Source organism: Staurois parvus, unplaced genomic scaffold (assembly GCF_062004578.1).
Source record: "Staurois parvus isolate SC_StPar_1 unplaced genomic scaffold, SC_StPar_1.0 ptg000389l, whole genome shotgun sequence".
Taxonomy (NCBI): Eukaryota; Metazoa; Chordata; class Amphibia; order Anura; family Ranidae; genus Staurois; species Staurois parvus.
In genome coordinates, this window is record NW_028318185.1 from 6051131 (window position 1) to 6123219 (window position 72089).

At 46.2% G+C, this 72089-nt stretch overlaps 1 protein-coding gene across 1 annotated transcript; it reads left to right on the forward strand.

Moving 5' to 3' along the window:
• Window positions 1–31755: 31755 nt before the first annotated feature.
• LOC149455738 (RAC family serine/threonine-protein kinase homolog) lies at window positions 31756–36316 on the forward strand. The gene is made up of 5 exons (XM_089685922.1): window positions 31756–31769; window positions 32507–32645; window positions 33811–34005; window positions 34922–35050; window positions 36032–36316. Exons 1-5 carry the CDS (start codon window positions 31756–31758, stop codon window positions 36314–36316), a joined length of 762 nt encoding a protein of 253 aa, XP_089542048.1.
• Window positions 36317–72089: the final 35773 nt, after the last annotated feature.

A 72089-nucleotide genomic window follows, 5' to 3' on the forward strand; every position in this document is an offset into this window, starting at 1 on the left:
TCTTTTTATTCATCCATCTATCTATAGCAGTCCATCCCAACATTTTTAACATGGAAGAACTCTTGAAATAACTTTCAGGTCATAGGGAACCCCTGCTAATACTTATGTCTACAGCAATTTGACATATTAAAGTGGTTGTAAAGGCCTTTTTATTAAAATAACAAAGTTATACTTACTTGCTCTGCTCAATGGATTAGCACAGAGAGACCCTGAACTGCCTTTTCTGGGGTCCCCTGTCAGTGCTCTTGGCTTCTCCATTTCTTTGTGTGCCCCCATAGCGAGCCAATTGCTATGGAGGTACACCTGCGGTCCTGATCTCGAGCCAGGCTGTGTGTGTCTATTGACACACACAGTACGGCTCAGCCCCGCCCCCTGCTCTCTGCTCACAGGATTTGACTGACAGCAGCAGGAGCCAATGACTCCTGCTGCTGCCACTGGGAGCAGAGAGAGAGAGACACTGAAGACAGGCACAGAGCTGGATCGAGATCAGGCTCAAGTACGTATACGGGGGATGGGGGGCAGTACAAATACAAGGACATTTTTTTCCTTAACCTCCCTGGCAGTATTCCCCAGTGTAGCTCGGGGTAAAGTTCCAGCACCACAAGCGGTAACCCCGAGCTACACTCGGGAATACCTTGCAGCGTTGTTCCGGGATCCCTTCTTTTTTACCTTGTCCTGCGCTCCCACGATGTCCCTCCTGCAGTGTCCCCGGTAATTTCCTCCGGCCGATGCCGGCATCTGTCTTCTGGGTTCTGTCCCCTGCGACGTCAGGACATACGAGGACAGAACTGGCGGGAAATTTAAAAATGTCAAAAAGTGACATTCACTTAATACACTAAAATCACATAATATAACATTGCTGTATCAAACCATTTCACATACATTTTGTCCCGAGTGCTTTGTCCTGCGCCCTGCCTGCATTTTTACTGTTCTTTCTGCCTGGAAACTGAGAAACGTCCATGGCGTCCAAAAAGCGTCCCTTTAGGTCAAAAGCGGTTTTAGACTGGCTAGAGAACAGCGATAGTAAATCAGAACCACTTGCAGAATTGAGTGATAATGATTCGTGGGGGAAATTCATCATCAGACACTGAAAACGATTTTGCGACTGAGCTCAGCGATGTGTGAACTTGGCGCTCTATTTCAAATTTCAGTGTTTTTGGTTTGATTATATTATGGAATTCAATTTAATATTATATTATTTTTTATGATTATTAAATTATAATTTATGATTTCGTGTTTCAAATTTTATCATACCCGGGATGTTTACTAGACTCTTGTTCGGACAGATTTCAGTGAGTTATTCCTAAATATTACAGACCTACAATAAAAAAACTACATATTTCCATGCAAAATAATGTACCGCTTTGAGCACAGAAATATGGACATAATCAGACCACCAGGGAGGTTAATGCAGCGAACCTTTTAGAACCACTTTAAGGTGAATAGTAAGTTGTACAGTTAGCAATAAATAAAAGAATAAGGTGTGTGGTGTACTTGGCGTATTTGACACCCAGGGCTGCTCTACACGACAAAATTATTTTCAATAATAATTATTATTATACAGTATTTATATAGCGCCAACAGTTTGCTGAGCGCTGTACATTACAATGGGAGACAATACATGAGACAGTACAATGCGATACACGAGGGGCTCGGGGCCCTGCTCCTTGGAGCTTACAATCTAGGAGGGAGGGGATAGTGGTACGGGAGGAATAGCTGTGAAAATAATATAAATAATGAAATTAAAGAAATACAGACAGTGAAATTTTAGTATATTCTCCCATTGATGGTCAGTAGAGAAGGACCACCTTATATTGGTAATCATTGAAGGACCCTAGTACACTGGTGATCAGTGGGAAGAATACTCCTTCATTGATGGTCAACAGGAAGAATGCTCTTCATTGATAGTCAATGGAAAGAAATGTTCCTTCACTCCTAGTCAATGGAAATAATACTTCTTCATTGGTGGTAAGTGGAAAGAATGCGCCTTCATTGGTGGTCAATGGAAATAATGCTCCTTCATTGGTGGTAAGTGGAAAGAATGCGCCTTCATTGGTGGTCAATGGAAATAATGCTCCTTTATTGGTGGTAAGTGGAAAGAATGCACCTTCATTGGTGGTCAATGGTAAGTTTGCTCCTTCATTGGTGGTAAGTGGAAAGCATGCACCTTAATTGGTGGTCAATGGAAAGAATTCCTCTTCATTGATGGTCAATGGGAAGAATGCTCCTTCATTGGTGGTCAATGGGAGAAATGCTTCTTCATTGGTGGCCAATGGGAAGAATGCTTCTTCGCTAGCAGTCAAAGGAACGAATGTGCCTTTATTGGTGGTCAATGGGAAGAATGTTTATTCATTGGTGGTGAATGGAAAGAATTCCTCTTCATTGGGGGGGTCAATAAAAAATATGCTTCTTAATGCAGACCTCTAAATTCTGTATTATTGACTGCTGCATTTTGCAATACCTACTACAAACCTCTGAATTTTGCATTACTTACTCCTGACCCCTGTGCTGTGTATTACCTACTCCAGACTGCTGCACTGTGTTTTACATACTACTGATATTTGAACTCTGTAATACACAGTGCAGAAGTCAGTAGTAAGTAATGCATATTATTGACCTCTGCATTGTGCACCACAAACTACTGAACTCTGGACCCTGCATTACTCTGCATTATTCTTGACCTCTTCACTCTGCACTAAAAATGACTGACTTCTGAACTCTGTATTACTTACTCCTGATACCTGCATTCTGATTTACAAACTTCTGAGTTCTGAATTTTACATCATGTACTACTGATCTCTGAGTTACTTACTACTGTCCTCTGAACTATGTATTTTTTACTCTTGACCCCTGCACTGTACATTACATACCACTGATTTCTGAAAAGTGCACTACTACTAACTTCTGCTCTCTACAATACATACTACTGACCTCTGCATTCTGCATTGCAACTGCTAACCTCTGAACTCTGCATTTTCTGCTCCTGACACCTTCATTCTGCATTACAAACTAGTGATCACTGAACTCTGTGTTACTTACGTCTGCTACCTACAGTCTATGTTACTTACAGTCAATGTTATCCTTGCATTCTGTATTACATGCTACAGGCCTCTGCACTTTGTGTTACTTGCTCCTGACCCCTGAAGTCTGTGTTACTTAGCCTTGCCCCTTGCACTCTCCGTTATATACTACAGAACTCTGCACTCTGCCTTACTTACTCCTGACCCCTGCACTTTGTGTTCCTTAGTCCTTCCCCTTGTACTCTGCATTACATACTATGGAACCCTGCACTCTATGTTACATACACCTGCCCCCCCCCCCCCCACTGTGCGATTCACACTACAAACCTCTGCATTTTGGGTTAATTACTCCTAACCCCTGCACTGGACATTACTTATTCCTGACCCTTTCACTGGTCATTACTTACTCCTGCCCCTTGCACTTCCTTATGGTGACATTTACTAAATCTGGAGCACACAGACTCTGATGAAGCGGTTCATGGTAGCCAATCAGCTTCTACCTTCAGCTTGTTCAATTAACCACATCAATACTGGGCACATTTACCCCCTTCCTGCTCAGGCCAGTTTTCAGCTTTCCGCGCTGTCACGCCACTGGGGGTTTTAAAAAAGACCAAAACGTTTGAAAAAAAAATATTTTTTTTCTTTCTGTTATAAAATTTTGCAAATAAATAATCTTTCTTCATAAATTTAGGCCAAAATGTATTCTGCTACATTTCTTTGGTGAAAATAACCCAAATCAGTGTATATTGTTTAGTCTGTAGAAAAGTTACTATGGTATATATCTGAAAATTGATCAATCCTGATGTACTGACGGCCTACATCATGTCTTGAAGTCCAAAAATGTCAGGACAGCACAGATATTCCCCAAATGACCCCTTTTTGAAAAGTAGACAGTCCAAGGTATTTAGTAAGAGGCATGGAGAGTTTTTTGAAGTTGTAATTTTTTGTCATAATTCTTTGGAAAACGAAGAAATGAACAAAAAAGAAATTCACGATATTTAATTTTTTTTTTTTTTTACATGCTGTCACCAGTGCAGTACAGTGTCATCATACAATTGGTGTAGCGGTGATCAGGGGCACTGTCTGGTGACAGTACGAAAAAAATATATATATTTTTTTCTTTATTACATATTTTTTTTTTTTTTTTTTACACACTGTGACTACAGCAATATAATTTTACCATAGTAACATTGTACTACTCTGGGTCAGTGGTCAGTATTTTTTTTTTTTTACACATTGTAATTGCTTATAGCAATTCATTTTATTGCTATAAGCAAGCAATTTACTGAGTGGAATCATTCAGTTTTTTTTGTTGTGATTATCTGTGATTGGCCACAGCTAATCACATGGCACAGATGGGCTGTGATTGGCCCAGTCTGTACCATGAGATTGCTGTGAGCAATCACAGCTAGCAACACAATTGTACACAATGGATGGCATGAAAGGAAGCCATCCATTGTTTATAATTAACATGTGACCTGCTGTGATTAATCACAGCATTCACATGGTAGCAGCAGCGGGCTGGTACACTGATAAGTCATCGGCTGTGTCACACAGACGGTGATAGACCTCACCACAGCATGGCACGATCCGGTATGACGTCATATAGGGGTTTATTTACTGAAGCTGGAGAGTCCAAAATCAGACTCCCTTCTGCATAGAAACCAATCAGCTTCCAGATTTCATTGCCAAAGCTTCATTGAACAAGCTGAGGTTAGAAGCTGATTGGTTTCTATGCAGAAGGGAGTCTGATTTTGGACTCTCCAGCTTTAGTAAATAAACCCCATAATGTCTACCTGGATCAACAAAAGTCCTGCCCAGCCGTCACTGTGCTATAGGCCGTATGGGAACTGGTTAAGCTATGACAATAAAACTTGGAAGTTGACTGGTTTCTATGGAGAGCTGCACCAGATTTTGTAAGCTTCAGTAAATTTCCACCTTGTGCACCCTTATGATCTTTGCTGTTTATTTATTACAGATACTTGTATAGCACCATCCGTTTACATGCATTTTGTACATTCACATCAGTCCCCAACCCTCAAGGAGTGTACTATCTGAAGTCCCTAACTCATATTCATACATATCCATACTAGGGCCAATTTAGACAGGATCCAATCAACCTACCAGCATGTCTTGGAGTGTGGGAGGAAACTGGATTACCCAAAGGAAACCCATGCAGGCACAGGGAGAACATGCAAGCTTCAGGCAGGGGGTGCCGTGGTCAGGAATTGAACCAACGACCCTTGTACTGCTAGGCCAAAGTGCTAACCATTTAGCCACTGTGCTGTTCAAGTAGGTCTCCACTTCTCCAGGGTTACTAACCCTGGTCTAACTCTTCTGCAGGAAGAGGCGCAGCCTGGAAACGCGTCAGCCATTTGGAGGTCTATAATCCCCTGCAAGACACCTCTCAGGGAGATTGGAACATGCTGTAATTCATATTATGTGCCTTTGATTTTTATCCTTTTGTGAGTATATTACTTTTTTCATCTCCAAACACGGAAATGTTTCTTCACAGTGAGAACCGTGAAAATGTGGAGTTGGTTCTGGCCAACTCACTGGATTGCTTTAAAACAGGACTGGATTGTTTCTGTTACGGATCCTCCAGGTGGTACCTCTGGCAGCCCACTAGGCGGAATCACCCGGAGCGTGGAGTCTAAGTCCCAGTCTGCGTTTTCACCAGGGCCCCTGATGGTGGGGATGGACTTGGAGCAGAACCAGGACCAGGTCACGACCTCCGAGCAATACCACCAGTGGCAGAGGGAGCCTCTGGGGATGAGAGTAAGACAGAATAGAGCCAGATGTGAGGAGGCCGGCAGGACCAGGCAGGATAAACCGGCGGTTGTCACCGTGGGGAATGGCGAGGTACAGAGACGGCAGGCAGAAAGTGGTCAGGTCACACACAGGGTCAGTACCGGAGTCAGTCCGCAGAATGGTCAAACAAAGGGGGGTCGGGATAGGAGAAGGCAGCGTAGTCAGGGGCAATCCGGGTCAAACACAGGAGAAGGCAGCGTAGTCAGATAATCCGGGTCAGGGCTGGAGCAGGTAGAAGGTCAAACAATCCGGGTCTTTAATCACAGGGCACAGGTAACTTCAGGTAACAGGTCAGACCTTGCGGCGATTTGTGACAGTGCAGGGCATCTTTAAATATCGCGCCCTGCACTGTCATTGGCCGCCCAGGACGCGCCCCCGAGCTGTCATTGGCCGCCCGAGGCGCGCCTGCGGCTCCTACTGCGCATGCGCGGCCTCCTGTCAGCCGCGGCCCGCCGGGACCTGGTACTTGTGTCCCGGCGTGAGCCGCCACTAGTGCGCATGCGCCGGGGACGGAGCCGCGGCGGTCCCTGACAGTTTCTTAGATACACAGAATATAACTGGATACTAACATTTATAGGTAAAGTTGATCCAGGGAATATCTGATTGCCTCTCAGGGGATCAGGAAGGATTTTTTTTCCTTGCAGGAGCAAATTGGATAATGCTTTGCTGGGTTTTTTGCCTTGCTCTGGGTCAACTGTTGGTGTAGGATTATAACTTTTTTTTTTTTTTAATGGTTGAACTGGATGGACTTTTGTCTTTTTTCTGCCAGACTAACTATGTAACTATACAATAAATCCATTTTTTTAAAGGTAATGCATTGCGCCATCTGTTTGTTTCTTTGCCTGCATCTAACTCTTCTGCACTCTGTCTAAAACTAAAAAATTCTGCCTTTAAATACGCTTTAATGGTTGATAATCACAATCAAATCGCCCCTTTAGATGCACCCTATTCGGCAGTAAAGTCACAACGGCTGCTGAAAATTCCCTCTCTGTTTTGTGTTTATTATTTAAACAGGTGCCGCTCCTCCGCCAAGTCATTAGTGATAGATATTATCCTGCGTACAATGTATAACAGTCTGTGTACACTGATAAAATTCATGGGAGTCAACTTTATATGCTTTAAATATATATTAATATTTGATCTGCCAGATCAGTTATTTGAGGAATTCATGCGTTTGACGTGTCGGTGATTTACTAGGGAACGGGAAGATAAAAGAGTGACTGCAAGGTCAGGTTTATTGTGTTGTACCTGTGCCAGGTGAACGGGTACAGTGTGTTCTGCGTAAACCAAATGCACTTTCTTCCAATAGAGGCACACAGTCAGTGCCGGACAAAGAATCGTCCTGCAGCAGCTAGAACAAATAATGTTATTTCAATTTAAAAAAAAGAAAAGAAAAGTCAAACAAGTGCAACATTTTGTGCAGCTAGCCAAGAAATGATCAATTCTAAAGCAGAACTCCATTTTTTTTTTCTTCTAAGACAGGTTGCCCAGGTTAGAAGTAAAAAATGCAGCTTCACTTTGCCCCTGGCGCTGTCTCCCACCGCCCCAACGCTGCCCAACACATTTCTGTGAGCCGGGTTGTCATGAACATACCCCCTGGGGGTGCATAGCCACATCGAACTGGACTCAGAGTACAATACTGTACAGAGTTGCACTGATCCCTGTTCTCCTACTGACCTCTGAACTCTGCAGTGCTATGTGAAGGAGTCAGGAGTAAGTAACACAGAGTTCAGAGATCAGTAGTTTGTTACTTACTCCTGACCCCCACACATGGCATTACAGAGTTCAGACATCTGTAGTTTGCTTTACTTACTCCTGACTCCTTCACATAGCACTGCAAACTACAGATGTCTGAACTCTGTTACTTACTCCTGACCCCCACACATGGCATTACAAACTACTGATCTCTGAACTCTGTGTTACTTACTCCTGACTACTGCAGTCTGCATTACTTTCTACTGATCTCTGCTTTATTTACTACTGCAGTCTGCATTACTATTTACTGATCTCTGAACTCTATTACTTAATCCTGACCCCTGTATTCTCTGTAAGAAAATACCGACCTCCAAATTCTGCTTCGCTTACTCCTGACCCTTGCACTCTGCACTACAAACTACTGACCTCTGAACTCTGTAACTCAAAGTGCAGGGATCAGGAGTAAGAAACACAGAGTTCAGAGGTCAGTAGTTTGCAGTGCAGTGTGCAAGGGTCAGGAGTAAACAAAGCAGAATTCAGAGGTCAGTAGTTTGTAACTCAAAGTGCAGGGATCAGGAGTAAGAAACACAAACTACTGACCTCTGAATTCTGCTTTGTTTACTCCTGACCCTTGCACACTGCACTGCAAACTACTGAACTTTGACCTTTGTTACTTACTCCTGATCCCTGCACTCTGTGTTACAAACAAATAACCTCTGAACTGTGTGTTACCTTCTCCTGACCACCGCACGCAGGGTTACAAACTACTGATCCCTGAACTCTGTTACTTACTCCTGACCCCCACACACTGGGTTACAAACTGCTAATCTCTGAACTCTGTTATTTACGCCTGATCCATGCCCTCTGTGTTACAAGCACCTGAACTCTGTTGTTTACTCCTGACTCCTGCACTCTGTGTTAAAAACTACTGAACTCTGTGTTACTTACTCTTGACCCTTGCACTCTACATTACTTTCTACTACACTCTGACCTCTGCTTTATTTACAGCTGATCTCTGAAATCTGCATTCAGAGGTCAGCAGTAATGCACACAGTAACTGGGTGTGAACTGGGCCCATTGGAAACAATAAGTTTCAGTTTATCATCCTCTTTGGCCTGCATTGAGCAACACACCCCAACACATGTGGTGTGAATGAGGGGCTTTTCCCCTTTTTTTTTGCCCCCAAGAAGCACTTCTACTTTGACTTTATGATCCTCCGTACCCTCTGGCATCTGGGGCTCTCCTGCTCTCTCCTATGGTACAACAGTGTACTGACCTTCTGTGTCCTCTGCTTCAGGGACTCATCTTAAGGTGTTACTAAACCCCGGACCCTGCATTCACTATATCTGGTCTCCCCGGACCCTGCATTCACTATATCCGGTCTCCCCGGACCCTGCATTCACTATATCTGGTCTCCCCGGACCCTCCATTCACTATATCTTGTCTCCCCGGACCCTGCATTCACTATATCTGGTCTCCCCGGACCCTGCATTCACTATATCTGGTCTCCCCGGACCCTGCATTCACTATATCCGGTCTCCCACAGTACACACAATATGGAAATGCAACTATTTTAGTAAATATAAACTGCTAAATACCTTTGCTCATCAGCAGTTAGAGCAGTCTTGTGTCTTCTATCAGTGTCTAGCAGACCACTGGTTAAAGCTTGTAGGAGGAGTTTTCATTCTCCTCTAGGGGGATGCAGAACCTCTGACCTCTGTCTGGACAGTGCTGATTGGCCCTGTGCTGATCACATGCACCCTCCCTAGAAAAAAAATACCAAACTCTCTAGCAATGTAGATCTAGATGATCCACACTGGCTCACAACTGATATGATCCAGAAATATTTAGAGAGAATAAAGGTGAATAAAGCTCCTGGACTGGATGGCTTACACCCACGGGGCCTTAAAGAATTGAGCTCTGCCATTTCAAAGCCATTGTTTCTGATTTTTATGGAGGAGCTCAGCTATGAGGAGATTAAAGGTGGATATGATCTCCATGTATAATACATAAGGGGGATATGATCTCCATGTATAATACATAAGGGGGGATATGATCTCCATGTATAATACATAAGGGGGGATATGATCTCCATGTATAATACATAAGGGGGATATGATCTCCATGTATAATACATAAGGGGGGATATGATCTCCATGTATAATACATAAGGGGGGATATGATCTCCATGTATAATACATAAGGGGGGATATGATCTCCATGTATAATACATAAGGGGGATATGATCTCCATGTATAATACATAAGGGGGGATATGATCACCATGTATAATAAATAAGGGGGGATATGATCTCCATGTATAATACATAAGGGGGATATGATCTCCATGTATAATACATAAGAGGGGATATGATCTCCATGTATAATACATAAGGGGGGATATGATCTCCATGTATAATACATAAGGGGGGATATGATCTCCATGTATAATACATAAGGGGGGATATGATCTCCATGTATAATACATAAGGGGGGATATGATCTCCATGTATAAATACATCAGTGGTTCATATAGTGAACTCGGTGTAGAGTTATTCACCCTGAGGTCATCACAGAGGACAAGGGGGCGCTCCTTACATCTGGAGGAAAAGAAATTTAATCTCCAAACACAGAAAGGTTTCTTCACAGTGAGAGCCATGCAAATGTGGAATAGACTCCCTCAAGAGTTGGTTCTGGCCAGCTCAGTGGATTGCTTTAAAAAAGTCCTGGATTCTTTCCTAGATACACAGAATATAACTGGATATAACATTTATAGGTAAAGGGGGATCAGGAAGGAATTTTTTTCCCAGCAGGAGCAAATTGGATCATGCTTTTCTGGGTTTTTTTGCCTTCCTCTGGATCAACTGTGGGTATAGGATTATAACTCTTTTTTTAATGGTTGAACTGGATGGACTTTTGTCTTTTTTCAGCCAGACTATGTAACAATTCACACCAAACTGAGCATGTGCAGAGTGACTCCAAACCTCGGTTTTAGCAGGAGATATTTAGGGGACAATGGAAGAAGGGGAGGATCAAACAGTGTTTTTACACAATGCAGAGGATTAACCCCTTAGGTTCCACAGTGAGTATAACAAGCATGCTTTACTGCATATACAGACTGATTTTACTGTTGTGGGTTTAGTAACACTTTAACTTTAATAAGAAAAGTGGAGATCGGAGATCTACATTAACCTCAGTTGCCAGTTGTGGGTTTTTTACACACTGTCGAATGTCGGGCGGCTTCGGCCGGTTCAATAAAATCTGGCCAACATTCGCCCCACGTGTACAGAAGACGGTTGGACAGAAGCCGACCGTTTCAGCAGGCTTCTGTCGAAGGGGCATTATCAGAAAAGGTTTGCCATTCAGCTCCCGATCAGCGCTCTCAGCCGATGGCTGAAAGCGCTGACTGGCGTGTTCTAGCAGGGGGGCCATCGCCCCTGTCAGAACACAATAAAGTCGCAGGGGAGATTGCTGTTCTAACATCAGATAGTTAGTACAGAGGCTCCTCATGAGCTGTCAGTTTTTTTTTCATTCAGACTGCTGGGTTGAAAGAAGAAAAAAAAAACTAGTGATGTGTACCAGGCTTAAGCCCGGGTTCACACTGATGCGGTGCGGAATTCCCAGCATTTTCTGTGCGAATTCCGCACTGCATCAGAATCACACCCCATTCATGCGAACCAATGCGGGTGTGTATGTTAACCATTTGCCGCCCGCCCTATGGCCGAATGGCGGGTGGCAAATGTCATCAGCGTTCCGGGTGGACGCCATATGGCGTCCTCCCACACATGCGCAGATTGTGCTCCTGCAGTGCAACAAAGCGGCGCGATCTGTCACCGGCCGTGTACCTCGGACACGGCCGATGACAGATCTGAGTATCGGCCCCCGTTGCCAGTACCATGTGACCTGCTGTGACCAATCACAGCAGGTCACATGACAGTTGTATACAATGGATAGCTTCATTCATGCCATCCATTGTATACTAGTGTCTAGCTGTGAATGGTCACAGATAATCACATGCACATGTCATGTGATTAGCTGTGGCCAAACCACAGCTAAGCACAAAAAAAAAAACCCTGAATGAACCGATGTCATTCAGGTAAATGCTTGCTTATAGCAAAGTAATTCTTTGTTATAAGCAAAATTGTGTAAAAAAAAAAAATACTGATCACTTCCCCAAAGTAGTACAATGTTACTATGGTAACATTGTACTACTTTGGTCATAGTAAAATATGAAAAAAAAATCTTAAAAAAAAGAAAACAAATTTAATAAAAAATAATAAAAAAAAATAAAAAAAAAAAATATTTTTTTTTTTCATACTGTCACTAGTCAGTGTCCCTGATCACAGCCATGCCAGTTATATGATGACGCTGTACTGCACTGGTGACAGTATGTAAAGAAAAAAATAGTGAAACTAATTTTTTAAATTTTTTTCATTTTCAGAAAAATTATGACAAAAAAATACAACTTCAAAAAACTCGCCATGCCTCTTATGAAGTACGTCGGACTGTCTACTCTGCAAAAAGGGGTCATTTGGGGATATCTGTACTATTCTGACATTCTGGGACCTCAAGAAATTAGATTGGCTGTCAGTACTTCAGGATTGATCAATATTCAGATCTATACCATAGTTTGTGAACTCTATAACTTTCCTACAAACTAAATAATACATCCTAATTTGGGTTATTTTCACCAAAGACATGTAGCAGAATACATCTCGGCCTAAATTTATGAAGAACAATTATTTATTTGCAAACTTTTATAACAGAAACAAATAAACTTTTTTTTTTCAAACTTTTTGGTCTTTTTTTGTTAATTTAGCAAAAAATAAAAACCCCAGTGGTGATTAAATACCACCAAAAGAAAGCTCTAGTTGTGTGAAGAAAATGATAAAATTTTAGTTTGGGTACAATGTTGTATGACCGCGCAATTGTCATTCAAAGTGTGAGAGCGCTGAAACCTGAAAACTGGCCTGGGCAGGAAGGTGTAAAATTGCCCGATATTGAATTGGTTAAGTTAAGAACACCCCAAAATCGGTCCGCAAAATGCGGTGCGATGTGCAGAATCAGATCACAGATCACATAGGTGTGAATATCCATGTGATCCGATTCTAGTGTGGACCCAAAAAAGGGTCCTGCACCTTTTTGGTGCGGGTTCAGTGCGATTTGATCCATACATAATGTATAGCTCCAATCGCACCGCAAACAAATGGTATGTGATTCGCACAGAAATGCGGTGTGATTCCTGTGCGAATCACATGCGATGTACCGCCACCACATTAGTGTGAACCCAAGCTTACAGCCTGGAGGGAGCCTGCAGGAGTAGGTCAGTAAAAGTGCTCTTTGCACACAGGCATTTAACCCTTGCAGTGCGTGGGCAGCCCCATTGCAAGAGAGCATATTTGTTTCCCCTGTTCGGCTTTAAGCCTTTTTTAAATATATTCAACAAACTTTTCTTTTAACGGCAAAATATCCTTTGTATCCAAAAAGGCAACTAAGAGTTACAAAGTCCCCAGGCACTGATTCCACGTCCTGTGTGTTTTTTTCCCTCATTTTTGTACATGAAGTTCCCTGAGGGATAAGGAAGGAAATAATTATTTTTCTGCTCCAGTGATGTGTGCCTAAAATTGGACAGTACAGTCAGCTGACTTCTATAGTGTTTTGTTTTTTTTTCCTGTAGGCGTATCCCATCCCCTTGCAAAGTCTATGTATAGCCAAAAGTTTTTTTTTTCTCTTTTGGATAAAATAGAGAAAAAGATGAAAAAATGTATCAAGTAATTTTTAACAGTCTATTTGGGTGACATATATCCAATTTAGCATCAACCGCCTCAAAAGGAACTATTTATGAGGAATTACAATCATGGTCAAAAATCTTGTCCCCCCCCTGCATTTCTGTCAGATAATGCACCGCTTCGCTCAGAAAATTGTTGCAATTACAAATGTTTCGGCATTCTCATGTTTATTTCTTTAGTTTGTATTGGTATGAGACAAAAAAGTGGAAAAACAAAAAACCAAATCTGACACATTCCACTCAAAACTCCAAAAACGGATTGGACAAAATTATTGGCACCCCCAATTTAATATTTTGTAGCACACCCCTTGGAAAAAATAACTGAAATCAATGGCTTCTTGTAACCATCAATGAGTTTCTTACACCTCTCTGCTGGAATTTTGGACCACTTTTCTTTTGCCAACTGCTCCAGGTCTCTCAGATTGGAAAGGTGCCTTTAGCCTCCACAAAGAGGTGCCGTCATGAAGTGAAGGTGTTGGTTGAGAGGATAGAAAGCACAGAGGTTCCCATAGGCAGGACCGTGTCCTTTTGTGAGGCTCTATTGGTGCTGTCAAAGGGTTATTCTAGCTGCAAAGGTACAGTCCAGCACTTTATAGTGCCTACTGGCCAAGACTTGGCTTAAAGTGGAACTCCAGTCAAATCAGGTAGGAAGGGAAGGTTAGGGACTCCATCAGGGTTTTATTGCCATCTGGGTCCCTATAGATGTCCTTTGGAAGACAGACGAGGGAAGACCTAGTAGCTCAATAAGTACAAATGTTAGAAATTTCCATGCTATGGTATTTCCCATCACTATCTATAGATGTGAAAGCTGGACAAGGAACAAGCACAATAGGAAAAGTGTTGATGTCTTTGCACTTTGTTGTCAGTGTTTGATGTTGGCAAAGAATGTTAAGAACACTGTGGACAGCAAGGAAAACAAACAAGCATTCTTCAACAAATCAAGCCCAACCTTTCACTAGAAGCACTGATCACTAGGCTGAGGCCGCCTTATTTTGGACATATGAGAAGCACCAGCTTACTGGAAAAGAAAATTATGCTTGGAAAAGTTGAAGGGAAAAGACAAAGAGGAAGGTCAACAACAAGGTGGATGGAAACCGTCACAGAAATGATGAACATGCCTTGGCAAAGCCTTAAGACCGAAACTGAAGCATCATTCTGGGGAAACACTCTCCATGTGGTCACCAAGAGTGGACATGAGCTTGACGATACCTAATAGAAGATACAATAGGTAGTCAAATCTCACTACTCTGAGTGAAAATCTCATCTTTGAAGGTTTTCACCCTAACTGGTGTCACGTTTGGAAGTTTTTTTCTAACATTTTAGATCCCCCTTCACTTTTTATGGCAGTGACAACAGTTACCAAGACAAAAATTGATTGCTCTAAATGGGTACATAGAAAACAATATAAACCTAACATGGGTTCTGACTCTTCTCCATTCTCTCCAAAACAAGGAACAGTTTGGCTTTAGCCCCCTTTTAATACCCCTGCTCCAGGACAGGTTTAGCCAACAATGGTCTTATCCTTTTTGTTCCTTGTGGTTTGTGAAGTATACCATTAAACAGGTTCTGTCACAGCATTTCTGTTTGTTACCTGTTGATCCTGCCAGAAATGTAGTGAGCTGATAATTTCCTATGCTTTCTGCTCATGCTGCACTTTTCCCAGTCCCAAGTTCTTTCTATGGACTACAGATCACCTCTCTCCTATGTTATTGAATAAAGAAAAAGGAGGTGTTCTGTAGTCTTGTTCTATAGTGACAAAACTGATACATAGAAATAGTACAGTGATGTCAAGAGCATGAGTTAAGCTCATGCTTCTACTGTGTTACCTACTGCCCAGGCAATGAAGACAACCCTTGTCTCTTCCTATTGGCTGGAGGTGGCCTCTGGCTTCTCTATGGCTGCAGTAGGCCCCGTCGGGCCCCGTTCTGTGGATGCCACCTCTTTATTGGCTAGTGGTGCTCCCCGGGCTCTGGGCTTGTGATAACATTTTGCTTTCTGGTTGTACCTATGACTATCCATGTGGTCACCAGGAGTGGACATGAACTTGATGGCACATAATAGAAGGTATAGACAGCACCATTCATGGACTTCTAATCTTAGATTGCCAGCCTCTATCTTACACTTGGATTACTTTTTCAGATTGCTAACAGCTTTGATCTTTAGTGAATTATGCTTGCCCACCACATGCTTTGATCCTGGAACCAATCTCTGGATTATGCAAACAGCTTCAGCCTTTCCAGACCTCAACTAACCTCTGGACTGTGGCAAAGATGCTCTTCTATGACCCATGCCTGACTAGCCTAGAATAAGTACGCTTTCCTATTTTCTTCTCTCAGTCCTGGTGCCCTCTGTTCAGGAACTGTGACAATGTGTACTAAGACTTGGGGGCAACCAAGTACCAATAGTCCTGCTTGCCTCAAGTCAATAGGGGGCTAAAGGTAGAAGAAACACTTACCAGCTACAGTTCCTGGCCTAGGTGTTGGGTTGAACTTCACAAGTGGGTAAGCGCTGTCACCCTAGGTAAGTTAGGGTGTTTATCAGTAGAAACAAAAAGAGATAAAAGCCTAAAAAAGAAAACAAATGAAACCACCACACCTAAGGACCGGAATGCTGAATTATATTATATTTTTGTTTATGGCTTTAAATACATTTTAAGAACACTTGGACATCTTTGGAAAAGTGATCTTCATCCCCGGCAATAAATTATATCCTTACAAGATAATTGTTATTTTTTGGAAATACATTGCCCTCTCCAAATTTATGGACATTCATTCAGCTAAGACCATAAATCTCCTTACTGTGACCTTGCTGCTGGGAGGAAATTAACCTGGGTTATTCTGTACTGAATGAGAAAGACAGGAAAACAACCTCCCCACTTGACAATCTCCCAGCCTGTGACGGAGCAAAGCCTACTGTAACTAATAAATGCAAAAAGAAATTTTATATTTGAAGCTGACTCTCTGTTCAAAGAGCAGGAAGTATCCCAACACAATGGGAATCATTGAGCCAGAAAGCTGCCTTGCTTCTCTCCGAGTCTTGCATTGGTTTCAATTAAGTAAAAATAGCTTTATAGTATGTTGTAGTTATGTGTACACACTTACAATACAAAAAATGCATTCTATTCCAGACTAACCTAAATTGTTAATTCCTTAATAAAAACAACAAAACCAAGCTGACTCTGTGTGTGAACATGTGGAAAATGCATGGTGCCTGGCTGTGCTGGGCTTAGGGGGACCCATCAAATTCAGCAACCCTTAAGAGGGTGAGCACTACAAATGTGCAAACCTAACATTTCATATTCCTGATATGTGCCTACTGTACCATGAAAAAAGTATCCTTTTCTCTTAGTATTACTTCCTTTATGTGAAATCCCTGGTGTTCCTGCCAGTCCCTCTGCTTTCCAATTTAAAAGTGACCACACTAGGCATGAGAGCACAGTGTGGTCAGTTCTCTAGCTGTGCTGGGAACTCAGCCTACTCTCCTCCAATGATCAGACTTGTCCTGACACGCCCCCCCCTCCTGCACAGCCATTCACTGGGAGGCTCAGTGTGCTGTTGGTTCTCCACCTCCAGCTCTCTGTGCAACAGAGTTAATATGAGCACTTATAAAAATAAAAGGTATTTATAATTTTTTTTTATATCTATAGACAAATGTTTCACCTTTCATTTCTATTTTAAACTGAATGGGTTGTTTTGTAAGGTGAGGGTTTACATATACAGTACTTTAACCTAAGATGTCTCATTTACTACAGGGGTCCAGATGCAATTAACCTCCCTGGCGGTATTCCCGAGTGTAGCTCGGGGTTAATTATCAGTGTTAATTATCAAAAGTGGTAACCCCGAGCTACACTCGGGAATACACTGCAGCGTTGCTCTGGGATTCCCTGTTTCACTTACCTTGTCCTGAGCTCCCGCGAAGTCCCCCCTGCGGCATCCCCGGCCATCTCCTCCGGCCGATGCCAGCATCCGTCTTCCGTTCCCTGCAAGCGTTGGGACGTACGGGGGACAGAAACGGCGAGAAATTTAAAGATTTTAAAAAGTGACATTCACTCAATACACTAAAATCACATAGTAAAACAGGTGTCCAAAATGCGTCATTTTAGGTCAAAATTAGTTTTAGACCGGCTAGAGAACAGCGATAGTAAATCAGAACCACTTGCAGAATTGAGTGATAATGATTCGTGGGGGAAATTCCTCATCAGACACTGAAAACAATTTTGCAACTTTGCTCAGTGATGTGCGAACTTGGCGCTATATTTCACATTTCAGTGTTTTTGGTTTGATTACATTATTGAATTAAATTTATTATTATTATTTTTTTTAATTTATTAAATTATAATTTATGATTTCGTGTTTCAAATTTTATCATACCCGGGATGTTTACTAGACTCTTGTTCGGACAGATTTCAGTGAATTATGAGCACAGAAATATTGACAAAATCATACCGCTAGGGAGGTTAACATACGGTCAGAGCTACAGCCAGGACCAGTGAGACACAGGTGCCCACACCAAGACTGGTCACAAATTTCAACTGACCCATGTACTTGATCACCGCCATGCCTATCCTCCATTTGCTGCTTGCAAAATTCCCCAGGTATAGGTCAAGCCTGAGTGTCAGTAAGTTGTCATAGAGCTTTACTGTTACCTTCGAAACGCGTCAGCTGTACTGAATGTCTACCCCCATGATGGGATTCGCGCTGGCCTCTTGTTTCTGAAGTCCCTTGGAGGACTGACATGCCTGTTTTTATTCGCTGTTTGTGAGTACTATTCTTTTACTAATAAATTTTGGTTACTGAGGTAATGCGCAAGGTGGGTGCGCTTCTTGTTTTTTTCACTTTGCAGTATTGTTCGGGCTTCCCCAGCCTTGTTTTGGAGCTGCACGACCTTCTATGCTCTGGTGGTCATTTCGTTTGGGTGTGATTTCACCTACTCACCACCGGCCTGGGTCCTGGAGCGCAGGAGGAATCGTATTTTGCTTTACTGCTGTGCCTGAATTCCTGCAGCCTTTAGGCAATTGTGCCCACACTGTATGCAGGTTGTGGGGTTAGCTCAGGTGGGGGATCACCTTCCCTGGGAAAAAGGGTAGACCGCACAGCAGGCTTTCTTAAAATCTGACTGGTTGTCATCTTTATTTACAGGTTTGCAAAAATGTCAAACAAACAAAACAGCAAAATAAACCCTTGCCATCCAGGAACTAACTAAGCATGAAACTTTTCCTCTCTCCGAGGTGAAGGGCTTCTCCCTGACACCCAAAAACAAACCAAATGCAAACCTTTTCCTGTGGGTATAGAGTCTCTCTCTCTCTCTCCCCCCCTCTCTCTCTCTCTCTCTCCCCTCTCCCCCCCCCTCTCTCTCTCCCTCTCTCTCTCTCCCCCTCCCTCTCTCTCTCTCCCCCTCTCTCTCTCCCCCTCCCCCCCTTCCCCTCTCTCTCTCCCCCTCCCTCTCTCCCCCTCCCTCCCTCTCTCTCTCCCTCTCCCCCTCTCCCTCTCTCTCTCCCCCTTGCTCCAGCCCTGTCTTATTTATACCACCTGTGGTGGTTATCAGTGGAGCACAAAATCTGGACCGGAAACACCTCTGCTATTGTGGCCCCGAAAACCCGGAGTGGACTCCACCTTAAACCTCAAAGTATGACCGCATGCGAGGTGACACATAGGGGTTTATTTACTAAAGTTGGAGAGTCCAAAATCAGACTCACTTCTGCATAGAAACCAATCAGCTTCCAGGTTTCATTGCCAAAGCTTCATTGAACAAGCTGATGTTAGAAGCTGATTGGTTTGTATGCAGAAGGGAGTCTGATTTTGGACTCTCCAGCTTTAGTAAATAAACCCCATAGCGTCCATCTATCACCTCGCCGTTCATACTGTCACAAGGTATATACACTCAGTATTACATATAGGTTGGTAGTGTCCAAATTTATGGAAAAAAAATTGTAGGACTTATTCACGCTGTTGGCCTTGGTGAAGCGTAAAAACAGCTGGCTGTGCTTTTACCATCTCCCTGCCATTCACCAGAATGCTCACATTACACTCTAATAGGGCTGTGCATATGCCACGACTGCGATGCTTTGCTTCTTGGCTGTGGTGATTTTAACTCGTGCTGCAGTGCCGCCTAGTCAGGCTCACCCATCAAGATCAATGGGGCCGCAGCACAACTGCAAACCAAATGCTTGGCTTGCAGTTGCGGCACAGTCAAACAATGAAAAATTGCTGTTTTTAATTGTTGCAATTAAAAGTAGTAAAAAAAAAAGCCAGGCATCAAGAGGTGACAGTAGCGTCTCCTGAACCACTGCTATGCTGACTTTGGAACAACGATCCACTGAGGATTGCTTTTCAGAGGGTGGTAAGCATTACCACCCTTGTGAAAGAGCCCTTACAATTCATAACTGGTCCCATCAAAGGGTAATGCCAGAAAGGGGGGTTTGCTGTGTAGCATAATGTTCCAGACCTATGGTCTTGGTTATTGGAGGGTATTGCTGGGCCTGGGGTGCACATTAAGAAGTTGGGGGACGCTATTGGAGGTTGGGGGCACTATGGAGGGCTGGAGGCTCTGCAGCAAGCAAGGGAACACTGAAGGGGGCTGGAGGGTACTATGGGGGTTGGGGTTTCGAAGGTGGCTTGGGGGCCTCTCCAAGAATCTTGTGGTTTTGCAGGGGCACTGAGGGAGACTGAATGCCACTGCAGTGCCGATGTACACTGTAGGAGTTTAGAGGGCACTGTGGAACACTGCTTGAGGTTGGGGGCACTATGGAAGGCTGGAGGCTCAGCAGCAAGCAAGGGAACATTGCCAAGGGCTGGCAGACACTGTAGGGGTTGGGGTCTCCGGAGGGGGTCTCTCCAAGAAAAAAAGCTGTTTTTTTAGGGAAACTTAGGGGAACTGGAGGTCATTGCAGGGCTGGGGTGAACTACAGAAGTTTGGGGAGTACTGTGGGACACTGTTGGAGGCTGGGGCACTATGGAGGGTTGGTATGCTCTGCAGAAAGCTAGGGAACACTGCAGGAGGCTGGACGGCACTGTGGAGGCTGATGTCACTGAAGGGGGTTGGGGGTCTGTCCAATACGCTGAGGATTTTGCAAGGGCACTGAGGGAGACTGGAGGGCCCTGCGGGACCAGAGGTGCACTGTAGGAGGTTATGGAGCACTGCTGGAAATTGAGGGCACTATAGAGAGCTGAAGGCTCTGCAGCAAGTAAAGGAACACTGCAGAGGACTGGGGGGCACAGTGGTGGCTGAGGTTGCTGGAGGTTTTGCAGGGGCACTGAGGGACACTGGAGGGCACTGCAAGGCTGGGATGCATTGTAAGAGGTTGGGGAACACTGTGGGCCACTATTGGAGGTTGGGACACTATGGAGGGTTGAATGCTCTGCAGCAAGCCAGGGAACACTGGGAGGGGCTGGGGGGCACTCTGGGGGCCCAGGGTCACTGTGGAAGGTTGGATGGCACTGTGGGAAGTTAAGGGATCTGCAACTGGCTGGAAGAGTGAGGCCGGCATGGTTGCGGTAATGTTATTACATAGACTTGTGTCTGATACACTTACTCTCTTCACTAACTAGGTCGGAATCATGATCCCTGAGCAGTCTCAAGTCATGTAGTCAGGTTTCTTCACAGTAAGAGCTGTGAAAATGTGGAATAGACTTCAAGAGTTGGTTTTGGCCAGCTCAGTGGATTGCTTTAAAAAGTCCTGGATTATTTCTTGGATACACAGAATATAACTGGAAACTAACAGGTAAAGTTGATCAGGAAAGGGGATCAGGAAGGAATTTTTTCCCCTGCAGGAGCACATTGGATCATGCTTTGCTGGGTTTTTTGCCTTCCTCTGGATCAACTGTGGGTATAGGATTATAACTTTTTTTTCTTTCTTTTTTTTATGGTTGAACTGGATGGACTTTTGTCTTTTTTCAGCCAGACTAACTATGTAACTATGTGAAGATTGAGGTCTGGTGTGAGCCAATTTCGCATCTTCTCTTGCTTACTACATAAGGTAAGGTGATCAAATTTTCAAACTGAAACCCAGGGATACTTTACTGACCACGGCCACTTTTATTGGAGTTGGGGCAGGGGCGAAGCAGGGGGTGGGGATAATAGTGGCCTGCAAAGTGCACCACACCAAATGATGGGTGTGGTCAAATCGTGCTAACAGTGGGAGGGACGTAAGGGGGCGTGGTTTAATAACACCTGAGCCTACTTTGCTGTGGGTCAACAGTGCAGGTGTTACGGATCCACCAGGTGGTACCTCTGGCAGCCCACTAGGCGGAATCACCCGGAGCGTGGAGTCTAAGTCCTGGTCTGCGTTTTCACCAGGGCCCCTGATGGTGGGGATGGACTTGGAGCAGAACCAGGACCAGGTCACAACCTCCGAGCAATACCACCAGTGGCAGAGGGAGCCTCCGGGGATGAGAGTAAGCCAGAATAGAGCCAGATGTGAGGAGGCCGGCAGGACCAGGCAGGATAAACCGGTGGTTGTCACCGTGGGGAATGGCGAGGTACAGAGACGGCAGGCAGAGAGTGGTCAGGTCACACGCAGGGTCAGTATCGAAGTCAGTCCGCAGAATGGTCAAACAAGCCGGGGGTCGGGATAGGAGAAGGTAGCGTAGTCAGGGGCAATCTGGGTCAAACACAGGAGAAGGCAGCGTAGTCAGATAATCCGGGTCAGAGCTGGAGCACACAGAGAGGTCAAACAATCCGGGTCTAATATCACAGGGCACAGGAAAACTTCAGATAACTGGTCAGACCTTGCAGCGATTTGTGACAGTGCAGGGCATCTTTAAATATCGCGTCCTGCACTGTCATTGGCCGCCCAGGATGCGCCCCCGGGCTGTCATTGGCCGCCCGAGGCGCGCCCGCAACTCCTACTGCGCATGCACGGCCTCCTGTCAGCCGCGGCCCGCCGGGACCTGGTGCTTGTGTCCCGGGGTGAGCCGCCGCTAGTGCGCGTGCGCCGGGGACGGAGCCGCGGCGGTCCCTGACAGCAGGCTCAGATGTGCACCGTAGGTCACAAGCAAGGGCAAGGCAGAAAATAATCCACATCCTTACCTCCTGCAACAAAATCAAGAAGGGAGGAACTGAGAAGACTGTGTAATATTGGCGTGTGAGATCATTAGCAACCCTGGAGTAGACACACCATTCCCGCTTCATACTCAGGCCAATCACAGAAATGTTGCTAATATGGATTGCACTGCAGCCACCCGGGCCAGGGATACCATTATTAAAGCTAGAAAGAATGAAGGGACAAATTCAGGGGACACATTTTTTTTTTTTCGAGGACAGCTTCTTAAAATTAGGGACTGGCCCCAGAAACTGGGGATGTCTGGTCACCTTAACATATGATGACAGGGAATCTATGGAAGTGTATTAAATGGAGCAGAATGCTGTATATTTCCGGTGATGTTCAAGAGATTTATGAAGAACAGCTTGTAAATTAAATCACCATCAGAAACTAAGTCCTTCTGAGTTTTATAGAAAATCAATCTAGCAGTGTTGCAGGCCTGGAACGTCTCCAGCATGATGGGGAATTGGCTTTACGTTCTGTCTGCTTCCTTGGTGGGTAATCATATGGCAATCAGCTTTAAAGAGACAGTCAAGGCTACAGCAGGCCATAAACTAGAGGATTTTTGAAGAAACATTCCTATAAATATTCGTACTAAAATCCTTATCAGAACATATGATGACTTGAAGAACGTCCTTTGGATATACTTAAAAATGCTGTTTGCTTTTAACATTCAATTTTGGAATGAATGCCGTTTCCCCAGTGAAAACCACACTCACTGCTAGAAATTAATTTGCTACATTTATTTTTATCCTACTTCTTTGCATTTTCTCATCACGGCAGTCAAAAATGAATTTAACTCCACTAACAATTAACAAATCAACAGATTGTTTGTAAAACAAATTTTTTAAAAATGAAAGTTTTCTAATGTCTCAAGGTTTTTTGGCCTTCTTGCATTCTAAAAAAAGCTTCTGTGTGTAGCAGCCCCTCCAGCCAGGGCTGGATCTAGCCTGTCCAATGTGGGGGTACAGTAAAAAATGTCAGGGGGGCAAAGAACGGGAGGTCAGCAGGGCAGCGTACAGGGGGTCACCAGGACAGAGGATAGGGACATCACTTTGTAGGGCAGGGAACAGAGGCCATTAACTTGTAGAGCAGTGTACAGGATTCCATTGGGCAAAGAACAGGGGTCAGCAGGAAGGAAGACAGAGGTCACTGCTGGTAGGGCAGAAGATAGGAGTCACTTCTGGCAAGGCAAAGGTAGGAGTCACTGCTCACAAGGGAAAAGCTAGAGGTCAGGGGTCACTGATGGTGGGGCAGAGGATAGGAGTCACTGTAGAAAGAACTCCGCAGAGGTCAGGGGTCACTGATGGTGGGGCAGAGGATAGGAGTCACTGTAGAAAGAACTCCGCAGAGGTTAGGGGTCACTGCTGGCAGGGCAGAGGACAGGAGTCACTGTAGGAAGAACTCCGCAGAGGTTAGGGGTCACTGCTGGCGGGGCAGAGGACAAAGGTCACTGTAGGGAGAACTCAGAAGAGGTTAGGGGTCACTGCTGGCGGGGCAGAGGACAGGAGTCACTGTAGGGAGAACGCTGCAGAGGTTAGGGGTCACTGCTGGCGGGGCTGAGGACAGGGGTCACTGTAGGGAGAACTCAGCAGAGGTTAGGGGTCACTGCTGGCGGGGCAGAGGACAGGGGTCACTGTAGGGAGAACTCAGAAGAGGTTAGGGGTCACTGCTGGCGGGGCAGAGGACAGGGGTCACTGTAGGGAGAACTCAGCAGAGGTTAGGGGTCACTGCTGGCGGGGCAGAGGTCAGAGGTCACTGTAGGGAGAACGCTGCAAAGGTTAGGGGTCACTGCTGGCAGGGCACTCAGAAGAACTCTTTTTCCCATCCCTGCACTGCACACAGGCAGCAAATCTTCTCCTCGCCACACATCACACATAGCTGAGATTGGATTCCCTTACACACAACCTTGACCTGCACACTGTGTAGCTGGCTTCTGCAGTTGCGCTACCATTCTGACGATGGAATTTCACAGGTCAGAACTGCAACATAGCAGCCAGCTACACATTGTACAGATTGTGGTTGTATGTAAGGGAATCTAATCTCAGCTATGTGCTGGGTGGGGAGCAGGAGCTCTGCTGCCTTTGCCCAGGCTGTGTGCAGTGCAGAGATAGGAGAAGTAGTTCAGCATAGTTGCCAACATTTTAAAAACTCTTCCATGGTCATCTTTTTTCGCTATACGCCCAGAAAGTCACTGTAGATGAAGAACGTACTTAAATTAGGGATGAGGCATTCATTTAAAACAGGTGGTTTTGAAAGCAGCATATCACTAACCTAATGCTATACAATAATCACACATATATAACAGAGATGTGGTTATGCTAGTTCAGCATAGTGGCAGGCTAGAGCAGTATAGTGGCAAATAGGGGCAGTATAGTGGCGGTAAAGTGGCAGGTTAGAGCAGTATAGTGGCAAATAGGGGCAGTATAGTGGCGGTAAAGTGGAAGGTTAGGGCAGTATAGTGGAAGGTTAGGGCAGTATAGTGGCAGGCTGGGGAAGTATTGTGGCAGATTAGAGAAGTATAGTGGTAAGCTAGGGCAATATTGTGGCAGGTTAGGACAGTATGGTGGCAGGTTAAGGCAGTATAGTAGAAGGTTAGGGCAGTATGGTGGCAGTTTAGAGCAGTACAATGGCAGGTTAGGGCAGTATAGTGGCAGGCTAATGCAGTATAGTGGCAGATTGGGGCAGTATAGTGGCAGGTTAGGGCAGTATAGTGGCAGGCTGGGGCGGTGGAAGGCTGGGGCAGTATGGTTACAGGCTGGGGAAGTATAGTGGCAGGTTGAGGTGGTATAGTGGCAAGTTAGGGCGGTATGGTGGCAGGTTAGGGTGGTATGGTGGCAGGCTGGGATAGAGAGGTGGAAGGCTGGGGCAGTATAGTGGAAGGCTGAGGCAGTGTGGTGGCAGGCTGGGGCAGTGTGGTGGCCGGCTGGGGCAGTGCAGTGCAAGGCTGGGGCAGTGCAAGGCTGGAGCAGTGCAGTGGAAAGCTGGGGCAGTGTAGTGGCAGGCTGGGGCAGTGCAATTGCAGGCCAGGACAGGTTGGGGCAGTATAGTGGCAGGTTTGGGCAACTATAGAGGCAGGTTAGGGCAGTGTAGTGGAAGGTTGTAGCAGTGTAGTGGCAGGTAGGGGAAGTGTACTGGCAGTTTGGGGCAGCATGGTGGAAGGTCGGGGCAGTGTGGTGGCAGGTTGGGGTAGTATGGTGGAAGGTTGGGGCAGTATGCGGCAGGTTGGGGCAGTGTGGTGGCAGGTTGGGGCAGTATGGTGGAAAGCTGGGGCAGTATGGTGGCAGGTTGGGGCAGTATGGTGGCAGGATGGGGCAGTATGGTGGCAGGATGGGGCAGTATGGCGGCAGGTCGGGGCAGTATGGCGGCAGGTCGGGGCAGTATGGCGGCAGGTCGGGGCAGTATTGTGGCAGGTCGGGGCAGTATGGCAGCAGGTCGGGGCAGTATGGCGGCAGGTCGGGGCAGTATGGCGGAAGGTCGGGGCAATATTGTGGCAGGCCGGGGCAGTATGGTGGAAGGCCGGGGGAGTATGGTGGCAGGTTGGGGCAGTATGGTGGCAGGTTGGGGCAGTATGGTGGAAGGTCGGGGCAGTATGGTGGCAGGTTGGGGCAGTATGGTGACAGGTTGGGGCAGTATGGTGACAGGTTGGGGCAGTATGGGGGAAGGTTGGGGCTATATGTAGTGAAAGTGTGCTCAGTCACTTATACAGGCCATAGATGGGTCGTTTATCTGCCGAATTGTTGGCCGAAAAGCGAAAAATCGGTTGTTCTGTTGCCACCAATTTTTCGTAGATTTTCCAGCATGACCGATAAGAGAAACGAGAAGGAACCACAAAAATCGGCCGACGACATTGCCCCACTAACGGTGCGAATATCGGCCGATTATTTTACGGACGAAAATTGTGCCGATAAACGACCCGTCTATGGCCTGCATTACAGTACAGGTTTTGGTTGAAGACCTCCTGGGGTTTGGCAGCTGTATCCACTTCTCTTCATGCATGCAGGTGTCTGTGGGAGGAGTGGAGGAGGCAGCCACACCCCCAGCCCCGCCCACCAACTCCAGCTGCCTGGGAAGACAGTGAAGGTAACCGAGGGACAGTGGCCTGTATTAGATGACAGGCAGCCTCCCCCACCCCGCTGGTCCCCCCCTCCCTCCCTGACCTGATGAGAAGCTGGGCAGTACATCTACTATGTATACAAAGCTGCAGGGGAGAAAGTGCAGCTGTCTGAACTCTGAAGTATGGTTCATCATTCAGTACAGTGTCCAGGGAGGAGGAGGGCGGCAGTTAGCTTTGGGGGGGCACAACTGAAATTTGGGTGGGCTTTTCCCACCCCAGGACCCCCCTAGATTCGCCCTGCTAGGTCAGCTCCAGGGTTAGTGTTAGGGTCGGGGTCACGGGTCACAGTCGGTATATTTTGGGTAGAATTTTTTTTAAAAACATATGTTAGATTATTATCAGTGTCAGCTGTGTATGTTTTAGGCAGGATAATAAAAAACAAAAAGCGCACCATTGTTTCTGGGCCGCACTCCGGGTACAAACAACTAATATACACATCTGTGTTATCGCTGAGATTGTCAGGAGCAGAATTTATTTTGGGTTGTTCTTTGGGGGTAAATTATTGTAATAGGAAGAAATATACAGCTAAATAAAAAAATACAATTTTTGAAATAATTTTGGGCCAGTTTTCCTTTGATAATAATAAAAAAAAAAAATCAGGAGACATCTATTACCATTTACCAGCAAAAGAAAATCCAATATGTCCTAAGAAAGACGCAGTATAATCCGCCCGGATACACAAAGTAGCTGCGATGATATATACACATTTACTAACACAGGTAAAATTGTGCTTACCAATTAACCTTTGTTTTGCCCTCAGTCATTAAGGGGTTAAAAACTGGCAGTTGTGTAGCTTCCCATATGGAAGGAAAATATATTTGAAATATTTTTTAAAAATATATATTTTTTTAAATATATTTATCAGGTTTTTTTTTACATATAAAAAAGTCATTTTAACATATATTTTTACATATATTTGTAAATGCATTTGAAAAAGGTAGATTTGTATTTTTAAAGACATACAGTATATTAGAAATGTATTTTTTAAAATATTTTTCATATATTTTCATGCAGTATATATATGTTTATTAAAATATATTTTGAAATATGTTGAATATGGCCAAAATTGTAGCATTTCAAATATATGGCAATGAATTTGGGAAGAATATTTTTTAAATATATTTAAAATATATTTTTCTTCCATGTGAGTTGTGCTGCAGATTTGAATGTTGCCAGCTAGAGCTAAAAATAGAACAGTGCACTATGCTGTTGTCATGGTTACCAGCCTTTTCTACATCACAGTGAGGGGGCGGGGCTTACAGAAGTGAGGGGTTTGGGCTTATGGAAGTGAGGGGGTTGGGCTTACGACAGTGAGGGGCGGGGCTTATGACAGTGAGGGGGCGGGGCTTCAGTAAGAGTGCAGCATCTGCAGCTCAGTCCGTGTTTGACTAGTGAAGGAGCAGGAAGCGATTTTTGTCTGTCTTCAGCATTATACAAGGATGCAGAGGTATCAACCTATCCGAAATCGTTCTGAAAGCACCGTTCAAAACCGAGCAACACAGGAGAGAGCGGGACTCCCAATGGAGCGCCGCCAGCCAGCCATACGGCCCCAGGTTACAGCCCCACAGAGGGCTGCTCCTGGAGCAGTTAAGCAACTTTTTAGGAAATACAAAACAGCTGAACCTCTGAACACCAACCAAGAGAGATCAACACAGGAGAGAGCGGGGCCCTCAACAGGGGGCCGCCAGCCAGCCATACGGCCCCAGGTTACTGCCACACAGAGGATCGCTCCTGGGGAATTTAGGCAGGTTTTTAGGAAATTCAAACCAGCTGAACCTCTGAACACCAACCAAGAGAGATCAACACAGGAGAGAGCAGGGCCCTCAACAGGGGGTCGACAGCCAGCCATACGGCCCCAGGTTACTGCCCCACAGAGGGCCGCTTCTGGGGCAATTGGGCACGTTTTTAGGAAATGCAAACCAGCTGAACCTCTGAACAGCAGCCGAGAGAGATTAAGACAGGAGAGAGCAGGGCCCTCAACAGGGGGTCGACAGCCAGCCATACGTCCCCAGGTTACTTCCGCACAGAGGGCCGCTTCTGGGGCAATTAGGCAGGTTTTTAGGAAATACAAAACAGCTGAACCTCTGAACACCAACCAAGAGAGATCAACACAGGAGAGAGCGAGGCCCTCAACAGGGGGCCGCCAGCCAGCCATACGGCCCCAGGTTACCTCCCCACAGAGGGTCGTGCATAGGGCAATTAGTAAGGGGATTAGGGCAGCCGAATGCAGAACTTGGCCCTTTTCTCAACCAACAACCAGGAAAGACACTAACGGTAAGAATTATAATCCAGAAATATAATACAAGCACTGCAGGGCAATATAATGTATGTCACCCACATATATACTATATACACTGGGGTCACTGCTATATATACACCTAGAGGGGTCACTGCATGGAGTAGGGAGGTGTTAGGACCCCTGTCAGCTCCCCATTGAGGAGACTCACCCTCTCCATGTGTCCTGATCACCAATGTCACCAGGATGGGAAGTGATGGGAGATCCCCCAGGACAGGAAGAGAGGGGAAATCTTCTGATGGGGACATGGCTTCCGGTGACAACGGTCTAGGAGAAGACTGGGCTCACCCTGGAGAGATTTCTTCCCAAGCCTTCCTGTGTTTACAGAACAGATGAAGGGAAATCTCTCCATTAGGACCCTCCCTGAACAAACCGCAGTACATACGGACCGGATGAATTTCGGTTCATGTGTACTAGGCTTAAATCACAAGCACTACTAAGCAGGAAGCACAACCTGTATACGTAATGTAGCAGGTCGGTGGTCTTTATCACCAAGATCTCAGCATACCATTAGGATTTCTACCTTTTGGTGGGCAGAAGGTTGAAGTCTGGGTATCAAGGGGTGAATTGTTGTTAGAGATTCCACAGGGACTTCAACTTACACTTGTTCTGGCACTGAGAATGGACTCCCAGGGCAGAGCACTCCCATATTCTCCATTTTTATATAGAATTCCCATAAAGAGAAACATGCAACACAAGATCATCTCCATAGCACAGATGACATTCACTTACATATGTAAAGGAAATGCATTTAAATGTCCACAGATTCTGTGAAACATCAGTAATTGAAGTGTAAATAGCAGGAAAAGAAATAATTGTTTTTATTTTTCTCTCCCCAGATGAATATAATGACCCAACCATCAACGAAGTGGGTCCAACTCAACTGGTTCCATCAATCTGTAGGAATGACAAAATCCGAGTGGTTCCAGTCACCACAGAGACTGGGAAAACCTCTCACGCTAAAACCACAGTGAACAAGGAAACACAAGGACAAGTAACTCCGTCCACCGCTAACAAGAAAAGACGAGTGATAGTGATTCCATCTACCAACAAGGAGGATGCACAACTGATAGTGCTTCCATCTACCAAGAGCCAGCAAGTACAAGTGATAGTGATTCCAACAACCAAAGGCCAGGAATTAGAAGTGATGGTAGTTCCCTCTATCAAGGAGCAGGAGACACATATACCAAAGTTCATCAAGGTGCAGGGGACCCCTATGCCAATATCCATCAAGGTGCAGGGGACCCCTATGCCAATATCCACCAAGGAGCAGGGGACAGATATGCCAACATTCCCCAAACAGCAGGGGACACATATGACAACATACACCAAGAATAAGAAAGTCCTGGTGAATGCGACTACATCCACTAACGTGCAGGAAAAACCGGAGATCCTGATCACCAGGAACAGGAAAACACAGGTGTATCCATGCACCAAGGATCAGTCGATCCAAGTAGGCGCCGCCTTCAAGGATCAGCATACCCAGGTCACTCCTCCATTATCTGTGGCAGGACATGTGAGGAGGAAATCTTTGGCAACTCCAGTGTCCACAAACAGAGGCCATGCGGCAGCATCTCCATTAGTCCCATTCAGACGTGCCTTGGTGGACCAGCCATGCGAACTATCATTGGAAAAATTTAATTTCCATAAAATACTTGGACGGGGGGCCTTTGGAAAAGTGATGTTGGCCTCACATCCCGCCATTCGACAGAAGCTGGCGGTGAAGATAATTAAAAAGCAAAAACTTCTTAAGGATGATCCCAGCCTTACCTCTAAAGAGCGTCACATAATGATAAACTACAAGAGCAATCCGTATATTATTCATCTATTTGGTGCATTCCAGACAAAGGTAAGTCTTTCCATTTTCCAATTTATTTATCTCTTTCATGTACTGTGCTCCACCAGACCCCCTAAAACAGTTATTCAAATTACAAGTTTTTTTGGGAGTCAAAGGGTATACAATGTTAAGAATCTCCCCTTCCCCCCAATGACGATCTTCAAATCCGTCAGTTAGTCCTTCGGCCTATGGGTGTTGAATTGGAGGAGGTAGGAGGGAGCTTCACTTGTGTCCCACACCAGGTTCTCTGAGGGCTTTGGCTGTAGTCAGAGAAGCTGTATAGGTAAGAGCAGAACTCTAGAGTGCCTCCTACAAAGCTGGAGGTTGGTTAGGTAAACTTTACAGAGTAGAGGTTTTCTTTAAAGAAGCCATTTACCGAGAGGAAGCTATTCCTGACCTACTTTTGAAGTTGCTAGTTGCCTGGCTGCCTCTGGCCTCAAAACTTGGAGTCACTGAGCCAGAATGAGCCTACAGCTAGCAATACAGGAGAAGTCAGGTCTCTGGATCTACATGGGACTTCCAGTCTGGTGACCAAAGTATTGAAGTCACTGGATCACCCTAACAGCCAGACAAAACTAGTATTGTGAAAGGAGAGTCCAGTCATGGCGCCTACATATTTTTTCTGTTTGGTTTTCCCATCCTCTTAAAGGAATATCCCACATTGCACTGTCTGCTGATGTGTGTGCCTTCATATATTCCTTCACAAAGTGAAATCTTACTTGTCTCTAATGTAACCTTTATCTTTTATTTTCACACAGGCTCATCTCTTCTTTGTCATGGAATGTCTGAGAGGCGGGGATCTTCGGAAACTGATACAGACTTCAGCTCCACTTGAGAAGAACACCATAAGATTTCTCACTGCTGAGATTCTTTGTGGCCTGCAGTACCTGCATGGTTGTCAAGTAATCCATAGGTAAGTAATGGATTAGATGATTAACAATCACTTTTTTTGGTATTTTATGATGAATCAGGAAGATTTTCCATCAGGGTTCCCAGTTGATTTGTCTCCCGTAAAGTCTCATTCCATCTGCTGCAGCAGTCTCTCTGCTCATGTCATATTCTACTTGATGTAGGATACATACAAAATCCAGCAAGAGGAGCGAGAGCTCCTAATAAAGAATATAGCAGGTGGGTGGAGCTGGGAACCCAGGAATGGAGATCTTACTGTAGGAAGACATAAAAGAAGCCGACACCCACCCTAAATGTTTATTCTTTATAGATGTAGGAGGTATGACAATTTAATGTGGTTCTAAAGGCTCTTTTTTTTCTTTAAAATAATAAATACATCATACTTACCTGCTTTGTGCAATGGTTGTGCACAGAGCAGTCCTGATCCCCCTCTGCTCAGGTCCCCCATCGGCGCTTCTAGCCTCTCCCCCTTGCCAAGTGCATCCAGAGCAAGCTGCTTGCTCTGGGGGCACTCGTGCGTGCTTGCGCCTGGGCCACCTTTGTGTAGCTATGGGACACACAGCGTGGCTCAGTCCTGGCTGTGTCTGAGCCAATGTGGAGAGAGAGATCCGGGAGAGCCACTGCTCTAGTGTACATCGCTGGATCGAGGTCAGGCTCAGGTATTGGGGGGGCTGCAGGGGGGAGCTGCACACTGAAGGTTTTTACTTTCATGTACAGAATGCATGAAGGTAAAAAACTTTCAGTCTTTAGAACCATTTTATTTCCCAGAATGGACTGTAAAAAAAAAAAGTTTGCTTACCTTTAAACTAGCAGCTGCTGTCACCTTCATAGTCCCCAAATGTAGTGACACACTTTTCTAAATGGCTGTGCCACTGTACCACCATAGTGCTACGCTGCGGCATTCCGGGAATTAAATTGCCACACCTTATATATTTTGTATCTTTTCTCTCGTTAATATAATGCAGGGCTAACTGTTCAATCCTCTTCTTTGCAGAGATCTCAAACCCGAAAACATTCTACTGGACAGCGCTGGGCATGCTAGAATTGCTGATTTTGGCTTGTCTGAGACGGGAGTCTCCAAGCTCAATAAGATCAGAGGAAAGACGGGTACACCATTATACATGGCTCCAGAGGTAAGATTTGTGATTTCCTGATATTAGACTTCATTGTAATGTTTATTATGGGATATAGAGAGGCGTTAAAGGGGGCTTTCCTTTCACTAAATGCAGAATCCCTCCACTGGTGCCCGGTTGTCTTCAGTGGGTCTCCAAGCTGGAACTATATATCCCCAACAAAAGGTGGGAAGTTGTGAGTTACAGCAGTGTTGGAGCTTCTTTGTAGAGGACATTGAGGCCGGGTGTAGATGGATGGATCTGCCCACCAGATTCCTACATACAAACGGGATAAAAGTTTCAGGAGCTGCTCACCTGTTGTACTCCCTCTTCTCTTTAACATGGTGAGCGCTTGTGAACATTGAGCTATTGGGGTCTGTACACTTTTATCTGCCTCCTTTAATAGGCATAATTGAAGTGTCCCTCTAGGCAAGGGTTAGACCCTCTCTTAGGTGTTTATTGGTGTCTGTGTCCTCATTAAGGAGAGGCACACTTTTTATTTGTACTGTTGACTATTGGTAGCAAGAAAATGAAGGGAAATGCAAAATGTTAGAGCCGTCCCCAGAACAGGAATAGAGGGAAAGTCTTCCAATGATGACACCTGTTGCGGGGATAAGACTTTAAGAGTAGAACGCCCCTCACTGTGGGAGATTTCCTTTGACTTCCTCTTCCATCTCTGGTACAGTAAGTGAAGGGAAATTTCCCCAATGGTACAGAGACAGCAAAAAAAAAACCTGGCAGGGGTATTAACTCTTCTGTACTCTATCCTGCTTGAGGCGATTGTAGCCGTATTAGTACACTTGCCACAAGAACAATTCAGTACTGTCCATGATGCTTTCGAGATGTGCCCCCTTCTTCAAGGCCCAAGCAGTACTTTATGGGCGTTGAAGAAGGGGGAAAACCCCAAAAGCTTCTCCTGAAAGTTTGGATGTTAGTGCAACTTTAAAAAAAAAAATAGTATCACAGACAGCACTGAATTGTTCTTGTACTATATCCAAAACTTAAAAAAGTTTTGACTATACATAAACTTTAAGGCCCTCCTCCAATATTCACAAGCTCCGCCTAAGTTTGATGCCAATTTTAGGACTCCTGGGAGGCTTCATATATCATAGATCAGCATGGAGTCATCTCTGTCCTCTGCCTGGTCTAAAAATGTACTCATACTTTTTATCTCTTGTTTTTCTAGGTCCATAAAGGTATGCCATACTACAACATAGCAGACTATTTCTCCCTGGGAGTCATAGTATACGAGATGGCCACCGGCACACATCCGTATAAAGAATTCCTGATGGGACTGAACAGCTTTGTGCGAGTTTTCTACAACAAGATTCCTCGTTATTTACTGCAAATAAAGAGTAACCTCCAGGACCTCATACATAGGGTAAGTATACACAGGGCTTTACCTTTCTGGGTTATATGCACCTTGTTAGAAGGAAGGAAACATGATTGCACATTCATAGGGGTCCTAGCAGTACTTTATCATGCTGACTGCTTAGTGTAGGGGTGCTCAACCCCCGGCCCGCAGAGCGCTCTGATGTGGCCCGCGACTTTAAACCACTTCCCCCCGCCCTATAGCAGAAGTACTGCTACAGAGCGACAGGGATGCGCAGGCAGGGGAGGACTGACCATTTGGAAATTCGGGCACTGCCTGAGGGCCCGGAGTCAGTAGGGGGCCGCATGAGATGCCCCTGGTACCTTTTTCATAGGCTTTTTTGAGTTTGGGCAAGGACACAGGGGCTCCATGATCCCCTATTGCCCGGGAGCCCCATGAGCTGTCAGTCCACCCCTGTGCATTTGATTGATTTGCATTTCCGGGTAGGGGGTACACATGCACGTCTAGCTGCCTCTTTGTACGAGGTACGGGCAGACAGCTATGCTGTGAGTCTGCAGGAGTCTGAGACTGCGCCTGACATCTGCTGATTATGGGTGCAATGCTCTGCAGGCTCCTTAAAAAAAAAAAAATAGATAAATGCTCATTTTATCACCTGCAAATAGATGTGCATTTATTATTTTTTTTCAAAAGGTGAACTTATCCTTTAATAGAAAGATATTATTTTATATATTCTTCATAACAATTAATTGCAGATCATTTTGTGGTTTATTTTTCCTGAGCTGATATGATGCAATAAGGTACCATGCCACGACCCGATCCAATCATGACATAGTACGGGGTTTCACAGAAAGTTGAAATATGTCACTGTCAGAATCAAATATTAAAATAAGGGGGGGTAGAGGGGTTCTATTGTTCACATATGGCTCTTTTATGGTTTCTAATCATATTTCTTTCTTCATTACAGTTCTTAAGGATAGAACCGGAAGCAAGGGCACAAATGGTACATGACATCAGACAGCACCCGTTTTTCAGGAAGATCGACTGGGACCAGGTGGAGAAAGGAAATGTTACCTCGCTGTCTGCACGAGAATCGGTACGTATATGAATAAGTTCATGCACATTGGGGGGGAGGGGGGATTTTCAGCCCCAGGGTTTTCTTTACATCAAATACATATAAGACGTATTTTATGTACAGAATTCTCACGTTTGTGATTTGGTGATCATGGTACAATCACATGGTCTGGGGACTCGTCTGAATGCATTTTGTTCGTTCTTGGTGATAGTCATGTATGTGTGAGGCCTGCTTAAATTTACATGGTGATCCTGCCAGTAACACACTTCCTGTCCTAGGGTGGCAACACGCACTCACTGTAGTTATGGAGAAGAAGTGTTGTCACCCTAGCCTGCTCTCCTGATTAGAACTACAAACACCTGCACCTCTCTTCATCTTCACTGCATAGAGGGGTGTTGTTTTGTAGTTCATAGAGAGTAGCTGAGAAAGCTAATAATGATGTTTGAGATCTCAGCTCAGTGCACAGGAACTTACAAGGACATTGGATTTCTGACAGGATCAACAGGTACTTTTCTGTATTTGGCCTTTAGGTCAGCCATTCTCAACCAGGGTTCCTCTAAAGCAGGGGTCATCAAACATTCTAAGCAAAGGGTTTACTGTCCTTCAAACTCTATGGGGGCTGGACTGGGGCCAGTGAGAGCAGAAAATGCTCTGGCATCAGTGGGAATAAACAATGCCCTATGATTTGGAGGAGAGGAAATTGTTGCATTTTTTGTTTGTGGAGAAACACCCAAAAAATTGTTTCTAGCAGGGGTTCCTTGAAACTTAAAAATTTGAAGGGTTCCTCTGGGGTAGAAAGGTTGAGAAAGGCTGCTTTAGATATACATCAAGGGTGTGTTAATGCAGTGTAAGGCTTCTTCTGCCCAGTAGGGGGAGATGTGGTTGAAGGAGCCTTCTTGGGATAATTGGCTGCACATTGGGGGTTGGGTTCACTAAGCTTTTATGTATCAGAAACATTGATGAATTATTATTAATATTATTATTGTCTTTTTCTCTTATCAGATTCCTGAGGAGCGGGCATATGGAAGAATGGAAATAAAAGAATTTTTGAGTGGCATCAATCCCATGATGCCGATAGCGGCGAGGGACCAGGAGAAATTCAAGGACTTTTACTACATCAGTGAAAGTCTGAAGCCGCAGCAGCAGCCGCAGCCGCAGCTGCAGCTGCAGCCAGAGCCAGAGAGACCTCGGTTCCGCCATCATCAGAGGGCCAGTGAAAGTCTGAAGCCGCAGCCAGAGCCAGAGAGACCTCGGTTCCGCCATCATCAGAGGGCCACTAAAAGATAAGTCCACCGTTCTACAAGAAGTAAGAAATGCACATAGCTTTTCAGGCAAAAAAATGTGCATTTATTACTTCTTACCCAGGAGCCTGCAGAGCGTTGCGGTGCAATGCCGGGCTTCTGCAGCATATCCTCCAGCTTCTTCCCCGAACCTCCGTATAGGCAAAGCTGGAGGACATGTCAGTGGACTAGGAGGCCGCTCATCATCGCCGTCCCAGTACCTTAAAAAATCCAAGCCGTCTGCTGCGGTGGAAGATTGGACTTTCTCAATCTGCGACGTGGGTGGGCTCTGCAGGCGGATCCCGTTTTTGCGCGTTCAGTTTTTCACAGCCCATTCATTTCAATGGGCTGCCAAACGCATGGTAATGCGCACGAAGTACAGTAGGTCCCCACATCTGGACAATATAGTAAAAACATCGTTTTTATCTATCATTTACAGATGAAAAGTATAAGAAGATTGTGCCCAGGGGTTTATGTACCATGAGGTAAACAAGGTATTTGCCTAGGGCGGCAATTTTTAGGGGGGGGGGGCGACACCGCGCCCCAGAAGAAGGGACCTTTTGAGCAGCAGCGGACAGCAAGAAGATCGATCTGGTGGGGCGTGGGGGGGTAGTTGCAGAGTGATGGTCGTGTATCTCTCCCTCCAGCAGCTGACGAGTCAGGAGCAGGGAGAGAAGCGGCAGAGAGGAAAGAGCCCAGGTGGAGGTGAGCTGTGTTGTGTTCTGTGGGCTCTCCCTCCTGTCATCCATCCAGCAGATTACACTGACAGATCATACGGGACTGCACACACCCCCCCCTTCCTGCTGCACTGAGATCAGCAGCCCTTGGAGGGGGGGTCCCCAATGCGATCTGAGAAAGAGAGGAAAGAGAGAGAGAGGGAAGGAAGAGAGAGGGAGAAAGAAAGAGAGAGGAAAGAGAAAGAGAAGGAGAAGGGGAAGAGAGAGAGAGAGACAGAGAGAGAGAGAATCATATATACATACACACACTTATTGAACTCTCTCGCTGTATCATTGGGGGGGGGGGGGCGCAACATTTTTATGTTGCCTAGGGCAGCACAACATCTAAATACACTACTGATTGTGCCGACACCCATTCACTTCCCTGTTGCCACGACCTCCATCCACGTCTCTCCGAGGTGAGATCGGCTTCTGCAGGAGGAGAATGGAGGTCTCTCTCTAACAGTCACACAGAAAATACAAAGACAATGACATACAAGACACAATCAATATATAGATATCACTTCAATACACGAATACCTGTAGTGATGTCACAGTTTACATCGCCCATCACGTGTGCACCGGCTGCAGAAAAATAGCAGCATGTGACATCACATGTGACATGGGTTCATGTACTTCGAGTGCATGGTCCGGCCACAACCTGGAAGGCTGTCCAGAGTGAGATATGATCTCAAGTTCCACCCCCCCCAGGGAACAACCTGCCCAGACCACTCCCAGTCACTTCCACCAGGGCTGGGACAAGGGGTGGGCTATGCTACAAGGGGTGCTTTGGAGGTGGGGGGATCTGAACTAGGAGAGTGGGTTTCTGTTGGGGGGGAGGATTTGGGTTAAGATGGGAAATTTGGGGTAGAGGATTAGTGTCAGGAGAGGGGGAGGGAGGATTGTGCTATAAGGGGGGCTTTGGAGGCAGGGAGATATTTAGACTAGGATGGGGGATTAGTGTTAGGGAGGGGGATTTGGAGGGATTAGTGTTAGGGAGGGGGATTTGGGGGGATTAGTGTTAGGGAGAGGGATTTGGGGGGATATGTGTTAGGGAGAGGGATTTGGGGGGATATGTGTTAGGGAGGGGGATGTGGGGGGATTAGTGTTAAGAAGGGGGATTTGGGGGGATTTGTGTTGGTAGGAATGATTGGGGGATTTGTGCTAAGATGGTTAATTTGGGGGAGAGGTATAGTGCTAGGAGAGGGGATTGGGGGGTGTGCTATAAGGGGTGCTTTGGAGGGGGGGAGGGGTTTGAGCTAGGAGGGTGGATTTGTGCTAGGGAGGCAATATTTGTGCTAGAAGGGATGATTGGGGGATATATGCTCAGAGAAGCACCCCTTATAGTACAACCCCCCCAAATCTCCTTTGTGCCCAGTGCAGTCCCCCCTTCTTCCCACCTCTTATCCCAGCGACTCTTTGGGAGCGATCTGGGTGGGTTGTTCCCTGGGGGGTGGAGCCTGAGATCACCCCTCCGTCTGGACAGCCTTCCAGATTGTGGCCGGTCCCACATCACACGTGACATCACACGCCGCTTTTATTCGGCAGCCGGTGCACACGTGATGGGCGGTGTGATCGGTGACATCACTACAGGTATACATGTACTGAAGTCATATCTATATACTGATTGTGTCTTGTATGTCATTGTCTTTGTATTTTCTATGTGGTTGGTATAGAGAGACCTCCATTCTCCTCCTGCAGAAGCCGATCTCACCTTGGGGAGACATGTATGGGGGGCTTGGGAGGGAAGGGAAGGGGATGGAAGGGAAGTCAATGGGAGTCAGCACAACATTCTTATTCTTTATGACTTTCCATCTGTAAATGAGGAATAAAATGTAGCGTTTCCACATCAGGACAATCCAGAAAAACATCCTTCTTCACACTTCTGGATGGGGCCTCTTTGATGTTATGGTCTCCTCTCTACATCCCACGCATTGTACAGGGAGATAAACTGGGCACCCTAGAGCAGGGGCCCCCAACCCCCACTGGTCCGTGACCTGTTGTGTGGCGGGATGGGGGGGTGGGGGGGTGTGTGGAGCGAGGCTTGATCTGTATTTGCAGCCACCTGGACTCTGGCTCTTGTTGGATTAGCGGCGGTATTGGATTCTCATGAGAGCGCAGGCCTTGCTGTGCGCTGCACGTGCAGGGGATCTGGGTTGTGCGCTCCTGATGGGGGTCTAGTGCCTGGGGGTCTGCGTTGGAGCTGGGGAGGTGGTGCTGGCACTAGGGAGCGGCAGCAAATGCAGATCATTATGTCTCGTTTACACAGGCTGCGATAAAACAAGCACCCCCCCTCCCCAGACCTCCCAGCTAAAAGATAAGACACCCCCAGAGGGGGCTGTACACATGATTTAGCTTGTCGAGTTTGGAAAACTTGCCTACAGACATCAATGAGGCGGCACCGCCACCGCCAGCCCAGTGCTCGGCTCATGCTTGCAGCAATCCCTTGCACACAGGAGGCGGGGCTTCCAGAACGCCTGAAAACCACTGCTCTGAAACATGATTCACTGCTGGCAGCCTATCAAACTCTATGAGGATCTGACAGCTGCTGCGGCTGGGCGGTGCGCTCCGCGGAACCTAGGCAAGGCGTCTGCATTCGTCTCTGAGTGCACACTGACCTGAAGGTAAGTACTGCTGAGTGCCCTGCCCTGCCCCGCCCCACCACAGCAGCTGTCATTCTCTCAGGCTGCCAGCGGGGGGGGGGGGGGGAGGGGGGCTGGGTGGTGAGATGGTGTCTCATGCATCGGGGCCACACGCTCAGTATGCACGTGGCCCTGGCCTGGTTCAAACCTACAGATGCAACCAAGCACGGGGGTGTTCCCACGTGTTGCATGTAGGCCCGCCCACCCATTTCACTGGGCTGCCCCCGCGTGCGTGAGACCCCGACTTCTTTCCAAAACCTTTAAAAAGTCTTGAACACCCGGGAAGGATCGGCGATCATGTGACCACCGTGATTGGCTGTCACAGCAGTCACATGATTGGGAGCTGGTCACACCGATTATTCCAGACCGAGAGCTGATTTTGGGGGCGTCCCGTGAGCGCCCTCTCAGCGGTGACATCCCAGCGGTACATATATGCAACAGGTTAAATAAAACAAAATCAGAAATAGTATTACTGGGGAGGGGGGATCGTACATCATTCCCGTATATGGGGGGCCATACTGCACAAGCAACATGCCACCTCCTGGGGGGTGTGAGGTAAGTACCCCAGGAGGCTGCAGGCCCGGGGGGCCAGGGACACGGTATTGTAGGCGGTGGGAGGAGGCGGGGCCAAGAAAAGAAAAAAAAAATTCTACCTGCAATGAATCTGAGCGTTGTCATGGAAACCGGCATCCCCACTGGAGGATTTTCTGTAGTTCTGGCTCTGGTGACAACGTTCAGTCCTGGCCTGTGTCAGCGGTAATGGCCGCCATGGACAAATAGAAAGGAGAATTCAGTAAAGCAATAAAAACCCGACAGAGGATCAGCCCCTCCCCCGCTTCATTATAAACTACAAACTGAAAACGTTCTGTCACCTGTACATCTATAGGAGGGTCCATGAGGGGCTCATACACACTTGTGGCCGGGGGAAGGGGGGGAGCAGTAAAAATGGCAGCTGAGTCATAACCACCCCCCCCTTGAAACACAGCAGCTGGAGGGGAATATATACATACCGCGGCCACAAGGCTTCACCACAAAAATTATACCCCACCCCCTAACTGATCGCTATAGTAACATAACATTCTAAATGCTCTTTTCACTTATCTGTAACCATGGTAACGTGACACCTCAGGCTTGGGCCTTCTATCTTCACCTAATGTTTACTTTATGGAAGGGTCCTTCTTTAGGTGTCCATGTCACTGCCAGTCAGGTGTGGACACTTCATATTAGATGAATGCCAGCCTGGGCCATCTCCTCTGTTTACTTCCTAAAAGGGCCCTTCTCCAGGTGTCCTTGTCACTGCCTGACAGATGTGGACACTTCATACACACCTCCCAACTTTTTGGAGCAGGGGACAACTATTAGCAAAAGTATATATAGGACACACCCCCTGCCACGCCCCCTTAAAGGACAATGATAAAAAAAAAATGATTAGTTAAACCAGTGTTTCTCAACTCCAGTCCTCATGGACCCCCAACAGGTCATGTTTTCAGGATTTCCCTCAGATGAAACAGCTGTGGTAATTACTAAGGCAGTGAAACTGATCAAATCACCTGTGCAAAATAATGGAAATCCTGAAAACATGACCTGTTGGGGGTCCATGAGGACTGGAGTTGAGAAACACTGAGTTAAACCCACGAGTGCTAATTTTAACCCCTACTATTCCTTTTACTGGTTTGTGAAATGTACCAATGCAGAAATATAGAGACCGGATGGAAGGTTTAGCTCCGGGAAACACTTTCTGAAAGATAAATAATTCATTTTATATCCAAGTATACGGATCTGACCAAAATGAGGGACAAATGAGGAGGAAGGAGGGACAGAGGGAATTTGTTCCAGATCCGAGACAGTCCCTGGAAATCCGGGACAGGTGGGAGCTATGCCATTCTCTACAAGCCAATCCCGCTGTTATCATTTGTCCCGTACTGGCAGGGGGGGGGGGGCAGAGAGAGCAGCCACCACTCCCTCATCTTCTTTCCATTCCTGATGGTATCGCCACCTTGTCGTGGTGGAATGGCTTGCAGGCCCAAATGACCCTTGGAGCTATTCCAGTGGGAGCGTTCCCTCCTGGTGGGGGCACCCTAGCAGGGTAGGTCTTGTGGTGATGGGCCAGACTAAGAGCGATACCGGTGACCCCTAACAGGGGACGAGCTCCTCGATCTCTGGGGGGTGGTAATATCGGAGTTGTGCAGGACGACACTTATCCGGGTCACATGCACTGAGACGGCGCTATGAGGCTTATGTGTGACGCTCCCAAAGAGATTCCTTATTACCGGCACAGAAACAGCGCCCCTTACAGTACATAAAGTGGAACTTCACTCTCTCAACCAGCATGGACTCTATGTGATCCTGATACTGCCAGCATTACATACATAGGAAGGGGGATTAGATCTACTTGTTTTATACTTTTTTTTTTACATTTCTTCAGTGACTTCCTGGTTTCTGGCCTAGGCAAATGATGTCATACAACCCAGGATTCTTCAGGAGGGGAGGGAGGGTTCTCAGCTCAGCCTGTGCCTGAGCTAAGGGCAGATGGATTCTAGGAAGTAAATGCTACATATTTCATCTACCCTTACTCAAGATGGCCATAGCTAGAAATGCTGGAGACATGGATGGATGGAGACATGGATGGAGGGATGGATGGATATAGACATGGAGGGATGGATGGGGACATGGATGGATGGATATAGACATGGAGGGATGGATGGGGACATGGATGGAGGGATAGATGGAGACATGGATAGCTGGTTGGATGGATGGAGACATGGATAGCTGGTTGGATGGATGGAGACATAGATAGCTGGTTGGATGGATGGAGACATGGATAGCTGGTTGGATGGATGGAGACATGGATAGCTGGTTGGATGGATGGAGACATAGATAGCTGGTTGGATGGATGGAGACATGGATAGCTGGTTGGATGGATGGAGACATAGATAGCTGGTTGGATGGATGGAGACATGGATAGCTGGTTGGATGGATGGATAGATGGATGGATGGGGGAGATTACTTTGAATAGTACAAATGAATGAAATGGCATGTTTGGTGTGTGGTGCTCAGATGCCGTGCAGTTCCTTATCACAAGATATCGGTTGGGGTAAGGGGGGGAGGGGGTCGATCTCCCTGTTTCCTGTTCGGAATACAAGGCCATGACAACTGTAATAGGTGAAGGAAGGGGGTGGGGCTCTGGAGACGGTTTCGGTCATTGGCTGGTTGATGACATGTGATCAGATCATACAGTCATGGCCGAAATTGTTGGCACCCTTGATATTTTTCCTGAAAATCAAGTATTTCACACAAAAAAGGTATTGCATTAACACATGTTTTGCTATACACATGTTTATTCCCTTTGTATGTATTGGAACAAATATAAAACAGAGGCAGAAAAGCAAATATGACATAATGTCACACAAAACCCCAAAAATGGGCTGGACAAAAGTATTGGCACCCTTAACTTAATATTTGGTTGCACACCCTTTGGAAAACATAACTGAAATCAGTCGCTTCCTATAACCATCAATAAGCTTCTGACACCTCTCACCCGGAATTTTGGACCACTCTTCCTTTGCAAACAGCTCCAGGTCTCTCTTATTGGAAGGACACCTTTTCCCAACAGCAATTTTAAGATCTCTCCACAGGTGTTCAATGGGATTTAGATCTGGGCTCATTGCTGGCCACTTCAGAACTCTCCAGCGCTTCTTTGCCATCCATTTCTGAGTGCTTTTTGACGTATGTTTGGGGTCATTGTCCTGCTGGAAGACCCAGGATCTTGGACGCAAACCCAGCTTTCTGACACTGGGCCCTACAGTGCGACCCAAAATCCTTTGGTAATCCTCAGATTTCATGATGCCTTGCACACAGTCAAGGCACCCAGTGCCAGAGGCAGCAAAACAACCCCAAAACATCATTGAACCTCCACCATATTTTACCGTAGGTACTGTGTTTTGTTCTTTGTAGGCCTCATTCCGTTTTCGGTAAACAGTAGAATGATGTGCTTTACCGAAAAGCTCTATCTTGGTCTCATCTGTCCACAAGACGTTTTCCCAGAAGGCTTTTGGCTTACTCAAGTACATTTTGGCAAACTGTAGTCTTGCTTTTTTATGTCTCTGTGTCAGCAGTGGGGTCCTCCTGGGTCTCCTGCCATAGCGTTTCATTTCATTTAAATGTCGACGGATAGTTCGCGCTGACACTGATGCTCCCTGAGCCTGCAGGACAGCTTGAATGTCTTTGGAACATGTTTGGGGCTGCTTATCCACCATCCGGACTATTCTGCGTTGCAATCTTTCATCAATTTTCCTCATCCGTCCACGACCAGGGAGATTAGCTACAGTGCCATGGGTTGCAAACTTCTTGATAATGTTGCGCACTGTGGACAAAGGCAAATCTAGTTCTCTGGAGATGGACTTGTAACCTTGAGATTGTTGATATTTTGCCACAATTTTGGTTCTCAGGTCCTCAGACAGTTCTCGTCTCCTCTTTCTGTTGTCCATGCTTAGTGTGGCACAGACAGACACACAATGCAAAGGTTAAGTGAACGTCTCTCCTTTTTATCTGCTTTCAGGTGTGATTTCTATATTGCCCACACCTGTTACTTGCCCCAGGTGAGTTTACAGGAGCATCACATGCTTGTAACATTCTTATTTATCCGCAGTTGTGAAAGGGTGCCAATACTTTTGTCCAGCCCATTTTTGGAGGTTTGTGTGACATTATGTCGAATTTGCTTTCTTTCCTCCCTTTTTTTGTTTTGTCCCAATACACACAAAGGGAATAAACATGTGTATAGCAAAACATGTGTTAATGCAATACGTTTCGTGAGAAATACATGATTTCCTGGAGAAATATCAAGGGTGCCAACAATTTCGGCCATGACTGTATATCCGATGGAAGATCTGGCTACACGGGGTTTGCACAGTGGCTGTAAGGAACGGGGCGAGTCCTATGAAGGAGGGCGCCTACTGACCGCTCCTAAAGCCCCGCACACACCATGAGAATATCGGACGAATAATCCGCTTTGTTTTTGCAGGCTCGTCTCAGATCCACAATGAAGAGGTTACTAAAGGAACGAAAATCCTTTTCATACGAATGCTGTCCTGATTAATGAAAGTCGTACGATCCGATATCGAACGAGAACATTTCCCGCGCTCGTCCCATTAAATCATTTCGAAGGAAAGCCGTGTACTAACCATCAGATTATCGTTCGATCGCGATTTTTCGTGCGATTTTCTGATTGTGTGTACTAGGCTTAATGCCGGCCATACACAGGTCGAATCCTGAAAGGATTTTCTTTTTCGAAAATTGTAACTAAGAATTTTCATTGGAATTTTACACCACCAGTGGGGCCGCAGCATCGGGCGATTTTCATGCAGCCATCGAATTTGTGTTTTGGAAATTTTTTGAAAAACAAACTAATTTCTAATCAACTGATGGGAGAATTGTCCGAGAAATATCATGGAAAAAGAAAAAAAGATTCCCGGCCACAAAAATTCCTTTCTGTAGCAACACGAGGGGAAATTCAAGGCTTGATTGGTCGAATTTTGAAATCAATGGTGGCACAATCAGATAACAAAACGCACAAAATTACTGATTTTCTAATGAAAATGAATTTGGAATTTGACCCATGAATGGCCTCAGTGCCGGGACAAGGTCACCTACAGCCCAGGGTGAACGTGCCAAACTACGCCCCTCCCCCAAGATGTATGAGCAATATGTGTCAGCAAAAAGCCAAAAAATTGCACTAATCTGCTTACTTACCCCTAAGTATGAAAAACACCCCCCCCAGATAAATCCACCCCCCTGCTGAAATTCCCCTCCCAGCACAAATCTTTGCCCCCACCCCCAGCTCAAATCCTGTCTATCCCCAAATCCCCCAGGACAAATTCCCCCCCAAAAAATCACTCCTCCCAGCACAAATCCTCCCATTCCCCTTCCCAGCACAAATCCCCTCCCCCCCTCTACCATATCACCTCTTCTAGTACAATCCCCCCTCCTAGCACAAATACCCTCCCCCCTCTACCATATCACCTCTTCTAGTACAATCCCCCATCCTAGCACAAATGCTCTTCAGAAATCCGTCCCAATCACCACTTCTAGCACACGACCCCAAATTTCCCCTCCTGGAACAATTCTTACCCCCTGCTGCCTCCCAAATTCCCCCTCCCAACATAAATCCCCTCCCCACAATCTCCTTGTGGCACCCCTCCCCCCACATCACATGATACCACAGCTCCCAGGGCAGCCGCCCCTCCTGCCCACTCCTTGTCCTGGCCCTGTATGGCCTGCATAAATCGAGCCTAGCATTATCCATCCCCAACCCCGCCTGCTGCCGCCCAGCGATCTGTAATGGGGGGGAAGGGAAGTGTACAACATTACGGAGGACAGACAGGAACACCTTCATGTTCAGAGATGATCAACAAAAATGTTTCCATCTTTTCTTTAACCACTTCCCATCCGGCCCATGTATATAAACGGCCAGACGGGAGCAGTGCAGGAGCAGGTGGCTGTTTATAAACGTTCTCCACGTTGTGCGCGCTCCGCTGGAGTACACGGCACCGCGATCCAGTGCCTGCTGTGTCCTCCAGACACAACAGAACACCAATCGCTGTACAGGACCTCTGTGTGAGGTCCCGATCATGTGATCACTGATTGGCCAATCAGTGATCACATGAATAGTAGTAAGCAAGATGTCACTTCTGATATCATTGCTTACTACGTGTGAAATCTGTAAATGATCACAGAAGTCACATGGTACAGGGCTATTCACAACAGCCTTGTACCATGTGACAAGCTGTGAAAGCAATCCGTGTAAAAAAAAAAAATATATATATATATATCTTCATCACCTCCCACAAGTAGTACAGTGTTACTATGGTGACACTGTACTGCTAGGGTGACAGTATGTTACAAAAAAACATAAATAATAATAAAAAAATAAAATAAAATTGTAAAACATTTTTGAAAAATTATAATTTTTGGTTATAAACTAATTTGGGTTATTTTTTTGTTTACTAAAAAGGTAGCTGAATACATTTTGGCCAAGATTTATGAAGAAAGATTATTTATTTGCAATATTTTATAAGAAAAAAACCCTTTTTTTTTTAATTTTTGTACTTTTTCATTTATATAGCAAAAAAAATAAAAGTATAGCAAATAAAAAATAAATAAAAAACATTTATTCACCCAGTGGTGAATAAATACCACCAAAATAAAGTTTTATCTGTCTCAAAAAAATGCTGAAAAAAAGTCATATGGGTAGTGTTGCATGACCGCGCAATAGTCATTTAAAATGTGATAGCGCTGGAAGCTGAAAATTGGTCTGGGCAGGAAGGGGGTAAAAGTGTCCGGACTTGAAGTGGTTAATGACGCAGATGAAGTGGGACTCCAGGAAGAGGGTCTGTGTGGTCTGGAGGTGAGGAGGAAGATGGGAGACAGGATTGATACCTTTTACGGGGTGGATGGGGTTCAGGGGGGGGGGGCGGGATTCTCAATATGAAGCTAAGATCACGGGGACACGACCTCCAACTAGCGGGAGGAGAGTTCAATACTAATCTTAGAAAGTATTATTTTACCGAAAGAGTAGTCAGTGTTGGGAACAGCCTTCCATCGGAGGAGGGGAGTCAGTCAGCAGTCCGGGGATTCAAACAAAAATCCTTCTATAGCCACGCCTCCCAACTGTGTGTCATAGGAGCCAGGGACACCTGATAGCCAAAGTATGTAGGTATAGGACACACCCCCTGCCACACCCCACCCCTGCCACGCCCACCTAAAGGAGAATTAAACAAAAAAATAAAAAGATTAATTAAACCCACAATTGCTTTTATTTTACCATTACTATTCCTTTATACCGGCGTATACCGACGTTCACAAATGTAACAATGTAGAGACCGGATGGAAGGTTTAGCGCCGGGAAACACTTTCTGACAGATAAATCATTCATTTTATATCCAAGTATACGGATCTGACCAAAATGAGGGACAAATGAGGAGGAAGGGGGGACAGAGGGAGTTTCTTCTAGATCTGGGACAGCCCTTTAAAATCAGAGACAGCCCCTCGAAATCAGGGACAGCCCCTCGAAATCAGGGACATCTGGGAGCTATGGTCTATAGCCACAACTCCCAACTGTATGTGATACAAACCACGGCCACAACGCTTCACCCTGAAAATTATACCCCACCCCCCTCTAACAGATCGCTATGGTAACATAACATTCCAAATGCTCTTTTCACTTATCTGTAACCGTGGTAACGTGACACCCCAGGCTTGGGCCTTCTCATCTTCCTATTCTATTGACTTCCTAGAAGGGCCCTTCTTTAGTTGTCCATGTCACTGCCAGTCAGGTGTAGACATTTTATATTAGATGAATGCCAGCCTGGGCCTTCTCTTTTGTTTATGTCCTGGAAGGGTCCTTCTTTAGGTGTCCATGTCACTGCCGGTCAGGCGTGGACACTTCATATCAGATGAATTCCAGCTTCTGAACCTCCCCCAACAATTCAGTACAGACTGTATATTAGGCCCAATGATGTTGTCACTGGGTCTCTGCACTTCTCTATGCAATGCATTCAAATGATGGCTGATGGAAGGGGCCAGAAGGGTACATATTAGTATTCCTCCAGGAGCCCCCACTCCTGATGCAAGCAGTGTGAGGAGTTATGCAAATATCAATGGCCTTGATGGGCGGAGTCTAAAGATGTGGGCGGCCCTAATTTTGCTGGGACGATGTGTGGGATGATATGGAGATGGGGGGAATCCCCATGATGACAGTGGGGGGACAGCTGGGTTTGTGTCGGGGGAGGGGGGACAGGTTGGGAGCGGGGTTACCAATAAGGGGCCCCATGAGCTCAATAGGGGGGAGGGGAAGTCTGGGTGTGGGCATCTTACAGACCACCAACTTCCTGACCCCACCCCCCGTACTTTGCCCCCATCCCTGTCTGGGAGGGGTCTGGGAACCGGACTGTGGAGGGAACTGACAATTACTCCGGAGGGGAGACCATCGCCACCCAGGTGAGCGCCTGACCCTGCCCCCTACCAGGTGAGAGCCTGACCCCCCCACCTGGCAGAGAGCTTGACCCCTCCCCCGGCCAGGGGAGAGCCTGCCCCTGTTCCCTACTGAGTGAGAACCTGTCCCTGCCCCCATCTGGCCGAGATCTTGACCACGCTGCCAACCAGAGGAGAGCCTGACCCTGCCCCCACCAAGGAGACTGACCCCGCCCCATCCAGGTGAGAGACAGACCCCACCCCCATCCAGGTGAGCCAGGGGAGAGCCTGACCCCACCCCCAACCTTCAATGCAAAAACTCCCCTCCAATTTTTGTGTTCCTTTCAATAAAAGTTATTTTACATTACTGGGTTGTATTTTCTACATTCATATTCATCTAAATTCATGATATTAATTAAAAAGTGGAATAGAATACAATTATCTGGAAGAAATATGTATATTTTATAAAAACTGTCCATTCCGGTTTTCGGCCAAGTACATCCTGAATTTTCAGTTTTGGTGCAGGACTAGTTTATACCACCAACCCACCACCAGGGAGAAGAAAATCGATGTGTTCTGCCCCCGGCATACCGGCACCTGACTATTATGGAAGCAGCAATCAGGACCCCTCCTTGTCCTCAATATCCTGGACTGCAGAACCGGTTCCAGCGTGTATTTCATACAACCAGACTCCACCCAGCCTGCCCTCCCCCCGATGCCTCTCCCACTGTTAAAGCCCCACCTATCAGAAACAAAGGACAGGTTTTTTTTCCTCCATAAAAGTTTTATTGAAAAAAATATTAAACAGCGAGTCCAGAAATATAGTGGGGGGGGATCCATAGAAAGGAGAGAACCTTAGGGGGAAGGGGGGGCAACAGGCTCCATAACAAAGGGGGGGGGTATATAGAAAGGAAAGCCCCCTGAGCACAGCATAACAATAAAGCGAAGTACAATGAAGATGGTCCTGGACCTCCTCCAACCTGCTGTCCTTGCATGCTTGTGCATGGAATCGTGTGTGTGTGCTGATGTGCCGAAGATCTCTGCCTGGACCCCGCGTGTACAATGTCATTCTTGCCTAGGTGGGAAAGGAGGAAGACCTCCCCCGCAGAGCAAAAACAAAGAAAAACTCAAAAAAAAAAAGCACTTAAAAAATATAATTGACAATGAAAGCAAACCTGTTGTCAGAGACTTGTGCAATCCTTTGTTGATCTCCTAGTTGCCCGGCTATCTTTGGCATCGATCCCTTTTGAGTCCCTAATAGGCGGGTGACCCCGGAGGACGGATGTGGCACACAAATAACAAAAGGGGACACATGCTAGGCCAGAAATGTCATCAACACCAAAACACTGAGCTCAGTGATGTCCAAGCAGGGGTGTCCGGGCAACAAAAATGAAGATAGAAAGGAGGAAGAGGGAAAGGCCGAGGGGGACAACAAAAAAAGGAAGATTTTATTTTTTAATCAGAAACCTTCAAATTACAGTGACACTAAACAGTATCCCTATTCTCCAAAAATATGTACACGGCTCTGTGCACACTACACTTCCCATCAGGGTCATTGGACACGGCTGATCACGTGGTAAAAGGCCGCTGTGATTGGCCTTTTACCACATCACGTGATCAGCTGTGTCCGTAGGACACAGCGATCACGGAGATCGCCAGGTGCGCGCCCCAGAGAGCGCGTTCTGGGAGGACGTCATATGACGTCCACCCAGAACTGGCCGGCTGCAGTGCAGCCGTCATTCACCTATCTGCGGTCGGCAACTAGTTAAGCAGCTTTTCTCCTGCCAGGAGCTCCGGTGTTCAGAGGAAAACAGCAATCACTCCGTGTGCATGAAGTGTAAAGGATGAGGTTGTGCTGAGTAAATACCCAACATGTCAAGTCCTAAAATTGTGTGTGCTTGTGAAGTGGAAGCGGACTTTAGTACCCTAAAGTGCCAGTTCATATACAGTTGTGTTCAAAATAATAGCAGTCAGACATCACTAACCGGATCAATCACTGTTTTTGGTAGAAATGATATTTCTACATGGCAAATAATTTCCTAGCAGGTGTAGTAGAGTAATAGAAATCCAACAGACCCAACAGTCATGACATGCATGCTGCTGATTCTGTGTCATTGAATCACTCATTGAAAGGGGCATGTTCAAAATAATAGCAGTGTGGAGTTCTATTAGTGAGGTCATTCATTCTTTGAAAAACAGGTGGCAATTATTGCCCTTATTTAAGGAAGGAAGGCAGCAAATGTTGTACATGCTGGTTACAGTGCATTTCTCTCTGAAATTCTGAGGAAAATGGGTCGTTCCAGACATTGTTCAGAAGAACAGCGTACCTTGATTAAAAAATTGATTGGAGAGGGGAAAACATAAAAAAGTGTAGAAAATGATCGGCTGCTCAGCTAAAATGATCGCAAATGCTTTAAAATGGCAACCAAAACATGAAAGACGTGGAAGAAAGCGAAAAACTACCATTGGAATGGATAGAATAGCCAAAATGGCGCGGACTCAGCCAACAATCAGCTCCAGGAAGATGAAAGAAGGTGTGACGTTCCCTGTGAGGACTGTTACAATTAGAAGACCCCTATGTAAAGCCAAGCTATCTGCAAGAAGTCCCCGCAAAGTCCCACTGTTGGAGAAAAGACATGTGCTGAAGAGGTTACAATTTGCCAAAGAGCACATTGACTGGCCTAAAGAGAAATGGCGCAACATTTTGTGGACTGATGAACGTAAGATTGTTCTTTTTGGGTCTAGTGGCTGGAGACAGTTTGTCAGACGACCCCCAAACACTGAATTCAAGCCACAGTACACTGTGAAGACAGTGAAGCATGGTGGTGCAAGCATCATGATATGGGGATGTTTCTCATACTACGGTGTTGGGCCTATTTATCGCATACCAGGGATCATGGATCAGTTTGAATACATCAGAATACTTGAAGAGGTCATGCTGCCTTATGCTGAAGAGGAAATGCCCTTGAAATGGGTGTTCCAACAAGACAACGACCCCAAACACACCAGTAAATGTGCAACATCTTGGTTCCAGACCAACAAGATTGACGTTATGGAGTGGCCAGCCCAATCCCCGGATCTTAATCCAATAGAAAACTTGTGGGGTGACATCAAAAATGCCGTTTCTGAGGCAAAACCAAGAAATAGAGAAGAACTGTGGAATGTCTTCCAATCATCCTGGGCTGGAATACCTGATCACAGGGGCCAGAAGTTGGGTGACTCCATGCAACACAGATGTACAGCAGTTCTCAGAAACAGTGCGACTACAACCAAATATTCATGAAGTCATTCAAAGGAAAGCAAAATCTTCAAACATTTCTCAGTTTATATAGTGAATGTTTGAGTTTGTAAAGAAGAATACAAACACGGCTATTTTTTTTGAACCGTCTAATATTCACTTTTCTTCAATTTTTTTTAGAGGAACAACACAAATTTGATATATTTTTCTTCATGTTTTGATTAGGAATAGAATGTGTCGTGTTCCCAATGCATTTGTGTGGATGGAAATAAAAGCTAGTAACAGATGGAGATCTGTGTGTGTGTGGTGTCTCAACAGACCGTTCGGGGGATAAACTGCTGGGTGGTGGCAGGCTACCTTTGTGGTGTGGGGGTGTGTGGACAGAGGAAGAGTGATTAACACCGGGGTTCTGGCTTGTAGGACAGCTGGAGGAATCCTAGAAGGGTGTGTGTATTGCTAAGCTGGTCCTCAACTCTAGTCAATGCACCAGATTGTATATACGATTTGTATCTGCCAGTGTGTGTGGTTGGCCAGCTGGATTGGAGTGGAGTCTTCCTCTAGTGGTGGCCAAAAGGTAGTGCGGACTATGAAAGTACATCACGGCTGATCTTATATACGGTTTTATACATTCAAAGTTAAATCCCCTTTATTCCCTCTTACCCCGTCATGGCCGCACGTGCGCGATTCGGTTAGCTAGTCGCTGTGGGCATGGCGTGACAGATTGGCCGTGACAGATTGGCGGCAGCGTGCGGGATCTGCTTAGTACATTAGTGCATGGTTCATTCATTTAACCCGTGTACTAAAGGTTGGAAGCTTGGTGGAAGTGACTGACCTACAGAAGCTCACTCAGTGCATCATTTTTGTTTTGTAGAAGACATACTTGGCTATTTGCTCCCCCCCCCTTCTTTGTTTTTCTTTTTCTATCTTTTATTTGGGCAAAAACGTGAAGATGGTAACCCAGGAAGATACGTTAATACGCTGGTACCTGAGACAATCCGATGAGGCTGTGATTGAGCTCTGTGATCTAAAGGACATCAATACAGTTGTCAAGACGATGTACCGGCTCCTAGGTGCTCTGATAGAGATGGAGTTAGAACAGCGCCCCATGTCGGTGACACCCTGCAACTGTGCCACTCCAGATGACTGCGTGAGTCGCTGTGACTCTGTTCTCAAACCCTCTCGGTACAAGAAATCAGAGGATCTTTCTCTGGGAACAAACCTACAGCTTTTGGGAAGTGGTAACCCCGAGTTGCAGTTTCAGCGCATTTGTGGGCGTGGCGTGACAGATTGGTCGTGACAGGGCCACAGTCGGTATATTTTGGATAGAATTTTTTTTAAAAACATATGTTAGATTATTATCAGTGTCAGCTGTGTATGTTTTAGGCAGGATAATAAAAAACAAAAAGCGCACCATTGTTTCTGGGCCGCACTCCGGGTACAAACAACTAATATACACATCTGTGTTATCGCTGAGATTGTCAGGAGCAGAATTTATTTTGGGTTGTTCTTTGGGGGTAAATTATTGTAATAGGAAGAAATATACAGCTAAATAAAAAAAAAAATACAATTTTTTAAATAATTTTGGGCCAGTTTTCCTTTGATAATAATAAAAAAAAAAAATCAGGAGACATCTATTACCATTTACCAGCAAAAGAAAATCCAATATGTCCTAAGAAAGACGCAGTATAATCCGCCCGGATACACAAAGTAGCTGCGATGATATATACACATTTACTAACACAGGTAAAATTGTGCTTACCAATTAACCTTTGTTTTGCCCTCAGTCATTAAGGGGTTAAAAACTGGCAGTTGTGTAGCTTCCCATATGGAAGAAAAATATATTTGAAATATTTTTTAAAAATATATGTTTTTTTAAATATATTCATCAGATTTTTTTTACATATAAAAAAGTCATTTTAACATATATATTTACATATATTTGTAAATGCATTTGAAAAAGGTAGATTTGTATTTTTAAAGACATACAGTATATTAGAAATGTATTTTAAAAAATATTTTTCATATATTCTCATGCAGTATATATATGTTTATTAAAATATATTTTGAAATATGTTGAATATGGCCAAAATTGTAGCATTTCAAATATATGGCAATGAATTTGGGAAGAATATTTTTTAAATATATTTAAAATATATTTTTCTTCCATGTGAGTTGTGCTGCAGATTTGAATGTTGCCAGCTAGAGCTAAAAATAGAACAGTGCACTATGCTGTTGTCATGGTTACCAGCGTTTTCTACATCACAGTGAGGGGCGGGGCTTACGGAAGTGAGGGGTTTGGGCTTACGGAAGTGAGGGGGTTGGGCTTACGACAGTGAGGGGGCGGGGCTTACAACCGTGAGGGGGCGGGGCTTACGACAGTGAGGGGGCGGGGCTTCAGTAAGAGTGCAGCATCTGCAGCTCAGTCCGTGTTTGACTAGTGAAGGAGCAGGAAGCGATTTTTGTCTGTCTTCAGCATTATACAAGGATGCAGAGGTATCAACCAATCCGAAATCGTTCTGAAAGCACCGTTCAAAACCGAGCAACACAGGAGAGAGCGGGACTCCCAATGGAGCGCCGCCAGCCAGCCATACGGCCCCAGGTTACAGCCCCACAGAGGGCTGCTCCTGGAGCAGTTAAGCAACTTTTTAGGAAATACAAAACAGCTGAACCTCTGAACACCAACCAAGAGAGATCAACACAGGAGAGAGCGGGGCCCTCAACAGGGGTCCGACTGCCAGCCATACGGCCCCAGGTTACTGCCACACAGAGGATCGCTCCTGGGGAATTTAGGCAGGTTTTTAGGAAATTCAAACCAGCTGAACCTCTGAACACCAACCAAGAGAGATCAACACAGGAGAGAGCGAGGCCCTCAACAGGGGTCCGACTGCCAGCCATACGGCCCCAGGTTACTGCCCCACAGAGGGCCGCTTCTGGGGCAATTGGGCACGTTTTTAGGAAATGCAAACCAGCTGAACCTCTGAACAGCAACCAAGAGAGATTAAGACAGGAGAGAGCAGGGCCCTCAACAGGGGGTCGACAGCCAGCCATACGGCCCCAGGTTACTTCCCCACAGAGGGGCGCTCCTGGGGCAATTAGGCAGGTTTTTAGGAAATACAAAACAGCTGAACCTCTGAACACCAACCAAGAGAGATCAACACAGGAGAGAGCGAGGCCCTCAACAGGGGTCCGACTGCCAGCCATACGGCCCCAGGTTACTGCCACACAGAGGGCCGCTTCTGGGGCAATTGGGCACGTTTTTAGGAAATGCAAACCAGCTGAACCTCTGAACAGCAACCAAGAGAGATTAAGACAGGAGAGAGCAGGGCCCTCAACAGGGGGTCAACAGCCAGCCTTACGGCCCCAGGTTACTTCCCCACAGAGGGGCGCTCCTGGGGCAATTAGGCAGGTTTTTAGGAAATACAAAACAGCTGAACCTCCGAACACCAACCAAGAGAGATCAACACAGGAGAGAGCGAGGCCCTCAACAGGGGTCCGACTGCCAGCCATACGGCCCCAGGTTACCTCCCCACAGAGGGTCGTGCATAGGGCAATTAGTAAGGGGATTAGGGCAGCCGAATGCAGAATTTGGTCCTTTTCTCAACCAACAACCAGGAAAGACACTAACGGTAAGAATTATAATCCAGAAATATAATACAAGCACTGCAGGGCAATATAATGTATGTCACCCACATATATACTATATACACTGGGGTCACTGCTATATATACACCTAGAGGGGTCACTGCATGGAGTAGGGATGTGTTAGGACCCCTGTTAGCTCCCCATTGGGGAGACTCACCCTCTCCATGTGTCCTGATCACCAATGTCACCAGGATGGGAAGTGATGGGAGATCCCCCAGGACAGGAAGAGAGGGGAAATCTTCTGATGGGGACACGGCTTCCGGTGACAACGGTCTAGGAGAAGACTGGGCTCACCCTGGAGAGATTTCTTCCCAAGCCTTCCTGTGTTTACAGAACAGATGAAGGGAAATCTCTCCATTGGGACCCTCCCTGAACAAAACGCAGTACATACGGACCGGATGAATTTCGGTTCATGTGTACTAGGCTTAAATCACAAGCACTACTAAGCAGGAAGCACAACCTGTATACGTAATGTAGCAGGTCGGTGGTCTTTATCACCAAGATCTCAGCATACCATTAGGATTTCTACCTTTTGGTGGGCAGAAGGTTGAAGTCTGGGTATCAAGGGGTGAATAGTTGTTAGAGATTCCACAGGGACTTCAACTTACACTTGTTCTGGCACTGAGAATGGACTCCCAGGGCAGAGCACTCCCATATTCTCCATTTTTATATAGAATTCCCATAAAGAGAAACATGCAACACAAGATCATCTCCATAACACAGATGACATTCACTTACATATGTAAAGGAAATGCATTTAAATGTCCACAGATTCTGTGAAACATCAGTAATTGAAGTGCAAATAGCAGGAATAGAAATAATCGTTTTTATTTTTCTCTCCCCAGATGAATATAATGACCCAACCATCAACGAAGTGGGTCCAACTCAACTGGTTCCATCAATCTGTGGGAATGACAAAATCCGAGTGGTTCCAGTCACCACAGAGACTGGGAAAACCTCTCACGCTAAAACCACAGAGAACAAGGAAACACAAGGACAAGTAACTCCGTCCACCGCTAACAAGAAAAGACGAGTGATAGTGATTCCATCTACCAACAAGGAGGATGCACAACTGATAGTGCTTCCATCTACCAAGAGCCAGCAAGTCCAAGTGATAGTGATTCCAACAACCAAAGGCCAGGAATTAGAAGTGATGGTAGTTCCCTCTATCAAGGAGCAGGGGACACTTATACCAAAGTTCAACAAGGTGCAGGGGACCCCTATGCCAATTTCCATCAAGGTGCAGGGGACCCCTATGCCAATATCCACCAAGGAGCAGGGGACAGATATGCCAACATTCCCCAAACAGCAGGGGACACATATGACAACATACACCAAGAATAAGAAAGTCCTGGTGAATGCGACTACATCCACTAACGTGCAGGAAAAACCGGAGATCCTGATCACCAGGAACAGGAAAACACAGGTGTATCCATGCACCAAGGATCAGTCGATCCAAGTAGGCGCCGCCTTCAAGGATCAGCATACCCAGGTCACTCCTCCATTATCTGTGGCAGGACATGTGAGGAGGAAATCTTTGGCAACTCCAGTGTCCACAAACAGAGGCCATGCGGCAGCATCTCCATTAGTCCCATTAAGACGTGCCTTGGTGGACCAGCCATGCGAACTATCATTGGAAAAATTTAATTTCCATAAAATACTTGGACAGGGGGCCTTTGGAAAAGTGATGTTGGCCTCACATCCCGCCATTCGACAGAAGCTGGCGGTGAAGATAATTAAAAAGCAAAAACTTCTTAAGGATGATCCCAGCCTTACCTCTAAAGAGCGTCACATAATGATAAACTACAAGAGCAATCCGTATATTATTCATCTATTTGGTGCATTCCAGACAAAGGTAAGTCTTTCCATTTTCCAATTTATTTATCTCTTTCATGTACTGTGCTCCACCAGACCCCCTAAAACAGTTATTCAAATTACAAGTTTTTTTGGGAGTCAAAGGGTATACAATGTTAAAAATCTCCCCTTCCCCCCAATGACGATCATCAAATCCGTCAGTTAGTCCTTCGGCCTATGGGTGTTGAATTGGAGGAGGTAGGAGGGAGCTTCACTTGTGTCCCACACCAGGTTCTCTGAGGCCTTTGGCTGTAGTCAGAGAAGCTGTATAGGTAAGAGCAGAACTCTAAAGTGCCTCCTACAAAGCTGGAGGTTGGTTAGGTAAACTTTACAGAGTAGAGGTTTTCTTTAAAGAAGCCATTTACCGAGAGGATGCTATTTCTGACCTACTTTTGAAGTTGCTAGTTGCCTGGCTGCCTCTGCCCTCAAAACTTGGAGTCACTGAGCCAGAATGAGCCTACAGCTAGCAATACAGGAGAAGACAGGCCTCTGGATCTACATGGGACTTCCAGTCTGGTGACCAAAGTATTGAAGTCACTGGATCACCCTAACAGCCAGACAAAACTAGTATTGTGAAAGGAGAGTCCAGTCATGGCGCCTACATATTTTTTCTGTTTGGTTTTCCCATCCTCTTAAAGGAATATCCCACATTGCACTGTCTGCTGATGTGTGTGCCTTCATATATTCCTTCACAAAGTGAAATCTTACTTGTCTCTAATGTAACCTTTATCTCTTATTTTCACACAGGCTCATCTCTTCTTTGTCATGGAATGTCTGAGAGGCGGGGATCTTCGGAAACTGATAGAGACTTCAGCTCCACTTGAGAAGAACACCATAAGATTTCTCACTGCAGAGATTCTTTGTGGCCTGCAGTACCTGCATGGTTGTCAAGTAATCCATAGGTAAGTAATGGATTAGATGATTAACAATCACTTCTTTTGGTATTTTATGATGAATCAGGAAGATTTTCCATCAGGGTTCCCTGTTGATTTGTCTCATTCCATCTGCTGCAGCAGTCTCTCTGCTCATGTCATATTCTACTTGATGTAGGATACATACAAAATCCAGCAAGAGGAGCGAGAGCTCCTAATAAAGAATATAGCAGGTGGGTGGAGCTGGGAACCCAGGAATGGAGATCTTACTGTAGGAAGACATAAAAGAAGCCGACACCCACCCTAAATGTTTATTCTTTATAGATGTAGGAGGTATGACAATTTAATGTGGTTCTAAAGGCTCTTTTTTTTCTTTAAAATAATAAATACATCATACTTACCTGCTTTGTGCAATGGTTGTGCACAGAGCAGCCCTGATCCCCCCTCTGCTCAGGTCCCCCATCGGCGCTTCTAGCCTCTCCCCCTTGCCAAGTGCATCCAGAGCAAGCTGCTTGCTCTGGGGGCACTCGTGCGTGCTTGCGCCTGGGCCACCTTTGTGTAGCTATGGGACACACAGCGTGGCTCAGTCCTGGCTGTGGCTGAGCCAATGTGGAGAGAGAGATCCGGGAGAGCCACTGCTCTAGTGTACATCGCTGGATCGAGGTCAGGCTCAGGTAAGTATTGGGGGGGCTGCAGGGGGGAGCTGCACACTGAAGGTTTTTACTTTCATGTACAGAATGCATGAAGGTAAAAAACTTTCAGTCTTTAGAACCATTTTATTTCCCAGAATGGACTGTAAAAAAAAAAAAAAAAAAAGTTTGCTTACCTTTAAACTAGCAGCTGCTGTCACCTTCAGAGTAGTCCCCAAATGTAGTGACACACTTTTCTAAATGGCTGTGCCACTGTACCACCATAGTGCTACGCTGCGGGCATTCCGGGAATTAAATTGCCACACCTTATATATTTTGTATCTTTTCTCTCGTTAATATAATGCAGGGCTAACTGTTCAATCCTCTTCTTTGCAGAGATCTCAAACCCGAAAACATTCTACTGGACAGCGCTGGGCATGCTAGAATTGCTGATTTTGGCTTGTCCGAGACGGGAGTCTCCAAGCTCAATAAGATCAGAGGAGAGACGGGTACACCATTATACATGGCTCCAGAGGTAAGATTTGTGATTTCCTGATATTAGACTTCATTGTAATGTTTATTATGGGATATAGAGAGGCGTTAAAGGGGGCTTTCCTTTCACTAAATGCAGAATCCCTCCACTGGTGCCCGGTTGTTTTCAGTGGGTCTCCAAGCTGGAACTATATCCCCAACAAAAGGTGGGAAGTTGTGAGTTACAGCAGTGTTGGAGCTTCTTTGTAGAGGACATTGAGGCCGGGTGTAGATGGATGGATCTGCCCACCAGATTCCTACATACAAACGGGATAAAAGTTTCAGGAGCTGCTCACCTGTTGTACTCCCTCTTCTCTTTAACATGGTGAGCGCTTGTGAACATTGAGCTATTGGGGTCCGTACACTTTTATCTGCCTCCTTTAATAGGCATAATTAAAGTGTCCCTCTAGGCAAGGGTTAGACCCTCTCTTAGGTGTTTATTGGTGTCTGTGTCCTCATTAAGGAGAGGCACACATTTTATTTGTACTGTTGACTATTGGTAGCGAGAAAATGAAGGGAAATGCAAATTGTTAGAGCCGTCCCCAGAACAGGAATAGAGGGGAAGTCTTCCAATGATGACACCTGTTGCGGGGATAAGACTTTAAGAGTAGAACGCCCCTCACTGTGGGAGATTTCCTTTGACTTCCTCTTCCATCTCTGGTACAGTAAGTGAAGGGAAATTTCCCCAATGGTACAGAGACAGCAAAAAAAAAAAACCTGGCAGGGGTATTAACTCTTCTGTACTCTATCCTGCTTGAGGCGATTGTAGCCGTATTAGTACACTTGCCACAAGAACAATTCAGTACTGTCCATGATGCTTTCGAGATGTGCCCCCTTCTTCAAGGCCCAAGCAGTACTTTATGGGCGTTGAAGAAGGGGGAAAACCCCAAAAGCTTCTCCTGAAAATTTGGATGTTAGTGCAACTTTAAAAAAAAATTGTATCACGGACAGCACTGAATTGTTCTTGTACTATATCCAAAACTTAAAAAAGTTTTGACTATACATAAACTTTAAAGCCCTCCTCCAATATTCACAAGCTCCGCCTAAGTTTGATGCCAATTTTAGGTCTCCTGGGAGGCTTCATGCATCATAGATCAGCATGGAGTCATCTCTGTCCTCTGCCTGGTCTAAAAATGTACTCATACTTTTTATCTCTTGTTTTTCTAGGTCCATAAAGGTATGCCATACTACAACATAGCAGACTATTTCTCCCTGGGAGTCATAGTATACGAGATGGCCACCGGCACACATCCGTATAAAGAATTCCTGATGGGACTGCACAGCTTTGTGCGAGTTTTCTACAACAAGATTCCTCGTTATTTACTGCAAATAAAGAGTAACCTCCAGGACCTCATACATAGGGTAAGTATACACAGGGCTTTACCTTTCTGGGTTATATGCACCTTGTTAGAAGGAAGGAAACATGATTGCACATTCATAGGGGTCCTAGCAGTACTTTATCATGCTGACTGCTTAGTGTAGGGGTGCTCAACCCCCGGCCCGCAGAGCGCTCTGATGTGGCCCGCGACTTTAAACCACTTCCCCCCGCCCTATAGCAGAAGTACTGCTACAGAGCGACAGGGATGCGCAGGCAGGGGCGGACTGACCATTTGGAAATTCGGGCACTGCCCGAGGGCCCGGAGTCAGTAGGGGGCCCCATGAGATGCCCCTGGTACCTTTTTCATAGGCTTTTTTGAGTTTGGGCAAGGACACAGGGGCTCCATGATCACCTATTGCCCGGGGGCCCCATGAGTTGTCAGTCCACCCCTGTGCATTTGATTGATTTGCATTTCTGGGTAGGGGGTACACATGCGCGTCTAGCTGCCTCTTTGTACGAGGTACGGGCAGACAGCTATGCTGTGAGTCTGCAGGAGTCTGAGACTGCGCCTGACATCTGCTGATTATGGGTGCAATGCTCTGCAGGCTCCTTAAAAAAAAAAAATAGATAAATGCTCATTTTATCACCTGCAAATAGATGTGCATTTATTATTTTTTTTCAAAAGGTGAACTTATCCTTTAATAGAAAGATATTATTTTATATATTCTTCATAACAATTAATTGCAGATCATTTTGTGGTTTATTTTTCCTGAGCTGATATGATGCAATAAGGTACCATGCCATGACCCGATCCAATCATGACATAGTACGGGGTTTCACAGAAAGTTGAAATATGTCACTGTCAGAATCAAATATTAAAATAAGGGGGGGTAGAGGGGTTCTATTGTTCACATATGGCTCTTTTATGGTTTCTAATCATATTTCTTTCTTCATTACAGTTCTTAAGGATAGAACCGGAAGCAAGGGCACAAATGGTACATGACATCAGACAGCACCCGTTTTTCAGGAAGATCGACTGGGACCAGGTGGAGAAAGGAAATGTTACCTCGCAGTCTGCACGAGAATCGGTACGTATATGAATAAGTTCATGCACATTGGGGGGGAGGGGGGATTTTCAGCCCCAGGGTTTTCTTTACATCAAATACATATAAGACGTATTTTATGTACAGAATTCTCACGTTTGTGATTTGGTGATCATGGTACAATCACATGGTCTGGGGACTCGTCTGAATGCATTTTGTTCGTTCTTGGTGATAGTCATGTATGTGTGAGGCCTGCTTAAATTTACATGGTGATCCTGCCAGTAACACACTTCCTGTCCTAGGGTGGCAACACGCACTCACTGTAGTTATGGAGAAGAAGTGTTGTCACCCTAGCCTGCTCTCCTGATTAGAACTACAAACACCTGCACCTCTCTTCATCTTCACTGCATAGAGGGGTGTTGTTTTGTAGTTCATAGAGAGTAGCTGAGAAAGCTAATAATGATGTTTGAGATCTCAGCTCAGTGCACAGGAACTTACAAGGACATTGGATTTCTGACAGGATCAACAGGTACTTTTCTGTATTTGGCCTTTAGGTCAGCCATTCTCAACCAGGGTTCCTCTAAAGCAGGGGTCATCAAACATTCTAAGCAAAGGGTTTACTGTCCTTCAAACTCTATGGGGGCTGGACTGGGGCCAGTGAGAGCAGAAAATGTTCTGGCATCAGTGGGAATAAACAATGCCCTATGATTTGGAGGAGAGGAAATTGTTGCATTTTTTGTTTGTGGAGAAACACCCAAAAAATTGTTTCTAGCAGGGGTTCCTTGAAACTTAAAAATTTGAAGGGTTCCTCTGGGGTAGAAAGGTTGAGAAAGGCTGCTTTAGATATACATCAAGGGTGTGTTAATGCAGTGTAAGGCTTCTTCTGCCCAGTAGGGGGAGATGTGGTTGAAGGAGCCTTCTTGGGATAATTGGCTGCACATTGGGGGTTGGGTTCACTAAGCTTTTATGTATCAGAAACATTGATGAATTATTATTAATATTATTATTGTCTTTTTCTCTTATCAGATTCCTGAGGAGCGGGCATATGGAAGAATGGAAATAAAAGAATTTTTGAGTGGCATCAATCCCATGATGCCGATAGCGGCGAGGGACCAGGAGAAATTCAAGGACTTTTACTACATCAGTGAAAGTCTGAAGCCGCAGCAGCAGCCGCAGCTGCAGCCGCAGCTGCAGCCAGAGAGACCTCGGTTCCGCCATCATCAGAGGGCCAGTGAAAGTCTGCAGCCGCAGCCAGAGCCAGAGAGACCTCGGTTCCGCCATCATCAGAGGGCCAGTGAAAGTCTGAAGCCGCAGCCGCAGCCACAGCCGCAGCCAGAGCCAGAGAGACCTCGGTTCCGCCATCATCAGAGGGCCACTAAAAGATAAGTCCACCGTTCTACAAGAAGTAAGAAATGCACATAGCTTTTCAGGCAAAAAAATGTGCATTTATTACTTCTTACCCAGGAGCCTGCAGAGCGTTGCGGTGCAATGCCGGGCTTCTGCAGCATATCCTCCAGCTTCTTCCCCGAACCTCCGTATAGGCAAAGCTGGAGGACATGTCAGTGGACTAGGAGGCCGCTCATCATCGCCGTCCCAGTACCTTAAAAAATCCAAGCCGTCTGCTGCGGTGGAAGATTGGACTTTCTCAATCTGCGACGTGGGTGGGCTCTGCGGGCGGAACCCGTTTTTGCGCGTTCAGTTTTTCACAGCCCATTCAATTCAATGGGCTGCCAAACGCATGGTAATGCGCACGAAGTACAGTAGGTCCCCACATCTGGACAATATAGTAAAAACATTGTTTTATCTATCATTTACAGATGAAAAGTATAAGAAGATTGTGCCCAGGGGTTTATGTACCATGAGGTAAACAAGGTGTTTGCCTAGGGCGGCAATTTTTAGGGGGGGCGACACCGCCCCCCAGAAGAAGGGACCTTTTGAGCAGCAGCGGACAGCAGGAAGATCGATGTGGTGGGGCGTGGGGGGGTAGTTGCAGAGTGATGGTAGTGTATCTCTCCCTCCAGCAGCTGACGAGTCAGGAGCAGGGAGAGAAGCGGCAGAGAGGAAAGAGCCCAGGTGGAGGTGAGCTGTGTTGTGTTCTGTGGGCTCTCCCTCCTGTCATCCATCCAGCAGATTACACTGACAGATCATACGGGACTGCACACACCTCTCCCCCCTTCCTGCTGCACTGAGATCAGCAGCCCTTGGAGGGGGGTCCGCAATGCGATCTGAGAAAGAGAGGGAAGAGAGAGAGAGGGAAGAGAAAGAGGAGGAGAGGGGGAGGGGAGAGAGAGAATCATATATACATACACATACTTATTGAACTCTCTCGCTCTATCATTGGGGGGGGGGTGCAAAATTTTTATGTTGCCTAGGGCAGCACAACATCTAAATACACTACTGATTGTGCCGACACCCATTCACTTCCCAATTGCCACGACCTCCATCCACGTCTCTCCGAGGTGAGATCGGCTTCTGCAGGAGGAGAATGTTGGTCTCTCTCTAACAGTCACACAGAAAATACAAAGACAATGACATACAAGACACAATCAATATATAGATATCACTTCAATACACGAATACCTGTAGTGATGTCACAGTTTACATCACCCATCACGTGTGCACCGGCTGCAGAAAAATAGCAGCATGTGACATCACATGTGACATGGGTTCATGTACTTCGAGTGCATGGTCCGGCCACAACCTGGAAGGCTGTCCAGAGTGAGATATGATCTCAAGTTCCACCCCCCCCAGGGAACAACCTGCCCAGACCACTCCCAGTCACTTCCACCAGGGCTGGGACAAGGGGTGGGCTATGCTACAAGGGGTGCTTTGGAGGTGGGGGGATCTGAACTAGGAGAGTGGATTTCTGTTGGGGGGGAGGATTTGGGTTAAGATGGGAAATTTGGGGTAGAAGATTAGTGTTAGGAGAGGGGGAGGGAGGATTGTGCTATAAGGGGGGCTTTGGAGGCAGGGAGATATTTAGACTAGGATGGGGGATTAGTGTTAGGGAGGGGGATTGGGGGGGATTAGTGTTAGGGAGGGGGATGTGGGGGGATTAGTGTTAGGGAGGGGGATTTGGGGGGATATGTGTTAGGGAGAGGGATTTGGGGGGATATGTGTTAGGGAGGGGGATGTGGGGGGATTAGTGTTAGGAAGGGGGATTTGTGTTGGTAGGAATGATTGGGGGATTTGTGCTAAGATGGGAAATTTGGGGGAGAGGTATAGTGCTAGGAGAGGGGATTGGGGGGTGTGCTATAAGGGGTGCTTTGGAGGGGGGGAGGGGTTTGAGCTAGGAGGGTGGATTTGTGCTAGGGAGGCAATATTTGTGCTAGAAGGGATGATTGGGGGATATATGCTCAGAGAAGCACCCCTTATAGTACAACCCCCCCAAATCTCCTTTGTGCCCAGAGCAGTCCCCCCTTCTTCCCACCTCTTATCCCAGCGACTCTTTGGGAGCGATCTGGGCGGGTTGTTCCCTGGGGGGTGGAGCCTGAGATCACCTTTCCGTCTGGACAGCCTTCCAGATTGTGGCCGGTCCCACATCACACGTGACATCACACACCGCTTTTATTCGGCAGCCGGTGCACACGTGATGGGCGGTGTGATCTGTGACATCACTACAGGTATACATGTACTGAAGTCATATCTATATACTGATTGTGTCTTGTATGTCATTGTCTTTGTATTTTCTATGTGGTTGGTATAGAGAGACCTCCATTCTCCTCTTGCAGAAGCCGATCTCACCTTGGGGAGACATGTATGGGGGGCTTGGGAGGGTGGGAAGGGGATGGAAGGGAAGTCAATGGGTGTCAGCACAACATTCTTATTCTTTATGACTTTCCATCTGTAAATGAGGAATAAAATGTAGCGTTTCCACATCAGGACAATCCAGAAAAACATCCTTCTTCACACTTCTGGATGGGGCCTCTTTGATGTTATGGTCTCCTCCTACATCCCAAGCATTGTACAGGGAGATAAACTGGGCACCCTAGAGCAGAGGCCCCCAACCCCCACTGGTCCGTGACCTGTTGTGTGGCGGGGTGGGGGGGGGGGGGTGTGTGGAGCAAGGCTTGATCTGTATTTGCATCCACCTGGACTCTGGCTCTTGTTGGATTAGCGGCGGTATTGGATTCTCATGAGAGCGCAGGCCTTGCTGTGCGCTGCACGTGCAGGGGATCTGGGTTGTGCGCTCCTGATGGGGGTCTAGTGCCTGGGGGTCTGCGTTGGAGCTGGGGAGGTGGTGCTGGCACTAGGGAGCGGCAGCAAATGCAGATCATTATGTCTCGTTTACACAGGCGGCGATAAAACAAGCACCCCCCCCTCCCCAGACCTCCCAGCTAAAAGATAAGACACCCCCAGAGGGGGCTGTACACATGATTTAGCTTGTCGAGTTTGGAAAACTTGCCTACAGACATCAATGAGGCGGCACCGCCACCGCCAGCCCAGTGCTCGGCTCATGCTTGCAGCAGTCCCTTGCACACAGGAGGCGGGGCTTCCAGAACGCCTGAAAACCACTGCTCTGAAACATGATTCGCTGCTGGCAGCCTATCAAACTCTATGAGGATCTGACAGCTGCTGCGGCTGGGCGGTGCGCTCCACGGAACCTAGGCAAGGCGTCTGCATTCGTCTCTGAGTGCACACTGACCTGTGCCCCGCCCCACCACAGCAGCTGTCATTCTCTCAGGCTGCCAGCGGGGGGGGGGGGGGGGTGAGCTGGTGTCCCATGTATCGGGGCCACACACTCAGTATGCACGGGGCCCTGGCCTGGTTCAAACCTACAGAAGCAACCAAGCATGGGGGTGTTCCCACGTGTTGTATGTAGGCCCGCCCACCCATTTCACTGGGCTGCCCCCGCGTGCGTGAGACCCCGACTTCTTTCCAAAACCTTTAAAAAGTCCTGAACACCCGGGAAGGATCGGCGATCATGTGACCACCGTGATTGGCTGTCACAGCAGTCACATGATTGGGAGCTGGTTACACCGGTTATTCCTGACCGAGAGCTGATTTTGGGGGTGTCCCGTGAGCGCCCCCTCAGCGGTGACATCCCAGCGGTACATATATGCAACAGGTTAAATAAAACAAAATCAGAAATAGTATTACTGGGGAGGGGGGATCGTACATCATTCCCGTATATGGGGGGCCATACTGCACAAGCAACATGCCACCTCCTGGGGGGTGTGAGGTAAGTACCCCAGGAGGCTGCAGGCTCGGGGGGCCAGGGACACGGTATTGTAGGCGGTGGGAGGAGGCGGGGCCAAGAAAAGAAAAAAAAATCATTCTACCTGCAATGAATCTGAGCGTTGTCATGGAAACCGGCATCCCCACTGGAGGATTTTCTGTAGTTCTGGCTCTGGTGACAACGTTCAGTCCTGGCCTGTGTCAGCGGTAATGGTCACCATGGACAAATAGAAAGGAGAATTCAGTAAAGCAATAAAAACCCGACAGAGGATCAGCCCCTCCCCCGCTTCATTATAAACTACAAACTGAAAATGTTCTGTCACCTGTACATCTATAGGAGGGTCCATGAGGGGCTCATACACACTTGTGGCCGGGGGAAGGGGGGGAGCAGTAAAAATGGCAGCTGAGTCATAACCCCCCCCCCCCCCATGAAACACAGCAACTGGAGGGGAATATATACATACCGCGGCCACAAGGCTTCATCACAAAAATTATACCCCAACCCCCTAACTGATCGCTATAGTAACATAACATTCTAAATGCTCTTTTCACTTATCTGTAACCATGGTAACGTGACACCTCAGGCTTGGGCCTTCTATCTTCACCTAATGTTTACTTTATGGAAGGGTCCTTCTTTAGGTGTCCATGTCACTGCCAGTCAGGTGTGGACACTTCATATTAGATGAATGCCAGCCCGGGCCATCTCCTCTGTTTACTTCCTAAAAGGGCCCTTCTCCAGGTGTCCTTGTCACTGCCTGACAGATGTGGACACTTCATACACACCTCCCAACTTTTTGGAGCAGGGGACAACTATTAGCAAAAGTATATATAGGACACACCCCCTGCCACGCCCCCTTAAAGGACAATGATAGAAAAAAAATGATTAGTTAAACCAGTGTTTCTCAACTCCAGTCCTCATGGACCCCCAACAGGTCATGTTTTCAGGATTTCCCTCAGATGAAACAGCTGTGGTAATTACTAAGGCAGTGAAACTGATCAATCACCTGTGCAAAATAATGGAAATCCTGAAAACATGACCTGTTGGGGGTCCATGAGGACTGGAGTTGAGAAACACTGAGTTAAACCCACGAGTGCTAATTTTAACCCCTACTATTCCTTTTACTGGTTTGTGAAATGTCCCAATGCAGAAATATAGAGACCAGATGGAAGGTTTAGCTCCGGGAAACACTTTCTGAAAGATAAATAATTCATTTTATATCCAAGTATACGGATCTGACCAAAATGAGGGACAAATGAGGAGGAAGGAGGGACAGAGGGAATTTGTTCCAGATCCGAGACAGTCCCTGGAAATTGGGGACAGGTGGGAGCTATGCCATTCTCTGCAAGCCAATCCCGCTGTTATCATTTGTCCCGTACTGGCAGGGGGGGGGGGCAGAGAGAGCAGCCACCGCTCCCTCATCTTCTTTCCATTCCTGATGGTATCGCCACCTTGTCGTGGTGGAATGGCTTGCAGGCCCAAATGACCCTTGGAGCCATGCCAGTGGGAGCGTTCCCTCCTGGTGGGGGCGCCCTAGCAGGGCAGGTCTTGTGGTGATGGGCCAGACTAAGAGCGATACCGGTGACCCCTAACAGGGGGCGAGCTCCTCGATCTCTGGGGGGTGGTAATAGCGGAGTTGTGCAGGACGACACTTATCCGGGTCACATGCACTGAGACGGCGCTATGAGGCTTATGTGTGATGCTCCCAAAGAGATTCCTTATTACCGGCACAGAAACAGCGCCCCTTACAGTACATAAAGTGGAACTTCACTCTCTCAACCAGCATGGACTCTATGTGATCCTGATACTGCCGGCATTACATACATAGGAAGGGGGATTAGATCTACTTGTTTTAGACTTTTTTTTTTTTTTTTACATTTCTTCTGTAGCTTCCTGGTTTCTGACCTAGATGCCATACAACCCAGGATTATTCAGGAGGGTTCTCAGCTCAGCCTGTGCCTGAGTGAAGGGCAGATGGATTCCAGGAAGTAAATGTTAATCATCTACCCTTACTCAAGATGGCTGCTGATAGAAATGCTGGAGACATGGATGGATGGATATAGACATGGAGGGATGGATGGAGGGATAGATGAATGGATGGTTGTTTATAGACATGGAGGGATGGATGAAGGGATAGATGGATGGATGGAGACATGGATAGCTGGTTGGATGGATGGAGACATGGATGGATGGGGGAGATTGCTTTGAATAGTACAAATGAATGAAATGGCATGTTTGGTGTGTGGTGCTCAGATGCCGTGCAGTTCCTTATCCCAGGATATCGGTCGGGGGTAAGGGGGGGGGGGTCGATCTCGCTGCTTCCTGTTCGGATTACATGGCCATGACAACTGTAATAGGTGAAGGAAGGGGGTGGGGCTCTGGAGACGGTTTCGGTCATTGGCTGGTTGATGACATGTGATCAGATCATATATCCGATGGAAGATCTGGCTACACGGGGTTTGCACAGTGGCTGTAAGGAACGGGGCGAGTCCTATGAATGAGGGCGCCTACTGACCGCTCCTAAAGCCCCGCACACACCATGAGAATATCAGACGAATAATCCGCTTTGTTTTTGCAGGCTCGTCTCAGATCCACAATGAAGAGGTTACTAAAGGAACGAAAATCCTTTTCATACGATCACTGTCCTGATTAATGAAAGTCGTACGATCCGATATCGACTGAGAACATTTCCCGCGCTCGTCCCATCGAATCATTTTGGAGGAAAGCCGTGTACTAACCATCAGATTATCGTTCGATCGCGATTTTTCATGCGATTTTCTGATCGTGTGTACTAGGCTTAATGCCGGCCATACACAGGTCGAATCCTGAAAGGATTTTCTTTTTAGAAAATTGTAACTAAGAATTTTCATTGCAATTTTACACCACCAGCGGGGCCGCAGCATCGGGCGATTTTCATGCAGCCATCGAATTTGTGTGTTGGAAATTCTTTGAAAAACAAACTAATTTCTAATCAACTGATGGGAGAATTGTCCGAGAAATATCATGGAAAAAGAAAAAAAGATTCCCGGCCACAAAAATTCCTTTCTGTAGCAACACGAGGGGAAATTCAAGGCTTGATTGGTCGAATTTTGAAATCAATGGTGGCACAATCAGATAACAAAACGCACAAAATTACTGATTTTCTAATGAAAATTAATTCGGAATTTGACCCATGAATGGCCTCAGTGCCGGGACAAGGTCACCTAGAGCCCAGGGGGAACGTGCCAAACTACGCCCCTCCCCCAACATGTATGAGCAATATGTGTCAGCAAAAGCCAAAAAATTGCACTAATCTGTTTGCTTACCCCTAAACATGAATAACCCCCCCAAGATAAATCCACCCCCTTGCTGAAATTCCCCTCCCAGCACAAATCTTTGCCCCCACCCCCAGCTCAAATCCTGTCTATCCCCAAATCCCCCAGGACAAATTCCCCCCAAAAAATCACTCCTCCCAGCACAAATCCTCCCATTCCCCTTCCCAGCACAAATCCCCTCCCCCCTCTACCACATCACCTCTTCTAGTACAATCCCACCTCCTAGCACAAATCCCCTCCCCCCTCTACCATATCACCTCTTCTAGTACAATCCCCCCTCCTAGTACAAATGCTCTTCAGAAATCCGTCCCAATCACCACTTCTAGCACATGACCCCAAATTTCCCCTCCTAGAACAATTATTACCCCCTGCTGCCTCCCAAATTCCCCCTGCCAACATATATCCCCTCCCCACAATCTCCTTGTGGCACCCCTCCCCCCCACATCACATGATACCACAGTTCCCAGGGCAGCCGCCCCTCCTGCCTACCCCTTGTCCTGACCCTGTATGGCCTGCATAAATCGAGCCTAGCATTATCCATCCCCAACCCCGCCTGCTGCCGCCCAGCGATCTGTAATGGGGGGAAGGGAAGTGTACAACATTATGGAGGACAGACAGGAACACCTTCATGTCCAGAGATGATCAACAAAAATGTTTCCATCTTTTCTTTAACCACTTCCCATCCAACCCATGTATATAAACGGCCAGACGGGAGCAGTGCAGGAGCAGGTGGCTGTTTATAAACGTTCTCCACGTTGTGCGCGCTCCGCTTGGGTACGCGGCACCGCGATCCAGTGCCTGCTGTGTGCTCCAGACACAACAGAACACCGATCGCTGTACAGGACCTCTGTGTGAGGTCCCGATCATGTGATCACTGATTGGCCAAACAGTGATCACATGAATAGTAGTAAGCAAGATGTCACTTCTGATATCATTGCTTACTACGTGTGAAATCTGTAAATGATCACAGAGGTCGCATGGTACAAGGTTATTCACAACAGCCTTGTACCATGTGACAAGCTGTGACCAATCACAGCTCACACAGTATTTCTCAATGGCTGCAAGAATGCAGCCAGAGAAAATGAGAAATAATTGCTTTTACAGCCTTTATGGGTGTGAAAGCAATCAGTGTAAAAAAAAATATATATATATATCTTCATCACCCCCCACAAGTAGTACAGTGTCACTATGGTGACACTGTACTGCTAGGGTGACAGTATGTTACAAAAAAAACATAAATAATAATAAAAAAATAAAATAAAATTGTAAAAATTTTTTGAAAAATTTTAATTTTTGGTTATAAACTAATTTGGGTTATTTTTTTTTTTTTACTAAAAGGTAGCTGAATACATTTTGGCCAAGAGTTACGAAGAAAGATTATTTATTTGCAGTATTTTATAAGAAAAACACTTTTTTGTTTAATTTTTGGACTTTTTCATTTACATAGCAAAAAAAAAATAAAAATCCCAGTGGTGAATAAATACCACCAAAATAAAGTTTTATCTGTCTCAAAAAAATGCTAAAAAAAATTCATATGGGTACAGTGTTGCATGACCGCGCAATAGTCACTCAAAATGTGTAAGCGCTGAAAGCTGAAAATTGGCCTGGGCAAGGAGGGGGTAAAAGTGTCCGGACTTGAAGTGGTTAATGACGCGGATGAAGTGAGACTCCAGGAAGAGGGTCTGTGTGGTCTGGAGGTGAGGAGGAAGATGGGAGACAGGATTGATACCTTTTAGGGGTGGATGGGGTTCGGGGGGGGAGGGATTCTCAATATGAAGCCGAGATCACGGGGACACGACCTCCAACTAGCGGGAGGAGAGTTCAATACTAATCTTAGA

What these genes read in the sequence shown, in the direction of transcription:
- LOC149455738 (XM_089685922.1), top strand. An exon ending in TCCAGGACCTCATACATAGG is followed by an intron (nt 34,006 to 34,921) that starts GTAAGTATACAC and finishes TCTTCATTACAG; the next exon opens with TTCTTAAGGATAGAACCGGA. An exon ending in CGCTGTCTGCACGAGAATCG is followed by an intron (nt 35,051 to 36,031) that starts GTACGTATATGA and finishes TTCTCTTATCAG; the next exon opens with ATTCCTGAGGAGCGGGCATA.